The sequence below is a fragment of the Cannabis sativa genome, chromosome X (assembly GCF_029168945.1).
Source record: "Cannabis sativa cultivar Pink pepper isolate KNU-18-1 chromosome X, ASM2916894v1, whole genome shotgun sequence".
Taxonomy (NCBI): domain Eukaryota; kingdom Viridiplantae; phylum Streptophyta; class Magnoliopsida; order Rosales; family Cannabaceae; genus Cannabis; species Cannabis sativa.
Window position 1 is genome coordinate 7,318,678 of NC_083610.1, and position 72,089 is coordinate 7,390,766.

The 72,089-nt window shown below is 34.3% G+C and overlaps 4 protein-coding genes and 1 non-coding gene across 8 annotated transcripts in view; 3 read left to right on the forward strand and 2 right to left on the reverse strand.

Moving 5' to 3' along the window:
* The first annotated feature begins 17,425 nt into the window (after positions 1 to 17,425).
* On the forward strand, positions 17,426 to 20,818 carry LOC115703157 (probable 1-acyl-sn-glycerol-3-phosphate acyltransferase 5). 3 transcript variants are annotated; one of them, XM_030630661.2, is made up of 5 exons: positions 17,458 to 17,803; positions 18,480 to 18,879; positions 19,028 to 19,382; positions 19,771 to 19,901; positions 20,226 to 20,818. In XM_030630661.2, the coding sequence occupies exons 3-5, from the start codon at positions 19,147 to 19,149 to the stop codon at positions 20,663 to 20,665; spliced, it is 807 nt and encodes a 268-aa protein (XP_030486521.1). In that variant the 5' UTR covers positions 17,458 to 17,803; positions 18,480 to 18,879; positions 19,028 to 19,146; the 3' UTR covers positions 20,666 to 20,818. The 3 variants fall into 3 exon arrangements, with proteins under 3 accessions (XP_030486520.1, XP_030486521.1, XP_030486522.1); XM_030630662.2 differs by having other exon boundaries at positions 18,480 to 18,541; XM_030630660.2 differs by having other exon boundaries at positions 17,426 to 17,803; positions 18,480 to 19,382.
* A 15,197-nt stretch (positions 20,819 to 36,015) lies between these two features.
* Positions 36,016 to 38,421, reverse strand: LOC115703158 (UPF0496 protein At4g34320). The gene is made up of 2 exons (XM_030630664.2): positions 37,574 to 38,421; positions 36,016 to 37,436 (listed from the first exon to the last, which is right to left on the reverse strand). Exon 2 carries the CDS (start codon positions 37,411 to 37,413, stop codon positions 36,268 to 36,270), a length of 1,146 nt encoding a protein of 381 aa, XP_030486524.1. The 5' UTR covers positions 37,414 to 37,436; positions 37,574 to 38,421; the 3' UTR covers positions 36,016 to 36,267.
* Positions 38,422 to 46,261: 7,840 nt separating this feature from the next.
* LOC115703399 (small nucleolar RNA R71) lies at positions 46,262 to 46,368 on the reverse strand. Its single transcript, XR_004009165.2, has one exon. It is a non-coding gene; the product is annotated as a small nucleolar RNA R71 (small nucleolar RNA).
* An 849-nt stretch (positions 46,369 to 47,217) lies between these two features.
* LOC133031979 (uncharacterized) lies at positions 47,218 to 48,055 on the forward strand. Its single transcript, XM_061105787.1, has 2 exons — positions 47,218 to 47,745; positions 47,980 to 48,055. Exons 1-2 carry the CDS (start codon positions 47,288 to 47,290, stop codon positions 48,053 to 48,055), a joined length of 534 nt encoding a protein of 177 aa, XP_060961770.1. The 5' UTR covers positions 47,218 to 47,287.
* A 14,668-nt stretch (positions 48,056 to 62,723) lies between these two features.
* Positions 62,724 to 72,089, forward strand: part of LOC115703159 (uncharacterized) — a 13,046-nt gene continuing 3,680 nt past the window's right edge. The window contains exons 1-16 of one of the 2 annotated variants that reach the window (XM_061106717.1): positions 62,724 to 62,922; positions 63,027 to 63,361; positions 63,575 to 63,678; positions 63,778 to 63,846; positions 64,956 to 65,016; positions 66,238 to 66,377; positions 67,044 to 67,233; positions 67,726 to 67,787; positions 68,172 to 68,260; positions 68,725 to 68,797; positions 68,887 to 68,946; positions 69,388 to 69,534; positions 69,645 to 69,680; positions 69,762 to 69,799; positions 70,686 to 70,772; positions 71,076 to 71,241. In XM_061106717.1, coding sequence (XP_060962700.1) covers positions 62,863 to 62,922; positions 63,027 to 63,361; positions 63,575 to 63,678; positions 63,778 to 63,846; positions 64,956 to 65,016; positions 66,238 to 66,377; positions 67,044 to 67,233; positions 67,726 to 67,787; positions 68,172 to 68,260; positions 68,725 to 68,797; positions 68,887 to 68,946; positions 69,388 to 69,534; positions 69,645 to 69,680; positions 69,762 to 69,799; positions 70,686 to 70,772; positions 71,076 to 71,241 — 1,717 coding nt within the window. In that variant the 5' untranslated portion in view covers positions 62,724 to 62,862. The remainder of the gene's footprint in view (positions 62,923 to 63,026; positions 63,362 to 63,574; positions 63,679 to 63,777; positions 63,847 to 64,955; positions 65,017 to 66,237; positions 66,378 to 67,043; positions 67,234 to 67,725; positions 67,788 to 68,171; positions 68,261 to 68,724; positions 68,798 to 68,886; positions 68,947 to 69,387; positions 69,535 to 69,644; positions 69,681 to 69,761; positions 69,800 to 70,685; positions 70,773 to 71,075; positions 71,242 to 72,089) is intronic. The other variant, XM_030630665.2, reaches the window with a different exon arrangement.

Sequence of the window (72,089 nt, forward strand, 5' to 3'; positions counted from 1 at the left end):
ACATTTAGGGTATATATATACATATTATTAATGAGGAGATGGTAAATAGTTGATATTACCTAGGTTTATAAAAAAATGGAACTAACTCTACACGTGGGGTGTAAGGAGGTTTTAGTGGAGAAGGTTATAGTTCAAATGAGTAAATAATTTGAAAAAAAATAAAATAAAAGAATAAAGCTATGTGTGCATATGGGGTCTTGGACGTGACTTTGAATCATTCTCCAACTGTTATCGCATGAAGAATGAGTCTTGGAGACTATGTGTCATTATATGATTAATCCACTTATTAAGTAATTTTAAATTTTAACCTTAGTTAGTTAGTATGTGATGGTATGATTATGAGTGAGGTGTAGTTTAGTATTTAAGGCTTATAAGTAGAGGGTTTGAGCTTACCTCTTTCCTCATTCACTTAAAAGATAAGCTTTAGATAAAACGCTCTCATAATCTCTCTCAATCTTATTGTGCTCTCTAATCAAAGCTACCATCAATATTTTCTATTAACCTATTTTGTTCCCTTAAAGCTAAACCATCGACACTCCAATTATTTCATATTTTCCCTTCTTCCATAGCCAATCACTTATTCTCCAAGAGTCAAGGCAGAACATCAACATCCTCTTTTATTATGACCACCATCATCCTCTCATAAATATATAAATATATATCCTTCATTATTGGCATCACATCACCATCATTTTACGTTCAAGTTTTAGTGTTCAACTAGATCTTATTGGAAGCTAAGGTATATCATTTTATAATTTTGGGTTTCTAAATTCAAATTTAAGGTTTCATATAAATATATATATATATACCATTGTGATATGTTCTAATTAATAATTATGAAATTTAGGTTGTTCATAAAATAATTTTTGGTTCTCAAGGATCACTTTTGCAATCAAGCTAGGATCTCCACATTCGAGGTAAGGAAATTAAGTAGAAAAACATAAGTTTTCTGTATGTAATAACATTCATAGAAAGAGTGGGAATAGTAAAAGAGAAGTTAACTAAGGTCTTCTGCCTGACTCTTTAATGTTTGTTATTTAATGTACTGTATAATATATATTTAAATAATATGTTTATAAGATTCATGTTATTTATGTATGTTTACAGTATTAGAGCATGGCCATTGCTAAAGATATACATTTAAATAATATGTTTATAAGATTCATGTTATTTAAGTATGTATGTAAATAGTGTGTTTATAAGATTCACATTATTTAATTATGATTGTTATGTTATTTAAATAATGTATAGTAGTTTGACATTATTTAAATTAGGTAGATTATAATGTGACATGGTTTGACCGAGAAGATAATCGTTAAATAATTGACTGTTGGGTCTATATGGTAGATAGGGGGCCATTTAGTAGTGGGTACGATTTTACTGAACCCAGCCCTCCGCCATTTAGTCCAATAGCTCGGGTTTATTTGCCAAAGTCAGACTCGGGTGTAATCATTTTATGTGATTTAGCTTAGAACCTAGTTATTAGCTACTAGTGATATGATTAAGTTTATGTTTTGCTAGTTGTCTATATATGTGCATGTGTATTTTTAGTTCAGTTTTTTTTTTATTTATGTGACTACCTGACACACATTTCCTTACTGAGTTTAGTAGCTCACCCTTATCAAATTACCATGTGCAGATTAAGGTAATTGAAATTAAGTCTAGAATGCCGGTGGCGAGTGGAACTTTGGACGCTTGTGTGTGTGAGCTCGCTGAGGGCCATATAACTGCGGGCGGTCTAGGGCGCTCTGTTTATTTATTTATGTTATTAAACTTATGTCGCAATTATTTTAGTTATTAATAATTATGTTTTTTTTTTTACGAAAACTGGCCAGTTGTGAACGTTTTCAAGTATTAAATAAAAATGCGACATTTTAATTTTCCGCATTTAACGCTTGTAAATAAAATTAGTATTTTTATAAAAGTACGGGCGTTACATATCATGCGAGATTAAACGGTGCGAAATTGCTAATGAACGTTCCTCCATTAGGGAGGATTACTCACTAAAACAAACGCGGTGTAAAACCCACAATAGAGATCGAATATCTTAATAATAATAAAGCTCATTATTTAAAATGTATTTTCTTTATTATTCTAATAAATAAATCTCATTAAATTCTAAATTAAGAATTGAAATTCAAAATAAGAATTTAATATAATATTTATAAAATTATACTTAGATGGTGATTGAAATAAAATTAATTATTTCCATCTTAGTAATAATCTTAAATATAAATATTAAGGAAATTAATTTAAGTTGAATTAAATAAATAATTAGCAACTTAAAAATTTCCTTTAGAATATATTTATTGGGTTCGAAAATTTAAAGTATATAAAAACACAATTTTCGAAAATAATAAAAATAGAAAAGAAATACTTCAAGCAAAAATATCACCTATCTAGATATTCTTTTGACTAGTTAATTCAATTTCTAATAATATATATATTTTAAATTCATTTATTTTAAATTAATCAATTAAATGAAAAAATCATTGATTGTTGTTGGTCCAAGAATTAATTAAAATAAATAATTAATTTACAACTCAATCTATTTTTCAAAATAAAAAATTCGAAAATATTGCATAAATAAAATGCAAATTTCGAAATTGATTAATAAAATAAAGAAAAATATATATATTGAAAATTATTTAAATTTAAGTTGAAAAATTAAATTTCAACCTAAAAATAATTTTCTATTTAATTAAGTGTCATGAAAAATCAATAAATATTTAAGTATCATGATGAAAATCAACTTAGATATTTAGATTCTTCAAGTTAATTAAATGTATTAAATTCAAGAAATAATTAAGTGTAGAGAAAGCTTAATTATTAATTTCTATTTAATACTAGGAAAAATATACTTAATAAAATTATACCAAAATTAATTATTTAAATAATTAATTTCACAAAGTATAATTTTCCTATTTAAATATTAGAAATAATAAATAGTCTAGAAATTACTATCTAGAAAATATCTTATTTGACTAAGTATCTTTTCAAAAATTTGAAAAATATTTAATTTAAGTTAGATAGAAAAAATCTAAAACTTAAATAATTTCAAATTTAGATTTAATTAAATATCAAAAATTAAGTTGTAGCCACTTAATTTGAAGATATCTTTATAAAGTTAATATTTGAAAAGATATTAACCAAAAAATATCTAAAATATTCCATTTTAAGTTAATATTTGAAAAGATATTAACTTAAAAAATATCTTAAGAATCTTTAATAACTAATGCCTAGGATTCCTCAACTTGATTTAAAATTTAAATCAAATATTTAAATTTAAGTTAGATAAGAAAAATCAGTTGTTATAACTAATTTATAACTTAAATAGGAATATTTAATTAAATAAGCTCTAGAAAGAATCTTAGTTAGTTAAAATTCTATATTTAATTAAATACAAGAAAAATACAAATAGTTTGTCTAGAAATAATATCTAAACTAAAAGTGTTTTTCTTAAAATTAACTTTAAAATATTAAAATAAAAAATAAATTTTCATATATTTTAAAAGTTAATTATGTTGCTAATTCAATTTTATTAGGTCAAACTAATATAATTAACCTAGTACAGTTATTCAAATCAGGCAAATGGGCCTTCACAATTGGGGTAGTTCATGTGAGGGGGTGCTGGGTTCAGTATGTCGTACCCACTTCTATGGCTCCCAACTCTCACACAAGGCCCAAAAGAGAGGAATTTAACCTTAAAATAAATAACTGTTATTAATTGAATAGGTCCAATAACTAAATGGACCTAAATAAAATCTATTATGGTGTGACATTTTATTTAGCAACAACCTATATGTATCTATATTAAAACAAAATAAACATATAGGCTCACACAGGCACACTTTGGATGGATCCTATCATGTTGCTAGGTCATACACAGATGAAAGAAGATTGTAAATTTACCTTTTACAAATTATTAACTTGACCAAGGGAGCCATCAGATCATTAGATCTGGCAAAAAGTAACCATGGCTATTTGCAATCAAGTAATAATAGGTTTTGAAAAACTTATTCACAAGTTAAAACCACATACTCCTGCAACAAGGTTAGCTGGATAGTTGGAAGTAGGATTTATTTAATTTTAAATAAATAATTTCGAAAAATAAATAATTAAATAAAAAATATTTTAATTTTCGAAAAAATAAAATTTTTAAAAAATATTTTAATTTCGGAAATAAAATAATTTAAATTTCGAAATCTAAAATTAAACCTACTTTTTGAAAAATTAGGTTTCAACCAACCTAAATATCATTTCAAAAAATTTGCTAACTACTTTTAAAAATTAAATGTTATTTTAAAAATAAAAATTAAAAAAAAATTAGAAAAGATAAATGAAATATCTTTTCAGATTTTAAATTTAATTTAAATAAATAAAATAACAAAATTTAAAAGTTAGCAAAATATGTTACATCTATTTAAAATTACATGATTATAAATATCTTATTTTAAATTTAAATAAGGTCAAAAAATCTAAAAAGATTTAATTTAAAAAAAAAAATATCTTAAAAGATAAGATATAATTAAAAATATCTTAAAAGATAAGATATCTTAAAAATATCTTAAAAGATTTTATAAATATCTTATAAAATCTGACCTTAAATTTAAAAAAAAAATAAGATATAATCAAATTTAAAAATAAGATAGATATTTAAGCAAGAAGATAGATACTATTTCTATTCAAATTCAAATTACACTAATATCTTGAATTAAATTTAAAAAAAAAATATTAAATTAATTCAAAATTATAATTAGAATTGAATTAGGAATAGTAATAGTATATATACAAAACTATACAAAAAATCGGAAGTTAATTCCATGAGAAAGCATGAAAAATCGAAGAAAAACGAAAAAATTGGGAACTGTACGGACAGTTTCGCGATCGCATGAAAAATTTCAGCACAGCCCCGATTTTTTCAAATCTTCAAAAATTCATAACTAATTCAAATAAAATCCAAATTGAGTTCTGTAAAAGGCTAACTTGCTTAATTTTTTCCATACTATCCAATAAAAATAATTTCAGAGATAAAATCGCAATTATTTTTCACGAAAATTTTACAAAAATCAATCAATCATCAAATAACACTCAATACAACATGATACCATCCAAAGAACATAAAAACAATCGTTTTAAAGTCCAAATTTCATGTAAGTAAATCAATTACCATGACTCTGATACCAGTTGTTGGAAATTATTTTACCAGGATCTTAGATCTACTCACAAGTATGTTGTTTAAACATCCTAAATATGAACTTTCTAAAACGATAAATTAAACACATATAAAGTTAAGAAAACCTTACATTGATGGAGCGGAATTAATGTCTCCTTCCACTCAGATCTCTAACCCTTGAATCTTTTCTGTGGCAGAGTATAATCAAGATCTGAGCCCGAATGTCCTTCTTCTTCAAGTTTGATCCTTCACAGTCTTCCAATCTATGATTGAGTTACTGCTTGCTGTGTGTGGGCACTTACTCTTTCACTAGGGTCGAAATTGATCAAGGAGAAAAGAAGAGAGAGGGTTTCGGCCAGGTATAGAAAGTGGGGAAGGCTCAGTTTTTCTGAAGAAAGAAATTTCTGTCAGAAAAGGTTATTGAAAACTTATGATTTGACTGAGCCATCACTTTCTATTTATAGGCAACTACTAGGTTTAGGTTAGGATTTATTTGACATTAAAATAATGAAAATATTAATTTGAAAAAGCACATTAAGTGGCCGGCCATGGTGTAGTAATGGGCCTCACTTAATTTTGCAATTTTATCAAATTTTATCTCTATTTTCTCAAAAATACCAATTTTTCAATTCTAACCTTTTAAATGCCAAAACTAATTATTTAATAACTAAAATATATTATTAAATAATATTGTCATTTAATTTAATTATTAATTAGACATATAAAGTCCATTAATAAATAAATAAACCTAGAAAACTCTTTTCTTTACAATTTCACCCCTGCTTAGTGAAAATTCATGAAATTAGACATAGTCTAACTTTAGAATTATAATTGATCAATCACGAATCAATTAATGAGTCTTACAAGCAGAATGTTCTCAACTAGAATGGGGACCATGGATCTATATGCTGAGCTTCCAATAAGTGAACCAAATTTACCAAGTAAATTCCTACTTATTAATTCTTCGTTGAATCCACTCTTAGAACTTAGAATTGCACTCTCAGACTTATATAGAGCATATTGTATGTTTCACGATATCAATATACTATCTCATTTAACCATTGTTATAATCTTATTGTGATTTAAAGATCCTCTATATAGATGATTTACATCGAGATGGGATTTCTTTACCGTTCTCACCCCTCAATGTATTTTGCCCCTTAAAACACTTAGCTACCTGTAAATGGTGTTTAGTGATCTAATAATTAGTCAGTTAAACAAGAGCTCATCCATTTACTTCTATTTGCTAAGCTCGAAGGGAATCATCACTTGACTTCTATACACCAGTAGAAGCTATAGATTCCATATTTATGTTCAGCACTCCCACTCAATCATACTATCATGTTCTCGAAATATACGTATCACCCTGACCCAAAAGTAGGCTTAACTAATAAATCTAAGAACATGAATAGCACTCTTGAGTTGAGCCTAAGCATATCAGGATTTAGATTCTTTTAATCTTAAGATCAACTACTGATATTGACTTGGAAAGATATGTATAACGGTAAGTTTGTAATATCTTAACTTAGTTGCAATATCGGTCCAGTCCAATGTATACTCCATACATTCGAAACTAGTATACTTTACTAATGTCCTGGAAAGAACATAACACTTACTCCAAGTGTAAGTACACATCATCGCTGATTATCACATTAGTGTAAATCCAATAACAACCGATGAAACGGGACCAAAACTTTTGATTCATATGATCACAATCACATTCCACTGTGTTGACGATACTGTAATTGTGAATAAACATATGATACCGGATTTAATCGATTTTGTGTGTATGAATGTAATAAACATATTAAACATATTAAACCATTAGCATGTAAAATTCATGCAAACATCAATCACTTCAAATTTCTTATATTGATAACTAATCAGATTGTAAAGAGTTTTATTTAGGGCATAAAACCCAACATTTGTACCAATAATAAAAACACTTACACATACAAACATATAAATATAATTGGTAATTGTGGTGTAAGATAAAGTAAATGAAACTCAATCTCATAAATTGCAATTGATTTTGTAATAGAAAATAAAATATTATTAATAAAAAAAATGTATTGCAACATTATGAGAAAAACAGGGATAAAATCCCAAACTAAAATTCGAAATCCAAATTGTTTTTAAACTAAAACAATTAATTCAAAAATAAATAAATAAATGAGCTTCATCTTCATCTTGGACGATCTTCACCCTTTGTCCAGCTTTCCGATGCAACTCACTAAGATAGCATCTGAGTTCAAGTAGCTTGGGCTATAATAAGAAGAAAAACAAATAAACAAAGTTAGTCCAGAATCAAAAATCCAATTGGATAATAATTCACTAAAACTCATCAAGTTTATAGAAAGAAATACCTTGTTTCTTTGCAAGAAGTTTAGGACATTGGGGTTTCCAATGACCTTTCTCATTGCAGTAGAAACAATTTTCTTTTAGTGCATCACCAGAAGCAGCAACCTTTTTGTTTTGAACTGTTTTCACAGCTTTGGCTCGCTTCTTGGTATTTTTCCACTTCTTCTTTGATTTGGGTCTTGAAGTAGAGGCTACACGTGCCTCAGGTTTAACCATCCCATTACCATTTCCAGAATTGTGAGGTTTACTCCCTTTCTTCTTGGGTCCTCCAATCAAATTTTCATATGTCTGAAGGTCATTGACTAACTCATGAAAGTCTATGTCCTTTTTATTCATGACATAATTTGATGTATAGGGCAGAAAAGCTGGAGTCAGACTATTCAAGATAAGGCTTACTTGAGTAGTGTGATCCATTTCAGCACCATGATCCTGGGCTTCTTGGAAATAACTTGCCATTAGGAGAACATGATCACGCACATTCTGATGGGATTCCATTCGTGCATTGATAAACTTCTTAGTCGCGTCAAAGCGAGACTGAATAGATGTCGTACCGAATAGCTCAGTTAACTTCATCATAACTTCTGCAGCCGTGTCGGTTTTTGCAAACCTTGTTTTAAGGGTGTCAACCATGCTGGAAAGCATGAAGTATCGAGCTTTATTGTTAGCATTCTGCCAACGCTCGAACTTCTCTTTAACAGCTTTGGTTGCATTGTCACCCGGCTGTTCAGGAGACGGCTCAGTTAACACAAACAAGGCACTTTCTCCTATGAGAGCAATATTAATGTTCTCATTCCATTTTGGAAAGTTAGATCCATTTAGCTTATTTTCAGTCAAGAGTGATAACATGGGATTCGACATGGCTATACAGGATACTACAAAATAATAAATAGAAATCAATAATGGTTTAACACAAAATCCAATTCAAAAATTATAAGCATATAGCAAGTAGGAATGATAAGAGAAAATACTAAAAAATACAATCCTAAATAATTTCCAAGGTTTTCAACAAACTGATATCAGTGTCCCGTTTAGGCGAGAGTCAAAGCTACCATCCATTGAATAGAGTTGTCAGCTCATCTAAAATAATAAATATTCTAGCAACCTTTTATTCGATCAAGATTGGAATCCAGCGTTGTCCCGTTTAGGCGGGAGTCAAGGCTATTCTATCTTATGAGCTTCTACCATTCTTTCATATTTTGTAAGTCAAATACAGTCGCTACCATTAGGGTGATCAATACCATATAAAACACTTACAAAGCTACTTATCTTTCGAGATTAAACGGTGCTAACTTGCTAATGAACGTTCCTCCATTAGGGAGGATTACTCACTAAAACAAAAGCTATGTAAAACCAACAATGGAGATCGAATATCTTATTAATAATAAAGCTCATTATTTAAAATGTATTTTCTTTATTATTTATAATGAAATATATTCATTAAATATCAAATTTAGAATAAAACTCTAAATAGAATTTAATTTAATATTTATAAAATTATACTTAGATGGTTATGAAAATAAATTGAATTATTTCCATCTTAGTATTAATTTTTCCAATAAATATTAAGAAAATTATTGAATTTAAGTTGTATTAATTTAAATTAATTGTAACTCAAATTTAAATTTTCATAAGAATATATTTATTGTATTTTGAAAAAGAAAGTATAATACTATACTATTTTCGAAATACTTAAATAATAATTACTTAGAAAAAATACTTCAAGCAAAAATATCACCTATCAAGATTTTATTTTGACTAATTAATTCAACTTCTAATAATATATTTTAGTTCATTTATTCTAAATTAATCATTAAATGAAAAAATCATTGATTTAAGTTGGTCCAAAAATTAATTAAAATAAATAATTAATTTACAACTTAATCTATTTTTCAAGATAAATTCAAAATCATCTTGCATAATTAAATACAATTTCGAAATTGATTAATAAAATAAATAAAATATATTTTGAAAATTATTTAAATTTAAGTTGAAAAAATAAATTTCAACTTAAAATAATTTTCTATTTAATTAAGTGTCATGAAAAAAAAATATTTAAGTATCATGATGAAAATCAACTTAGATATTTAATTTTTCAATTTAATTAAATGTATTAAATTCAAGAAATAAATAATTAAGTATAGAGAAGGCTTAATTATTAATCTCTAGTTTAATACTAGGAAAAATATTCTTAACTTAAATTGTACCAAAAATAATTATTTAAATAATTAATTTCACAATTTATAATATTTTCCTATTTAATATTAGAAATAATAAGTAGTCTAAAAATGACTATCTAGAAAATATCTTATTTCAACTAAGTATCTTTTCAAAAAAAAAATTGAAAAATATCTAATTTAAGTTATAGAAAAAAAGAACTTAAATATTTTCAAATTTAAATTCAATTAAATATCAAAAATTAAGTTGTAACCACTTAATTAAAAAAAAAAATATTCCATTTTAAGTTTAAAACCAACTTAAAAAAATATTTTAAAAATCTTCAATAACTAATTCCTAGAATTCCTCAACTTAATTTTAAATTAAAAAAATATTCAAATTTAAGTTAGATAAGAAAAATCAGTTAAAATAACTAATTTATAACTTAAATAGGAATATTTAATTAATAAGCTTCAGAAAGAATCTAGTTAGTTAAAATTATTTATTTAATTAAATACAAGAAAAATACAAATAGTTTGTCTAGAAATAATATCTAAACTAAAAGTGTTTTCCTTAAAATTAACTTTAAAATATTAAAATGAAAATAAATTTTCATATATTTTAAAAGTTAATTATGTTGCTAATTCAATTTTATTAGGTCAAACTAATATAATTAACCTAGTACAGTTATTCAAATCAGGCAAATGGGCCTTCACAATTGGGGTAGTTCATGTGAGGGAGAGTTGGGTTCAGTATGTCGTACCCACTTATATTGGCCCCCAACTCTCACACAAGGCCCAAAAGAAAGGAATTTAACCTTAAAATAAATAACTGTTATTAATTGAATAGGTCCAAAAACTAAATGGACCTAAATAAAATCTATCATGGTGTGACATTTTATTTAGCAACAACCTATATGCATCTATAATAAAATAAACATATAGGCTCGCACAGGCACACATTTGGATGGATCCTATCATGTTGCTCGGTCATACACAAATGAAAGAAGATTGTAAAATCTACCTGTTACAAATTATTTACTTGACCTATTGACAATTGAACCATGGGTTAAAATCAGATCATTGGATCTGTCAACAAGTTAACCATGGCAATTTAGATCAAGCAATAATAGGTTTTATAAAACTTACACATAAGCTAAAACACATACTCCTACAACAAGATGAACTAGATAGTTGGATGTAGAATTTATTTAATTTTAAATAATTAAATTTCGAAAAAAATAAATAATAAAAAAATATATTTTCAGATTTTTTTTTTAAAAAAAATAAAATAATATTTAAAATCAAACCTACAATTTTGAAAAATTAGGTTTCAAGTAACCTAAATATCATTTCAAAAATTTGCTAACCACTTTTAAAAATTTCATGTTATTTAATAAATTAAATATTCAATAAAATAAAAAAAAAAACTTTTTCTGATTTTATAATTTAATTTAAATAAAAAAAAATAACAAAATTTAAAAGTTAGCAAAATATCTTATTTCTATTTAAAATATCATGATTATAGTTATCTTATTTTTAAAATTTAAGGTCAGATATTAAATTTTTTAAATTAATTTTTTTTTATAAATATTTTGACCTTATTTAAATTTAAAATAATTAAATTTAAAAATAAGATAAAAAATTAAGCAAAAGGATAGATTTTTACTTGTTTTCAAATTCAAATTACACTAATATCTAAGATTAATTTTTTTAAAAAAATTCAAATTAATTTATTTCTGATATTAGATTTGAAAATTGAAAAGTAAAAATCAAAATACAAAACTACACAAAAAAACGGAAGTTAATTCCATGAAATAGCATGAAAAATCGAAGAAAACGAAAAAATTTGCGAGCTGTACGGACACCGCGCGCGCTAGGGGAGTTGCACGACCGAGAAACCTCGGCGCAAGGGTCACCTTGCAGCATTTCCGCGCGCGGATGAGGGGTTTCAGACACCCCTGGGCGTGTCGCTCGGACAAAACCATGTCTGAACACGCAGCTGACCGAGGATCACTCGGTTCCGCGCGAGTGGGGTAGTTGCACCATCCCGATATTTTTCCGATTTTCAAAAAATCATAACTAATTCAAATAAAATCGAAATTGAGTTCTGTACAAAAGTAAATTGCTTAATTTTTTCCAAAATATCCAATAAAAATAATTCCAGAAACAGAATTTCAATTATTTTCACGAAAAATTCACAAACATCAAACAATCATTATATAACACACAAAACAACATGAAACCATCCAAATCACAAACAAATCGTTTTAAGTCCAAATTTCTAGCAAGAAAATCAATTACCACGGCTCTGAGGCCAGTTGTTGGATATTTATTTTACCAGGATCTTAGATCTACTCACAAGTATGTTGTTTAACACCCTAAATATAATTAAACATATATAAAGTTAAGAAAATCTTACATTGATGGCAGCGGAATAATGTCTCCTTCCACTCAGATCTCTAACCCTTGTATCCTTTCTGTCGTAGAGTATTATCAAAATCTGAGCCCGAATGTCCTTCTCTTTGTGTGTGATCCTTCACAGTCTCCCAATCTATGATTGAGGTACCACTTGCTGTGTGTGGGCACTACTCTATCACTAAGGTTTCGAAATTGTGAAGAGGAAAAGAGAGAGAGATAGGGTCGGCTATAGAGAGAGAAAGTGAAAGGCTCAGTTTTTCTGAAAAAGCAATCTCTTGAAAACTCATGTATTTTGACTGAGCCATCACTTTCTATTTATAGGCAACTACTAGGTTTAGGTTAGCAATTATTTGGCATTCAAATAATGAAAAATATTAATTGGAAAACCTCACCCAAGTGGTCGGCCATAGGTGTTAATGGGCCTCACTTGGATTTTGCAGTTTTCACAATTTTTATTCCTATTTTCTCAAAAACGTCAATTTTTCAATTCTAACCATTTAAATGCCAAAACTAATTATTAATAACTAAAATAGATAATTAAATAATATTGTCATTTAATATAATTATTAATTAGACATATAGAGTCTCTTAATTAATAAATAAACCTTGATTCTCTTTTCTTTACAATTTCACCCATGCTTAGTGAAAATTCACAAATTAGACATAGTCTAACTTTAGAATTATAATTGATTAATTACAAATAAATTATTGAGTCTTACAAGCAGTATGGTCTCAACTAGAATGGGGACCATGAATCTATATGCTGAACTTCCAATAAGTGAACCGAATTTACTAAGTAAATCCCTACTTATTAATTCCTCGTTGAATCCACTCTTAGAACTTAGAATTGCACTCTCAGACTTATATAGAGCATTCTATATGTTTCACGATATAGACATGCTATCTCATTTAACCATTGTTATAATCTTAATGTGATCAAAGATCCTCTATAGAGATGATTTACATCGAGATGGGATAATTTTACCGTTTTCACCCCTCAATGTATTTGGCCCCTTAAAACACTTAGCTACTTGTAAATGATGTTTTAGTGATCTATGAATTAGTCACTGAAACAAGAGCTCATCCATTTACTTCTATTTAGCTAAGCTCGAAGGGAATCATCACTTGACTTCTATACACCAGTAGAAGCTATAGATTCCATATTTATGTTCAGCGCTCCCACTCAATCATACTACCATGTTCCCAAAATATAATTATCACCCTGACCCAAAAGTAGGCTTAACTAATAAATAAAAAAATATGAATAGCACTCCTGAGTTGAGCCTAAGCATATCAGGATTTAGATTCTTTAAATCTAAGATCAACTACTGATATTGACTTGGAAAGATACAACGGTAAGTTTATAATATCTTAACTAAGTTCAATATCGGTCCAGTCCAATGTATACTCCATACATTCGAAACTAGTATACTTTACCAATGTCCTGGAAAGAACATAACACTTACTCCAAGTGTATGTACACATCATCGCTGATTATCACATCAGTGTAAATCTAAAACACTGATGAAACAGGGACTTAGTCTTTTGAATCATATAATCACAATCACATTCCACTGTGTTGACAATACTGTAATTGTGAATAAATATATGTTCTGGACTTAACAGGTTTTGTGTATATATATATTAAAATATATTAAACCATAAGCATGTAAAATTCATGCAAATATAAATCACTTCAAATTTCTTATATTGATAACTAATCATATTGTAATGGGTTTTATTTAGGGCACAAATCCCAACACTGTAGGGTGCGCAGGCCTAATTAAAGAACCATGCGCTGCTGATTGCGATGTATTCGCTCAATAGAGATGCGAATTCCTGAGGTGGATGGATGACCAGAAATAAATCCTTCGATCTCACCAGGCGGAAGTAGATCACCGCAATCAGGAGGCTAGTGATCTTATAAGACAGTTCAATCAAATAACCGATAGGAGAGGCCAGGATCTCCTTAGGGATCCACTTCAAGGTATATTGCTGCCAAGTTCCTCATAAACTAGGACAGATCTTCCCTTGCTAGAGGGAGTGTTGTGATATTTTTCACACGCAAGTACACGTATCATTTACAAGTAGTAGACTCACCAAGAGTGAGGTCGATCCCACGAGGATTGTAGTTAAGTACATTAAAATTAAACTTTTACTTCTATTTGGTTAAATAAAAAGTAAGAATAGGTTAAAGCTAGAAAATAATAAAACAGTGAAAGGAGAAACAATTTAAGGAAATTAACAATTAATAAAAACTAGGACTTCGATTTCAATTGTATCAATTGAATATGACTTAATATGATTATCTTCCTATTATCAATTTTTATGCAATAGCAGGTACACTAAGGTAATTTATAGTCTTCTCAGATATATAAATCTCAATCACATGTAAACTTTCTACTCTCGTGATAAATTAAACATGTAACAAGCATTAAACATAAAAACCCTATAAGCTATCTAAGCCATACAGGTACTCTCGTCTTATATCGAAATTCAGTTCTATTTCTGTTGACCTCGCTTTTAGCCAACGACAATGAGTCTGATTTGTAAGCGACAAGTAATTTAATACGAATAAAATATAATAAAGCAAATAAAGACACAGGAATTTTATAGAGGTTCAACCCCGAGTAGTTCGGTAATAGCCTAATCCTCGTTATTTGTATTGACTTAAGAATAAGGAGAATGATTCTTTTTCTTAGAGCTCTTACAATAGTATCTCTGAATATGAATTCTTATATAAAATGTTTCGACCCTTTGCCCAGTGAGTATAGATCACTATTTATAGGGCTATAAGCTTGGGAGGGAAGTCTTTCCCTTCTAGTTACAATTGATATAAGTAGAAAGATTGCATAGTAAATATAGAATACACTAATCGTGGGATTTGGACAGCTTGCCATATCTCTGTTAATCTGATCCCAAAGTTATAGGGACTTTTTCGAGGACTCACGATGCGAAAGTTGAATTTGCTAAGTGTTGGCATGTTGCGCGAATTGCTCACTGCCCAGCAAAGAGGACTTCCTCCGAGCAAATGTGCGTGGTTTCCTGTTCGGCATATTTCTTGTGAGCAGGTTCCCAGAGTTGAGTCCACGTGTCACCATCGTGTGATGCCACGTCAGAGTACAAAAATTGGGATAACATTTGCCCCCTAAGTCTGTACGGGACTTCCGAAGTTGCGTGTAGACTTCATCCGAGCTGTCTGTGCGTTTGGATGGGTGACACGTGTTAGGTGCGTCTGTTCGCGATTCGATGAGAGGCTGACTAGGCGTCTCTTCGATTTTTGGCTAATAAATTCTCTGACGCAATTAATGCTTCGAAATTCGATCTTCTCTCACCACGTTTGACGGTTACACTTGATTACTTTTTCCAATATTCACTTTTGGGGGGAACCGAGGCGTCTGAGGTTTTTGAAATGATTACCCATTTACGCTGTTTTGCCTATAAATATGACGGAGCATTGTTCACAAACTCATTTTGACCAATCTTCTCTGTTAAGCAAGTTCAGAGCAAAAAAGAGAAAATTTTCACTTCGAGTTTGCCGCGAGACTTTCACAAGAACCATTCAAGCAGCTTCGCTTAGAGTGAATCCAGACGTCGATCAGTGAGTAAGTTTTCGATTCCTTCTACGTTTACTTTGCACATTTAATTTCTAAATGCAATCTTAACCTTGCTGTAGAAGATAGGTAGAAAACCCTTGGTTCAGGAACTCTGGGATTTTTCTTTGCAATGATTTATGCGACTTCACTATGCATGATGCTTACTTTCTGACTGCACAATGTCTGTCTTTCACTTTGCTTATTCAAAGCTTCGTGAAATTTTTACTCTAACTCTCGAAAATTTCGAACTTCTGAGTTTTGACTTTTCGTCGAATATTTATATTCTTTAATCTGTTGAGTACTCCTAGTCGGCATATTTGCCTGTTTACTGTACGATATCCCGACCAAACACTCATCTCGCGTGTTGTCTTTTATAGATGAACCCAGGTGAATTTTGGAGAAGTGAACACCGAATCGACCAGGATTTGCTTCAACTCTTGTACGAGGATCACCCTCGTCTTTGTTCTAGTCTGTCCTCTTCAAGCGACGGACATCTTAAATCACTCTTCCCGTCCAGCCAAAGGATGATGGCTCGCACTAAACAGACAATGCGTAAAGTCAACGCGTCTGACCCTCATGTGGCCCAGCACGCCACCTTACCTAGCGCCGAACAGGATCCACCCGTCCAGGAGGAGGGGGATCACGAAGGGATCGCTAAAGTACAGGAGATAGAGGAACAGGGCGATGTCCATCCTGGTAGTCCTTCCGAGGCGAAGGAAGAGGAGGAGGCCGCACCCCCAAACTTTGGGGGATACAACGAGGCTGGGGAGCCAGTAGACGCGGACAGCGATGTCCTGGTCGAGGGCGTGGACTTCGTCACTGAGGAGCTTAATGTTGATAAAGTTAGTTTTTTAATGAAAAATTATTGACATGAAACTATTGAAAGTATGGATATGCTTATTGTAAATTTATATATTTTACTTATATATGTTTTGGTTTATAGCTGTACCATTTGAAGAAAAAAAAAGTTTAGGCTTCTTAATCAAGGCTTTCTTCTTCTTTCTTTTCAAATATTCATGTGAGTTTTAATTAATTATCTTTCTTATTAATAACATCTCCTTTCAAAAAAAAAAAAAAATTAACATCTAATAATAATTAAATGAAATAACAAAAAAAATTAAGTTGATAGAATAGGAATTAACAAATTATTATATTTTCATTAAAAAATAGTAAATGATCATGATTTATAATATTTTACTTATATATATTAACAACTACTTAAACTATGAATTTCTAAAATAAAAAATACTAAAAAAAATCATAATAAATTATATTTTTTTAATAATTATAATGATAATATTTATTACAAAAATTATATTTTTTTATATATTTTAAAAATAACAATGTTTTTAAATTTAATACTATTAATTTATTTATAATATATACATAAAAATATATTATATTTTAAATTATATCACTCACTAGAAATTATAATATATATGGGGACACGATTTTGTCGCGTGATGTATTTTCACGGAATGTATTTCATGATGTACGACAGCTGTTAGATGAGAGAGTTATTTGATCTGAGTGTTGGGGTTAATCTAGGAGTAATTAGGGTTAAAAAATAGTAACGTATCTTGAAATTCATCTAATATCTTACGAAATACATTCCGTAAAAGTACATCACCAGTCAGTGCTTATATATATAAAAAATTACAAAAATTTAATAATACAGCACGAAGAGTCGGGTTAGTTCTCTAGTTAAAATATAATTTAGTTGTCCCGATTATATTCTTATATGATTATTCTACAGTTATAGGTGTCATCGCACTAGTCTCTCTCATCTCAAATTCGACAAAGTCGGTAATTTGAGTGAGCCTTCTTTTAGTCCATCCGCTAAAAAACTACATATATTGTGGTATAGTGTGCGAGAGGGAGTGAGAGTGAGACTACTCTATTTTCCGCCATTATTTTGTCCGTACAATACCATATTGTCAAAGCTACAATCTTTGGATTATCACAAACAGCAAAGCCTTAACCTATTTTCCTTAGTTTTGTCCTCTCTTTGCTTGCCCAGAAGCTCCATTACCATTGACCAATCTGCAAGCTTTCGAAATCTTCAATCTCCATCTCCTTCTCTAACTACTCACCTGGTACCTTCCTTCTACTTGTTTTGGAAATGATTTAAGAATTGACTTCTGGGTTTTCCAGGTCTTTCATTAGCTTAAGATGAAATGGGATTCAGATCCCATGTTTCATTGGTGTATGTCAATGGTGTACTTAGCACTTCTTACTTTTTGTGGTGCTATGATAGAGTTAGATTTAGCACAAATCAAGATGTTAAGTGCGTTACCCATTTTGGGATTGTGCGTTATTTTGAGTTTGGTATTTGGTGGAGTGATTAATTCTATGTATGAAATCTTCGAAACAGTTTATTGTGGATTCATTTGAGATTAGATTGATTGCGCTTTAAGACTACTTTTGGTTCGAGTTTGTATCTGTTACGATGTAATGACTAGAAAGTTAATGAAATGTACTGAAATTGGTGAGTACAATAGCTTAATTTTAGTCCAGCTATTCTAATTTTGAAAAAATAATTGCTGTTAGACTAGCAATAAGAAAATACTCAGACATTGAGGTTTGGCTTTTATTTGGGTACGATAGAGCTAGAAATTGTGAAGCATCTTGGGGTTCTGATCATTAAGATTCTCTAGTATTTTGCTCCATGATCTTTTTCTGTTCACTTTTAAATGTGTATTGATTCGTTTTTGCATTCATGTTTCATCACAAATGACATTGTTGAATCTCATTATAAAATTCTTCGTGCAGGATATAGGATAGGAACACTGAAGCATCATCAGGACTCCAGCATTTATGATTATGATGACTTTGTGAGATACATTTGTTGTTATATGCAGTTGCATACCCTTTCCATATTTTCCTAGCATTTGATTGTGCCTATTCATTGTAGTTTCCATTAGATCTCGTAGTCTCAGTTATCTCAAATTCAACTCTGTTCCATTTGTGTGGAGACGAGCTTGTGTGTGTGAACATTTTGGTCAAGTCTTATCATCCTCTAATAATTATCAAGTCATTGAGATACGAAAATGCAGTATAGCTACCTATGACCTGTATTTGTGATTGAGATTTTGCTGGTTTAGTGCAAATGGAGTTTCAAAGGCCCACAAATGATGGAACTGGTCGTTCCAGTTTAACTCTTCTTAGAATGGTTAGGGGTCTGCTTTGTTTACTTGTTCTTATTTTAACAGCATTCATGATGTTAGTGTATTGTGGCTTTGTGGGTGCTGTTATGATCCGATTTGTAAGCATATATTATAGCAGAAAAGTAACATCCTTCTTCTTTGGTGCTTGGCTAGCTTTGTGGCCTTTCCTTTTTGAAAAGATAAACAAGACTAAAGTCATCTTTTCTGGAGAAACTCTTCCTGCAAATGAGCGTGTTTTGCTTATTGCTAACCATAGAACAGAAGTTGATTGGATGTACTTGTGGGACCTGGCATTGCGAAAGGGAAGAGTCGGATACATAAAGTATGTTCTGAAAAGCAGTTTGATGAAGCTACCTTTATTTGGTTGGTCATTCCAAATATTGGAGTTCATCCCGGTTGTGAGGAAATGGGAGGTTGATGAATCTATCATGCACCAAATGCTTTCAACTTTTAAGGATCCCAAGGATCCTCTCTGGCTTGCTCTTTTCCCAGAAGGCACAGATTACTCGTAATTTCTTTTGCTGCATTCTCTCTTCTTATTTCTTTCTTCTTGTATTTTCCATCTATACTAAAATTGTTTCATATGAAGGTCCCTCCTATGTATAGACACATACTCTGAGTAGTTATTAATTCCCAACAGAATTTGTGTTTCTGGGATTATTTTACTGAAAACTAGTTGAAATAATAATAATAATCATTTATTCAAAACAAATAAATACTAATAATAGTGTAAAACAGAATATTTTAGTGTAGCTTGTGAAGTATGAGGACATACAATAATCTCTATCTTACTTTGACCAAACATAGCACGTGTACGATATTAATATTGTTATAGATCCCAGTTTGTAAAGCTGTTGATGTTATTTACTTGGCCCCTTTTTCTTTCATTTTTTCAGTGAGCAGAAGTGCATTCGTAGTCAGAAATATGCTGCAGAGAATGGCCTGCCGATCCTTAATAATGTGCTAATTCCAAAAACAAAGGGTTTCTTTACCTGCTTGGAAGGATTAAGAGGATCTATTGATGCAGGTTTTCATAGCTCCTTAGAGAATGTTGCTAACTCCATGCATTGCATGTTCCTTCTTTTATCATTTGAACATTTTAAAGAAACTTATTTTGTTGTCCATATCTCCGAATTTTTTTGAGTCAATTCCCATGACCTCTTATACTTTCACTACAATCAAGTCATAGCTCCCTGATTATTTTGCTAAACCTTTTCAGATTTATGAAGTCATTTTGAGTTTGTCATCACCACATCAGTGCAGGAACTTGTAACTTGTCTCATGTTTTGATCTAATATTTAGCTTGTCTTCCATAACATAAGGTAATATTTATGTATTTTTATTACTGCAGTTTATGATATAGCTATTGCATACAAACATGACTGCCCAACATTTATGGACAATGTCTACGGAGTGGCTCCTGACGAAGTTCATATCCATGTTCGACGCGTCTCTGTTGACAGTATCCCAACTTCAGAAAACGAGGTGAATACATGGTTAATCAACACATTCCATCTCAAGGATCAGTTGCTATCTGATTTTCATTCTCAAGGTCACTTCCCCAATGAAGGAACAGAACAGGATCTCTCTACTGCAAAGTGCCTAATTAATTTTGGGGCGGTAGCTGTCTTGACCAGCATATGTACGTACTGTACTTTTTACTCCTCAATCTGGTTTAAACTTTATGCCTCTTTAGTATGTGCATATCTTACATGTGCTACCTATTTCAATATTCGACCAGTGCCTATTGTTCACATTGTGAAATATCTTTTTAAAAGCAAATCACTTTAGCTCTCTAATTTCTGTACCTCTCATGTGAAAGCAAGTTTTTAACACATCAAAAAGAAAAGAGAGAAGGAAAACTATGGTCACAGTTTTGTAAAGAATTTCTGTTGATGAGGGTAACTTTGTTTTGAGAACGCTTATACCAAGCTCTTGTTGGAATCAGTTTGTTCTGGTGGCTGGTCAAGTCATTTCAAAAATAATTACTCCAGCAAATTTATTCACCACTACTACATCTTTATCTCACCCTGTTCCTTCCTCGTTCCCACTTTTGACAATAGGAAATAGGAAAGAAAAAAAAATCTATTTACAACACCATCATTGGCAATGCTGTCAAACAATTAGAAATTTAACACAATAATAGCATGTTTATATACAGTATTCGAAATCAAAATAAATTTAACGAAATAAATAAAAAATAATCAGAATCAATATTTATAATATGTTGTTTATTAAAATTATTTGGAAATAAAATATTAATAATTTATCTTCTTTACTTTATTAAAGAAACGTAATTAGAATAAATAAATTGATTAAATTATTTTTTATAGTTAAACTATTTATGGTAATTATTACTTTTAAAAGATAAAATTGTCATTGTATATTAAATAAAATAAAAATTATTACTTTTTAATGATATTTCTTAAAAAATAGGGTCTTTTTTTAATTCATATTTAACAAAGTTTTTTCTTTCCTAATTTTTATAAAGTAAATAGATAAATGTAAGAGAAAATCCCTTACATTCTCTCAACTTATTAGTAAAGCAAGGTAAGTAGTTACTACTTACTAGTTCTCCGGTGACTCATGACAAGGCTTTTATGATATTTCATTTCATAATGGATGTGCGTCTATCCGTATCTTTATAAGCACAATGGCTTTTGAACTTAATTACATGAAAACTTAACTAATGATTGTTTGAGATGGTTCGGCTGTGCACATCATAAGAAACTACACTGAGCTATCCATTTCATTGTATTTCTTATTTAAATAGGCCTATCAGGCACACATAGGGGTGTTCATCCAATCCAATCCACACTATTTTGTTCATAGTTCATCCGATCCGCACTAAGTGCGGATTTCATTTTTTGGATCCAATCCAATCCGCACAATGGCTCAAATCCAATCCAATGATGTATGGTTTCTCGTTAATACACTAAACAACAGTTTGTATATCTTTTCCTTGCATAAGACCTTATAGTCAGCGAGTTGCAAGTATACTATATTACTTACGCAATTAATGAGTTATTCCATTAAAAGTGATTTTATCAATCCATATTCCCTTTATCTTGACACGTGTCCTCCATTGAAATGGTAGCCAAATTTCGGGTATAACAAATCCCAATCCGATCTGCCTAGTCAGTAGATCCTCTTCTCTATGGGCTGGGCCTCATGAGAAAGCCCATGAATATTCTTTACTGTAAACTCCCCAGTAAAGGAAAATGAAAAATCTAATGTAACGCCCTAATGCTAAGGCACGCTACAGTGCTTTTTCAATTAATGTGCAAACTTTGCTAATCAAAGTAATTTCTCGAAAAACGTGTCAAATTAAAATTTTTGCTTTAAACATTAAACTTTGTAATTTAATAAAATATTTACAAGTGCCGGGATCCCGATTTTTAAAACTTTACAATCTTTACTTTATAAATATACATTCCAAAATATACAGATTTACAGGTCGCACAGCGACATTCAAAATACAACTCCCAGATGTCCCGAGACCGAACACTCCAGGTCGCGCTGCTTGACATGTACAATCTCACCCGAGCTCAGGTTCACTCCTGTTCAGCTTTCGCCTTTCCTTTACCTACACATGGAAGCAGAAACTGTGAGTCGACAGACTCAGTAAGAAATGCATATAACATACCATATAATTTCCGACCTGTAAATAGGCGCACATACACCTATTTACAGAGCTTAACAGATGAGCATGAACGTTCAATACCAGGGTACAACCACTATACCACATACACAACGTACCTCGCTGTACGAGTGTTGGTAGGGTTTATCCCGATCTCTGAGTATCACTGAGTGATGTACCACACACCTTAGCATTTTCTATGCTTGTGTTGGTATCACCGTATCGTACTCAAATTAACAACAATCACTGTACCAATACACTCACACAAGTGTTGGTAGTGTTTAACATAATTCAAGCATGCATATATAAACACATATACACACATTCAGATAACCACATCATACATTATACACAGTTCTTACCTGTTTTCCGAATTCAAGTGTGCTGGCCGACCTGAACGGAATTTACGTGCTAGATGGATGCCCTAATCACAAGAATGATAACACAGATGAGTGACTCGCCAAATCACTTTCCGGGACTTAAAACCCGAAACTAAATGTTTCCCTATCAATAAACCTCATGGCAATACCCTATATTACCCAAAATTGGCCAAAACTAGGGTTCTGGAAAAATCCCCAACAGGCAGACCGGATCCAACCGGCATCCCGGTTCTGGGTCACCAACCGGTCGACCGGTTGGTATAGACCACCCAGAACCGGAATTCCGGTTCATCTGCAGAAACCCAAAAAATTTCTCCCCCTTGATTCAAATCAAGCCCAATCTTTACCAAACTTTCCAGTATACCTAAACAATGCATACACAATAAAACCCAGCCAGTATTTCACAGAATAACACAATAAATATCAACTTGCCATTAAAGCTTTAAAGCTTGAACTCAATGTTCAAAGTTGCATACAACCAACCATGAACCTCAAAACCAGCTGCTAGGGACTTAATTCAACTCAAATTAACCCTTGAATTCGAACCCTAAGCATATCAAAACCCAACAGCCACTAAACCTAGAAATTCCATAATGAAACTAAACTAAAACTTCAAGAACTTAAGGAGAAAAGAAACTAGGGTTACCTTGACTAGAATTCTCTTGAATCCCTTGCTGAAAACTCCAAAATTCAGCAACAATCTCCCTTGGCCTTGCTGGTTCGAAGAGGGAAAGAGAAAGGAGAGAGAGTTTTTCTTATTTTTGATTTTTCTTTCTTTCTTTTTTTACAAAAAGGGATAATTCCAAATTGGGAAAACTTGATTTTCCTTTGGCTGAAAGTAACCTTCCTAGGTGTCAAACAACAAAAGAGCCACCTATCTCCTATCCCTTCAAATGACAAAAATACCCTAAGACTTAAACTAAGGTATTTCTTTGAAACTAGGGGTAAAATGGTCAATTTCCATAACCCCGCTCAAACCCGATAATTTATTTTCTCTAAAATATTCCCCACTATAAAATAGGGTTCTAAAATTACCCATGTGATTAATCTAGCCATCCATCGCATTTTCCGTTGTCGCCGAGCAAAGATTACAAAATTAACATATTTCACATATAAGCTAAATAATACCCCTAGAGTTTAATAAAATCTCCGAAATTGAGAAATTATAACTCTAATATTTATTTCTAAATATTGGGGTCCATAATCAAAATTAATTCACAAATATTAATAAAATAATAAAATAATAAAAATTAGTGCTAATTGCCTTTTCTAATCATATTACTAGAGCGGTCATTACAATTATTCCCCCGTTAATAGGATTTCGTCCCCGAAATCTAACCTGAATAGCTCTGGATGTTGAGTCCTCATATCTGACTCCAACTCCCAGGTGGCTTCTTCCACCTTACTATTCCTCCAGAGCACCTTAACCAGTGCAATAGTCTTGTTCCGAAGAACTTTTTCTTTTTTATCCAAAATCTGAACAGGTTGCTCTTCATAGGATAAGTCTGGTTGAAGTTCAAGGGCTTCATAACTCAAGACATGAGTCGGGTCTGACACGTATTTTCTTAACATAGAAATGTGAAATACGTCATGAACAGCTGACAATGCTGGTGGTAAGGCTAGCCGATACGCTACCTGCCCGACCTTCTCAAGTATCTGAAATGGCCCAATGAACCTAGGGCTTAACTTACCCTTCTTCCCGAAGCGCCGAATACCCTTCATGGGTGAAACTCGCAGGAAAACATGTTCCCCTGCCTGAAATGTGACATCTCTGCGCTTCGGATCAGCATAACTTTTCTGCCTGCTTTGAGAAGCAAGCATCCGAGCCTTGATCTTATCAATAGCTTCGTTGGTCCTCTGCACTAACTCGGGACCTGGTACTTCCTTTCTCCCCGTCTCGTCCCAATGAATAGGAGAACGACATTTTCTACCATATAACATCTCATAGGGAGCCATCCCTATTGTACTTTGGTAGCTGTTGTTGTAGGAGAATTCAATTAGAGGCAAGTACTTAACCCATGAACCCTCAAAGTCCATGACACAGGCTCGTAATAGGTCTTCTAAAATCTGGATAGTTCTTTCTGACTGACCATCAGTCTGAGGGTGAAAGGCTGTACTAAACTTTAACCTGGTACCCATAGCCTTCTGGAGACTCACCCAAAACTTCGATGTGAACTTTGGATCCCTGTCTGATACAATAGATTTAGGGGCTCCATGAAGACGAACTATCTCCTTCACATACAATTCAGCATACTGATCTACTGAATAGGTAACTTTCACAGGTAGAAAGTGAGCTGACTTTGTGAATCTGTCCACAATGACCCAAACAGAATCATACATCCCTGTGGTTCTAGGCAAACCAGTTACGAAGTCCATTGTGATGTCCTCCCACTTCCATTCTGGAAGGACTAAAGGCTGTAATAACCCTGCCGGCCTCTGATGTTCAGCCTTAATCTGCTGGCAGGTTAAACATTTAGACACATAGTCCACCACATCTCTTTTCATCCCATACCACCAGAAGTAGGGTTTCAAATCCTGATACATCTTGGTGGTTCCCGGATGCAATGAATATGGAGTGGTGTGAGCTTCATCCAGTATTTCTTTCCTGAGCTCAATCACACAAGGAACACAGACTCGAGCCTTATATAACAACATTCCACTGTTCGAGACTGAAAAACCTCTAGGCCGACCGGCCACCACTTCATCTCGAACTTTAACTAGCTCGGGATCTTCCAGTTGCGCCTTTCTGATTCTTTCCAACAGATCAGATTGGAGTGTTAAATTATGCAATTTCCCGACCACGAACTCAATTCCTGCACTAACCATTTCCGAGGCTAGTTGAGGAGCTATCATAACCGTAGTATACACTTGACCGGGACCTTTTCGGCTTAGAGCATCGGCCACAACATTGGCTTTCCCGGGGTGATACAGTATTTCACAATCGTAGTCCTTAACCAACTCCAACCACCTTCTCTGCCTCATATTCAGATCTTTTTGGGTGAAAAAATATTTAAGACTTTTATGATCAGTATAAATTTCACACTTCTCACCGTAAAGATAATGTCGCCAAATCTTTAAAGCAAAAACCACAGCAGCGAGCTCTAAATCATGAGTTGGATAACGCTGCTCATAATCCTTCAGTTGACGAGAGGCATAAGCTATGACTCTGTCAGCTTGCATCAGAACGCATCCCAGACCCTGTCTGGATGCATCACAATACACAACAAATTTCTCTTGATCTGATGGCAAAGCTAACACCGGAGCTGTTATCAAACGCTGCTTCAACTCCTGAAAGCTTGATTCACACTTATCTGACCACACGAATCTCTGATTTTTCTTAGTCAATTCGGTTAGGGGCATAGAAAGTTTAGAAAATCCTTCGACGAAACGTCGATAATACCCTGCTAACCCGAGAAAACTTCGAATTTCAGTCACAGACTTGGGCCTCGGCCAATTCTTCACTGATTCTATCTTGTTTGGATCAACCATAATTCCATTTTTCCCAATAATATGACCCAAAAAGGATACCTCAGACAACCAGAATTCGCACTTTTTGAACTTGGCATACAGCTTGTGATCCCTAAGTCGCTGTAACACCATTCGAAGATGATGCTCGTGCTCCTCTTCTGACTGAGAGTATACAAGAATGTCATCGATAAACACTATAACACAGTTATCGAGGAAATCCTTGAACACCCTATTCATGAGATCCATAAAGGCTGCAGGAGCATTGGTCAATCCGAACGACATTACCAGAAACTCATAGTGCCCATATCTGGTTCTAAAAGCAGTCTTTGGTATGTCCTCCTCCCGAATCCTGAGTTGGTGATAACCCGACCGTAAATCAATCTTCGAAAACACTGTCTTTCCCTGAAGCTGATCGAACAGATCATCGATCCTAGGCAACGGGTACTTGTTCTTAATCGTCAGCTTGTTTAGTTCCCGATAATCAATACACATTCTGAGGGAACCATCTTTCTTCTTTACAAAAGAACCGGAGCTCCCTGTGGCGATACACTGGGTCGAATAAACCCAATATCCAGCATCCCCTGAAGTTGCAACTTAAGCTCCTTGAGTTCTGCTGGAGCCATTCTATATGGAGCTTTAGAAACAGGTTCGACTCCAGGTGCCAAATCAATAACAAAATCAATCTCTCGTTGTGGCGGCAATCCCGGCAACTCCTCGGGAAACACATCAAGAAAATCTTTCACTACTCGAACTACCTCAGGCCCAAATGTTTCGTGTCCGCTGAGTCAAATACTACCGCTAGAAATCCTACACAACCATTGCATAGTAAATCCCTAGCTCTCAACACGTAAAATAACCGGGATCCGAGACCCCTGAACCGATCCAACATAAACAAATGGATCTTCACCTTCCGGCTGAAAAGTCACCATTTTACGTCTACAATCTATACTGGCCGAATACTTGGATAGAAAATCCATTCCCAGTATAATATCAAACTCAGTTAGTTTCAATTCTATAAGGTCAGTACTCAATTCCCTATCTTCGATCCTAATCGGCATAGACCTAATGCGCCTATTAGAGATAACCAATTCCCCGCTAGGCATTAGGGTTCCAAACCCTCTTTCTAAAATGTCACAAGGTCTACCCAAAAGATCAATCACCCTTGTAGCCACATAAGAACGTGTAGCTCCCGAGTCAAATAATACTGTAAATAACAAGTTGTTGACGGGAAGCTGACCTGTCACAACAGAAGGACTGGCTGCAGCATCAGCTTGGGTGATGGCAAACACACGAGCAGGAACCGGTTTCACCTCAACTTTTGGCTCCTCTTTCTTTGCCTGGGGGCAATCTTTTTTGAAATGCCCCACCATGCCACATAAGAAGCATGTCTTCCGGTTACACTCTCCCGGATGATGTTTCTTGCACCTTGGACACTCAGGATAAGAATAACCCTGGCGTCCTCCTCTGCCTTGGTTCCCACGGAACCGCTTGCTTTGCCCCGAGCCACCAGAAGCTGGAACAACCTTTCTTTTCTGCTCAATGGTGGAGTCACCACCATCCCTACCATAAACAGGAGTAGGAACAAAGGGGGGTTCCACCAACACTCGGAGTCACCCGGGCTCCCCGAAGAAACTTTACTGCACCCTCGGCTCTCAAAGCCTTCTCAACCATATCTGCATACGTGGTTGCTTCGGTAATGGTAATAACCAGATCATGCCGGATCTTTGCACTCAAACCCGCTAAATATTTTTCTTTCTTACTGAAGTCCGTGGGTACAATTCCTGCCGCCAATTTAGCCAACCGATCAAACTTCGTTGTATACTCGGACTCGACATACCTCACTCCGAACTAGATCGTTGAACTCTTTCCGCTTTGCACTCGCGACCGCTTCATTGTAATACTTGGAGTTGAACAACTCCCTAAATTCTTCCCAGGTCATCAGTGTGACGTCCCGTGTGAGGGTTATCAATTCCCACCACACGAGGGCATCTTCCTGAAGCTGGAAAGTGGCGCAGGTTACTCGATCATTTCCAACCACTCCCATAAAGTTGAGAATGCGCTCAATCATCGAAAGCCATTGCTCGGCCTTCATCACATCAGGGCCTCCCAGAAACACCGGAGGTGCCTGTTTTCGAAATCTTTCGTACAACGGTTCCATACGGTTGCCAACAACAGGTTGTTCTACTGGCACCGCTGGAACTGCAACGGCCTGAACTTGTTGAGGAGGCACAGCAGGAGGACCCTGCTGCCTCAGCCTCTGAATCTCTTCATCTTGCTGACGAATTCTTTCTTGCATTTCAGCAAATCTTTGCTCCCAATCAGGAGGAGCTTGAGGTGGATTTACAGGGCGACCACCCTAAGCTCTGCCACGGCCACGGCCGCGACCACGGGGATTTTGAGGATTCCCCTGACCGCCTCCGGCCTCAACCATGCCACCCTGACTTCTCGTATTTCGCGGGGCGTCCATTTAATAGGACTTAGCCTGCGAATCCATAAGGTAGGCAGGTTAGACGGCGATCAAAATTAACACCGCTCTTAATAGCAAAAAGGCAACACACTTTCTTTTCTTTTTAAAGACATATATTTAATTTATATCTAATATGCTTCCTAACATGCTTTCACATCACACTTATTTAAAATACTAAACAAGTACAGGCTTACTGAACCGTGAACCGAGCTTTCTCTGATGAAGATTGTACATGTCATAGCAAGCTTCGGTAGACAAACCTGGCGGCTCTGATACCAAAATTGTAACGCCCTAATGCTAAGGCACGCTACAGTGCTTTTTCAATTAATGTGCAAACTTTGCTAATCAAAGTAATTTCTCGAAAAACGTGTCAAATTAAAATTTTTGCTTTAAACATTAAACTTTGTAATTTAATAAAATATTTACAAGTGCCGGGATCCCGATTTTTATAACTTTACAATCTTTACTTTATAAATATACATTCCAAAATATACAGATTTACAGGTCGCACAGCGACATTCAAAATACAACTCCCAGATGTCCCGAGACCGAACACTCCAGGTCGCGCTGCTTGACATGTACAATCTCACCCGAGCTCAGGTTCACTCCTCGTTCGGCCTTTCGCCTTTCCTTTACCTACACATGGAAGCGAACCGTGAGTCGACGTACTCGCAAGAAATGCATATAACATACCATATAATTTCGACTCCGTAAATAGGCGCCCATACACCTATTTACAGAGCTTAACAGATGAGCATGAACGTTCAATACCAGGGTACAACCACTATACCACATACACAACGTACCTCGCTGTACGAGTGTTGGTAGGGTTTATCCCGATCTCTGAGTATCACTGAGTGATGTACCACACACCTTAGCATTTTCTATGCTTGTGTTGGTATCACCGTATCGTACTCAAATTAACAACAATCACTGTACCAATACACTCACACAAGTGTTGGTAGTGTTTAACATAATTCAAGCATGCATATATAAACACATATACACACATTCAGATAACCACATCATACATTATACACAGTTCTTACCTGTTTTCCGAATTCAAGTGTGCTGGCCGACTCGAACGAATTTACGTGCTAGATGGATGCCCTAATCACAAGAATGATAACACAGATGAGTGACTCGCCAAATCACTTTCCGGGACTTAAAACCCGAAACTAAATGTTTCCCTATCAATAAACCTCATGGCACTACCCTATATTACCCAAAATTGGCCAAAACTAGTGGTTCGGAAAAATCCCCAACAGCAGGCCGGATCCAACCGCATCCGGCTTCGGGTCACCAACCTGGCCGACCTATTGGTATAGACCACCCGTAACCGAATTCCGGTTCATCCGCAAAACCCAAAAATTTCTCCCTTGATTCAAATCAAGCCCAATCTTTACCAAACTTTCCAAAAGATACCTAAACAATGCATACACAATAAAACCCAGCCAGTATTTCACAGAATAACACAATAAATATCAACTTGCCATTAAAGCTTTAAAGCTTGAACTCAATGTTCAAAGTTGCATACAACCAACCATGAACCTCAAAACCAGCTGCTAGGGACTTAATTCAACTCAAATTAACCCTTGAATTCGAACCCTAAGCATATCAAAACCCAATGTACCACTAAACCTAGAAATTCCATAATGAAACTAAACTAAAACTTCAAGAACTTAAGGAGAAAAGAAACTAGGGTTACCTTGACTAGAATTCTCTTGAATCCCTTGCTGAAAACTCCAAAATTCAGCAACAATCTCCCTTGGCCTTGCTGGTTCGAAGAGGGAAAGAGAAAGGAGAGAGAGTTTTTCGTATTTTTGATTTTTTTCTTTCTTTCTTTTTTTACAAAAAGGGATAATTCCAAATTGGGAAAACTTGATTTTCCTTTGGCTGAAAGTAACCTTCCTAGGTGTCAAACAACAAAAGAGCCACCTATCTCCTATCCCTTCAAATGACAAAAATACCCTTAGACTTAAACTAAGGTATTTCTTTGAAACTAGGGGTAAAATGGTCAATTTCCATAACCCCGCTCAAACCCGATAATTTATTTTCTCTAAAATATTCCCCACTATAAAATAGGGTTCTAAAATTACCCATGTGATTAATCTAGCCATCCATCGCATTTTCCGTTGTCGCCGAGCAAAGATTACAAAATTAACATATTTCACATATAAGCTAAATAATACCCCTAGAGTTTAATAAAATCTCCGAAATTGAGAAATTATAACTCTAATATTTATTTCTAAATATTGGGGTCCATAATCAAAATTAATTCACAAATATTAATAAAATAATAAAATAATAAAAATTAGTGCTAATTGCCTTTTCTAATCATATTACTAGAGCGGTCATTACATCTAATGTAATTCTCCAACTACTATAAATACCCCATTAATCTCATGGATTAAGGGTTGAACTCTCTTGCATATTTTACTCAGGAAAACTTGAGAACATATATTCTATGTATTTTCCTAAGGCATTTACAAGCACAAGCTTACTGAATAAGATGGACTCGTGGACTAAGGCTAGTAAACGCCACAACCACGTTAAAAATTATTTGTCCTGTTTTATACTTTATCTATTGATTGTTTATTCTTCAATTCATATTATTTTTATTCTATTTCTAAAAATCTTAGCAAACAAGTATAAATCCAATGCACTGATAAATCGTGGGACTAAAGAATTTGAAGCATATAATCACAATCACTTTCCACTATGATGACATCACCGTAATTGTGAATAACTATATATTCTAGATTTAATAGAGTTTATATTATAAACATATAATCATGAAAATAATCATGGTTATAAACATATAATCATGAAAATAATCATGGTTATAAACATATAATCATGAAAATAATCATGTGAACCATGCAACATAAAATGATTTCTAATTTTTATTAATTAGTAAATCTAATTATATTGAAATGAGTTTAATTTAGGGTATATCCCAACAAAAATATCAATTAGACACCTTAAAGTACATCCTTTGGATGTTTTTACACTTACCCAACGTCCTGGTTGACGTCATATGTCAACCTGGGCGTTGGAGGTCAACCTGGGTGTTGGGTCATATGAACTACCTTCAGTAAAACAGTCATAACTCACTCAATTTTGATTTGATTTACGTGATTCAACTTGCATTTTGAAGCTAATTAAATGTTTTATCAAGTCATGTCTCACACTCTAGACGTGGTTCTGAAGCTATCATAGTCAAAATTCACCCCAAGAGTTACGAAAATAAGTTTCGGGTTACCCGCAGCGGGACCCGTCGGGCTCCAAAAAATGGCCTTCACCGCCAAGAACTAATTTTTACCATTAGATCATCATCAATAGTAAAAAATATCTTATTTTTATTTTCCCCTATTTGTGTGGACCTCCTTCACCTATAAAAGGAGAGCTCCCTTAGCTTATTTTTCACATTCAAAAAACTACCCACAAGGTCAGAGCTTCTCTCTTCAAAAATTTGATCTTTTGATACTTAGGGCCAGTTTGGCACAACTTTTGGAAAAGCTAAAAGCTTCTTCTCAAAAAAACTGTGACAAAAAGCTGTTTGGTAAGCTGTTAAAAAATCAACTTATTGAATAATTTATAGAAAAGCTACAGCTAAAAGCTAAAGCTGGTACAACCCAACTTTTGAAAAAAGCTGTTTTGATTAAAAGACTATAATAAGTTAGTTTTTACTAATAAATTATTTAATTATTTATTATATATTAAAAAAAATAAAAATATTTTTTTTGAAGGAAAAAATATTTAAAATAAATAATATTTAAATTTTTTATTTTTTATTTTGTTTTAAGAAATATTTTATATTTATATTTTTATTATTGACAAACAATATTAACATAAGTTTCTTATAAATTATAATTTGTTTACAATTGATAAAAATATAATTTAATAATATTAAAAATTATTTTTATCAGATGCATATAAATTTATACTAAAGAAAAAAAAATTAATTAAAAATATATAGAAAATAAAAATTTTATATAACATATTTTTTTATATATATATTTGTGATTTTAATGAAATAGATTAAAATATAATAATAATAATAATAATAATAATAATAATAATAATAATAATAATAATAATAATAATAATAATAATAGAATCTTAACAACTCCCAGCACTTTAAAATTTTTAATTTACCAAACACTCAGTTCAGCTTATTTCTACGCTTCATTAAATGCTACGCTTCCCTACAAGACAACCACTATAAATGCTTTTCCCCACAAGATACGCAAGCAAACTGGCCCTTAGTCTTTTTCTGTAATACCATCTCGTGAGCATCTCCCTCTAGTTTCTTTCTCTCGAAACTAGAGCTTATACACTTAACTTTCTTTTATAATTCTCGTGAGAAATAAAAACTCTAAGTAGATGTAGCTCTATTACCATCGCGACATGGAGAGTGAACTACTATAAATTTTGTGTGTCTCTAAATTATTTATTTAAACTTATTAATCATCTCGCCAATCTAGCAATCTGATGTTGGCCACTTTTGAGCATCAACACTTTCTCATACATTTTTTATTTTTATTTTCACTACTGGTATAAAAACAAATACAAAATTTATGTGATAACAAATTATATAAAATTGAAAAGTTTCCAATAAAAAATATGTTGTAATTGAAAAGTATTATACCATGAAAACCAAAGAAATACGTTTACACTAATATCAGTGGACAATGTGTAAATTAACAAATAATTTATTTGAATATAGGTTTCAATTGCCCATCCTTTTTGGATCAATAACCATATAAGGGGAATTATTCCATATCTTATTTTTTTAACCTTTTTTTTTATTTTCAAATTTACAGTTTGAGTTTCTAAAATGGTTGCAGTGCTAGTTGCAATAGGGGTTTCTATACGCAATTTAAGTTGCAGCGCTAGTTACAATAGATGTTTCTATGTAGAATTCCGTAAAAATACAAAAAAATTGTTTTGAAATGTAAAAATGAAAAAGCCCCTAAATATAACTTATTTGCATAATTAAAATATAAATATAAAATTGCAAATTTAAAACAAATTTATTATAATTTATCACTACAAAAATTAAGATTTTTTTTTTGAGAGAATAAAATAAAAATATAAGAAATATTTAACTAGAAAAACTAATAAATACTTTTTTAGAATAAAATAAAAAAACAATTAAATAATTAAAGAAAACAAACTACCGGTACCTAAAATAAAAAAAGCATGTGAATGTTGATCTTATGTGCCCCTTGTGTAATATGGACGTTGAGACGATTTTTCATGTCCTCTTGGGCTGCCAATTTTCGATCTCTTGCTGGTTTTTTTTCTGCAGTAACACATCCAGCTGGTGTGTTTACTGATTTTGCCTGCTGGTTTTTTGATCTGCTTGAGAGCAGTTCGGTGGAGGTTGTTGTCGAGGCTGCCATGCTCAGTTGGAGCATATGGAAAACTCGAAATGAAGTGCAATGGCAGCGGAAAACCAAATTTGTTTTGGAGGTTGTTCAGTCAGCAAAACAGGTCCTTAACCATCGGAAAATTGCTAAATTTCAGTCGCCTACTGCTATGTATGCTACTGGTGACTCTTCAATCAGCAATAGATGGCGTAAACCAGATGCTACTACGGTTAAGGTAAATGTCGATGGGGCCATTTTTGAAACTCAACAAAAATTTGGGTTTGGTTGTATTGCTCGTGACAACCATGGTAAACTAATGGAAGCTATTTCTGAAAGTAGATGGGGTTATGTTCTTCCTGAAATAGCGAAGGTTATTGGGATCAAGGAGGCTTTGAGTTGGATAAAGACGAAAGGTTGGGACAAGGTGGTTGTCGAATCTGATGCTTTAGTTGTGGTTCAAGCAATTAATAGCTCAGTTCATATGCCATCCCAATTTGGATTATTGGTGGAGGACCGTCGTTCTATTTTATTATCTTTGAATAATGTCCTTGTTTCTTTTGTTAATCGACCTGCAAATAGGGCTGCCCATAGTATTGATAGGGAGTCTTGTTTCTCGTCAGGTTGTACTTATAATGAGCTAAATGCTCTGTCTTTTTTGTGTGACATTGTTATGACTGATGCTAGCTCTTAATGAAATCATTCATTTTCAAAAAAATAAATAATAAATAAGTAAATTATTTTTTTGCATTTCCAAAGTAGTGATAATTAACAATTCCAAAACTAACAGAATTTCTGTAGTTAACTTGAAATAAATAAAATGGACAAATGTCAAATTTTTATTGTTGGAACAGCAGTGAGATAGGGAGTTTGAGACAGGTAATTTTTATTCCTAATATATGTTAACTACTTATTAAGAATATTTTTAGGATGATAATGATTCCTTCTATAGTTGTTTAGGAGTTGAAAATAAATTATTTTGTAAAAGGGGTTTGTATATACGTTATGATACGATAAGAGAGGTGTTTTGCAAAAGCAATGGAAAGTTAAGTTCTTTAAAAGGAAAAAAAGAAGTGAAAATGCGAATGATTGTAACAGGAAACACAGTACGCAGCAATTAGAGATTGAATGCTGAAAGCGAACGCAAAACAGTATCTAACAACACAAAATTAAACACTTAGCGTAATTAGTCTCACTGGTCAATTGGTTGCTGAGAAGTCATAGGAAAACGACTTGGGATTACCAAAATCACCACAAATAATCCAATACCACCTTTATTGGGTGACTCATCTTTGCCTATGCTTTCTTCCCTCTTATTCTATCGCCGGTTTTAGTGTTAATTTTTAAACAACACACTCTTGCTATCCCAAGAAATCACTTAGCGTATAAGCTTCATCTAATTGTTTTTTCTTTGAATAACAAACAGCCACTACCTCCCACTTTCAGCCATTCATTAATATTAAATTACATATTTCAAAAGACAATATTGTTCTTTAATTTGGACCTACTTTTCTTCCTAATTAGCTTTTCACGATTTTCGGAAAATTTGACTGAACAACTTTTCAATTGTATGAACTTAGAAAATAAGCACTGAATGGAAAACCTTACCTAAGAAGGTTACAGCTGAAATGGGATGTATATTGTCAATTGTAAACAAGCTTGGTGTTTTTGGTGAACCTTACCAAAGCCAATTCATAGTCCAAACGATACTAATATTGGATGTTCTTTATGATTCTCCCATTGATGATATCATATGATCCTACATGTTTAACAACAGTGTCACAGGAGGACTCTGTATGTACCATAATCAATTGTCAGAAACCTATTTGCCAATAACATAGAAAATGGAGGGTGAAATGCAACTGTCTTTACATTTTAAGTTTTGCTTTAAATATGTATACTAAAAACGAAATAAATTTCCACCCCAATTGAAAAATATAATAAATAAAAAAATACCAAAACAAATAAACTGAGGAAAGAAAGTCCTCCAACGACAAAACAGTTGTTGTCGTCGGGGCATTACAACATTAATGGAATAGCTAATAATTTCCTTTCCAACATCATCAATGGTTGGGATTTTTTATGATCCTTTGTAGAACCACAGTCCTGGCTCGCCGGATGTCTCTACTGCAAACATCAGCCTGAACTCCCAACTCCTCAACAGTCTTCATAAACCCTCCAAGCTTCTTCTTAATCTCTTCAATTCCCACTCTCAAAGCATCTTCTTCAATGGTGAATTCGGCGTTTCGCAAGAGAGACTCAATCTCCATCTCCAAACGATCAATTAGGACTCGGATATTGTCCAGGTCCTTAATGGCAACATAAGTCCCAACCTGCATTGCACTGATCACCTCTTTCTGACCCTTCAATGCATCTTCATACTTCTTCCAAAGGGAGTCAATCCATTTCCCCATTGAACCAATGGGAATAGAAGTAGCCGCAGCCAAAGCCGCCGCAACAGGTGGAGCTGCCATGGCAGCTGCCACCACAGAGCAGATCAGTACGGCAGCAAAAGTGGCGACAAATATCATACTCGACACCTTCCTCCAAGCATGGATACATTTAAGCTTCTTGTCAAGCTTGTTTTTCCGGAGCTGCAATTTCTCAAGCATTAAAGTCTGTTGCTTATAAACCTCTTGGAATAGCTGAAAGAACTCAGCAGTAAAAGGGTCTCCCGCAGCTTTGAAATTCTTCAGCTCCTCAAGTGTTCTCACATAGCGACTCCCTCCTTCCACTGTTTCCTCCTCGAACTGTTGGAGGGCAACGAGAATTAGCAACTGGGTGTCACGAGCACGCTTCAGGCACTTCTCCAATGCAGTACAGAAATCAAGTGTCTTCAAGCTATTCTCGAAGTACTCCTCTACTAGCTCGAACAGCTCTTGGTTTTTCCATATGTCTTTCTTGCATTCCAAGATAACCTTGACAACTTCCTGGTTCATCTCCAACAGGCATTCGGTGACCTCTTTTAGGGAATCAAATGAAAGGGATCGGACTTCGACTCCAACGGCTAGAGTATTGATTACCTGGTTGGTCCGAGCTTGAAGGGCCGAGTCAAAAGTCCGCAAGTCCGAGTCAAGCTTGCAAGCTGCCTCGTAGGAGTTCAACTCGGTTGTGTAGTGAATATTTGTGTGGACATTCATGTTTGTAGTGGACGAAGACGACGATGATGATCCAGGGGGGCCCTTGTTCTTGCTCATATGGCCTCCCATGGAAGCTTCTTCGGTATGCCGATCTATACAGGAACAACAGAAGCAGAAGGTGAAATACAGAAAACCAGAATCAATCTTCGACACTAGAATTTTGAGCTTGATTTTCCTGCTTATCAACCCCAAAGAAGAGGCCCCAAAGGAAAATAAAGTAAAATGATACCTTCCAAGTCTATACAAAAACCATCAACTTCGATATCGGCCTTGTTCGCCAAGCCAGAATTTTCCTCACAGATCTTAGCGCAAAAAGAGTATATTTTAAGAATGAAAAAAGTCCCACTTCGCCAAAGCTATTAAATCCAAGCTTCTTCAGAGAAATGACTTTTTTTTTTCTTCCTTAGAAATCAAAGTGAAACGAATGAGACCCAGATACCAAAACGTAGAAACCCAGCTAGAGATTAAGATGAGTGGTAATTCCAAGTCAAATAAGAAGAAATGCAAAGGAAATTAGTTAAGATAATTTAGTGGGTATTGTTTAAATATGAGAGAGAGAGAGAGAGAGAGAGAGAGAGAGAGAGAGAGAGAGAGAGAGAGAGAGAGAGAGAGAGGAAAGTAATATATAGCAAAAGGGTAAAGAAAAGAGGAGAAAATAGGTACGAAGAAGCTTAAAGTGAAGTAAAACCGTCAAAAACCCATGAAAATGTTAGGAGCGAAGGGTTGTGTTTTTGAGATTATTAGATTAGGAATAGCTTGCACGCATGAGGAAACTGAGTGAAATGGATATGGACATGTAAAACGCGGGAAGCAATCTCTCTCTCTCTCCTCTTCAATCGTCTTAATCTCTCTCTCTCTCTAAAATAAAAATTAAAAAAATAAAATAAAAATAAAAATGGTTTTGACGCGCAATGGAACCGTTACCCAGGTGGAGGGAGGAGAGAAGAATAAGATATTGATAGATTGTGGTGGTGATGACTGGTGAGGCGGCAACAACTTCAACTTAAAGACTTGTTTCTCTTCCTAACTAGTTACTTCCATTAATACATTCATATTCACAGTGAAGAAAGAAACCAAGTCTTTTATTTTATTAATTTTTTTTTCTATGGAAATAACCAAAGTCTTTTGGTAAAGAGAAACTTTCCTTTTTCCAAGCTTTCAACTTTGGTCTTTTTCTTTTTTCCCTTTTTTTTTTCTTTTGAGAAAAAGCGTTTATATCATAATATCAACTTTAGTCACCCTATTACTAAAATATCCTTTCAGATTTGATATTTTTTATTCACCATATTTATTTTTTCTTTCCAAAAAAAAAAAATTAAATTACCAGCTAAATATCTCCACTACTTATGTTTGTTGTAGTAAAACTCTTAAATGGTCATGCATTATTTACGGTTAGGTGACAATATGAATGGTTTATTTATATACTTAATATTATTATTTATATTTATATATTTAATATTATTATTTAAAAATTAAAAAATATATCTGAATGAAATGGGGTTATTATTTTCTTAATATACATTTATATAAATTGTTGGGTTTTATGCCCTAAATAAAATTCTTTACAATCTGATTAGTTATCAATATAAGAAATTTGAAGTGATTGATGTTTGCATGAATTTTACATGCTAATGGTTTAAATATGTTTATTACATTCACACACACAAAATCAGTTAAATCCAGATCATATGTTTATTCACAATTACAGTATCGTCAACACAGTGGAATGTGATTGTGATCATATGAATCAAAAGTCTTGGTCCCTGTTTCATCAGTGTTATTGGATTTACACTAATGTGATAATCAGCGATGATATGTACTTACACTTGGAGTAAGTGTTATGTTCTTTCCAGGACATTAGTAAAGTATACTAGTTTCGAATGTATGGAGTATACATTGGACTGGACCGATATTGCAACTAAGTTAAGATATTACAAACTTACCGTTATATATATCTTTCCAAGTCAATATCAGTAGTTGATCTTAAGATTAAAAGAATCTAAATCCTGATATGCTTAGGCTCAACTCAGGAGTGCTATTCATGTTCTTTGATTTATTAGTTAAGCCTAATTTTAGGTCAGGGTGATACGTATTAGGGCTGTACATCGGTCGGTTTGGGCGGTTTATCCTATATATTTTCTAACCCAATCTAAAGTTCGGGTTGCTAAAATTTAAGTGCAACCCGCCCAATTTAAAAAAAAAAATTCTATAAACCGACCAACGGTTTGGGCGGTTTGGGCGGGTTCGGCCAATTTTTTTTTTTTTTTTTAAGTTTTAAAGTCAAAATTAACAAAATTTTTAAAAATAAATTAAAAATATCACATTCCACCAAAGTACAATACCATATATATGACTTTAAAACTAATAATTAAGTATATAACTTTATATTATTATATATTTAATCATTTATATTATATATAATAAAAACTAAAAAGTTAAAAAAAAAAAATGTGCAAAATCGGGTTGGTCGGGTTGGTCGGTTTAATTGGGCGGGTTGGACCTATTTTCAACCCGCCCAATTAACAGATTGGGCGGTTTGTAATTTTTTCGGGTTATTTCGGTTTGTAATTTTTATCGTTTTTTTTCGGTTCGGTTTGGGCGGGTTATTCGGTTTAGGCGGTTTACAAATTTTTTTGTACAGCCCTAATACGTATATTTTGGGAACATGATAGTATGATTGAGTGGGAGTGCTGAACATAAATATGGAATCTATAGCTTCTACTGGTGTATAGAAGTCAAGTGATGATTCCATTCGAGCTTAGCAAATAGAAGTAAATGGATGAGCTCTTGTTTAACTGACTAATTATTAGATCACTAAACACCATTTACAGGTAGCTAAGTGTTTTAAGGGGCAAAATACATTGAGGGGTGAGAACGGTAAAGAAATCCCATCTCGATGTAGATCATCTATATAGAGGATCTTTAAATCACAATATGATTATAACAATGGTTAAATGAGATAGCATATTGATATCGTGAAACATATAATATGCTCTATATAAGTCTGAGAGTGCAATTCTAAGTTCTAAGAGTGGATTCAACGAAGAATTAATAAGTAGGAATTTACTTGGTAAATTTGGTTCACTTATTGGAAGCTCAGCATATAGATCCATGGTCCCCATTCTAGTTGAGAACATTCTGCTTGTAAGACTCATTAATTGATTCGTGATTGATCAATTATAATTCTAAGTTAGACTGTGTCTAATTTTATGAATTTTCACTAAGCAGGTGTGAAATTGTAAAGAAAAGAGATTCTAGGTTTATTTATTTATTAATGGACTTTATATGTCTAATTAATAATTAAATTAAATGACAATATTATTTAATAATCTATTTTAGTTTTGGCATTTAAAAGGTTAGAATTGGAAAATTAGCGTTTTTGAGAAAATAGAAATAAAATTTGATAAAACTGCAAAATCAAGTGGGGCCCACTACAACACCATGGCCGGCCACTTATTGTGGATTTTCAAATTAATATTTTCATTATTTTAATGCCAAATAATTCTTAACCTAAACCTAGTAGTTGCCTATAAATAGAAAGTGATGGCTCAGTCAAATTATAAGTTTTCATATCATCTTCTGACAGAAATTTCTCTCTTCAGAAAAACTGAGCCTTCCCCACTTTCTATACCTGGCCGAAATCCCTCTTCTCTTTTCCCTTCATCAATTTCGAACCCTAGTGAGAGAGTAAGTGCCTACACACAGCAAGCAGTAACTCAATCATAGATTGGAAGACTGTGAAGGATCAAACTTGAAGAAGAAGGACATTCGGGCTCAAATCTTGATTATACTCTGCTACAGAAAGGATACAAGGGTTAGAGATCTGAGCGGAAGGAGACATTAATTCCGCTGCATCAATGTAAGGTTTTCTTAACTTTATATGTGTTTAATTTATCGTTTTAGAAAGTTCATATTTAGGGTGTTTAAACAACATACTTGTGAGTAGATCTAAGATCCTGGTAAAATAAATATCCCACATAAATATTATTAGCTAAGTTAGAAAACCAAAAATAAAATTAAATATGTAAACTTTAGAAAGAAAAATAATATCACTTATACTAATATATGTTTGATCGAATTTTTTAGCTTGACAAAAAATTTCTTGAAAAAATAATAATATATTTTGCGAGGTACTAAAAATTATATATATATATTGTTATTTGTGTTTCTGAACATGTGAAATGTGGTATATAAACAGAATGGATTAACCTCATAATCTCACTAATTAAAATCTCTCACTACAATCTTATCCTCAAGGAACCGGAAACAAGTCAAGAGTGAGTGATACACGAAAGTCCATTTTTCCTTATCTCAGCTTACCGGACACAAACGACATATGGTCTCTCCCAAACTCGGAGTGGTCCAAATGTGGAAGCCTGTCCAATTGATATCTGGATGGGTACTCGAAGGACCTGTCGCGGGAACTGACCGCTCAAGAGTGTCGCAGATGTCTACCTTTTGTGTAACCTGGATTGCCTAGCGACGGGTATACTTTTTCTAACACAAGATCAGATCTTGTCCCCTATGCCCAGGCATGGTAGTGCATGCACCTCATCCACTTTTTTCCAGATGGTTATATCAGACCTCTATTTTTAAAGGTGAAATCTTTTGGTGACACGTGCCCTCTACTGTTAAAGGTTAAACCTTTGAGCGAGACGTGTCCACGACATACAATGGTCCCTAGTTGTGTTCAGCTGCTGCACGCACAAGCACAATTGTTTCCAAGAGACCCAATATTCAGCTCTCTTTTTCATGTAATTTACCCCATCAGTGGGCTTTCAGCAGAAACCCTAGGCGGGTCATGGCCATGTCCATACCCGCCCTTAGCCTATAAATACCCTTCTATTTCCATACAAAGGGGGGATCACAACCTAAATAGCTAAAGTTCTGCCAATATTATCTTAAGTCTTCTTCTTCAAGAGAGAAACTGAGAACACGTAGAGTTAGGATTTCCTGTAAAATATTGTAAACACATCAAATACGTCCTTAGAGACTAATAGACTGACTCATAGACTAGGGTTAATTAACACCCGAACCACATAAAAATCTCCATCACATTAATTTTTACATTTTATTATTTCTTTAGTTCTCAAATATTTAGTTTCTAAAAATCTCGGTCAAATTTGGGTACTTTCATTGAGAGCTCAAGAAAGACTGAACCTATAATGTTACTGTTATTATGGTTTTTACATAATAGTGTTGGAAATTATTTTACCAGGATCTTAGATCTACTCACAAGTATGTTGATTAACACCCTAAATATGAACTTCTAAAACGATTATAAATCAACACATATAAAGTATGAGAAACCTTACATTGGGTGCAGTGGAATAATATGTCTCCTTCCACTCAGATCTCTAACCCTTGTATCCTTTCTGTCGCAGAGTATTATCAAGATCTGAGCCCGAATGTCCTTCTTGTTGAATGTCTTTCTTCACGATCTTCCTCACTATGATTGAGGTACTACTTGTTGTCTGTGGGCACTACTCTATCACTAAGAGGTTCGAAATTTACAACGAAGAAGAAGGAGAAGAAGGTGGCCGCTAGGTATAGAGAGAAGGCTCAGGTTTTTCTCTGAAGGAAACAAGATGTGAAAGTCTATTTTTCCTGAAGCCATCACTATCTATTTATAGCATGCCACATAGGGTTAGGTTTGAATTATTTGGCATTAAAATAATGAAAATATCAGATGATAAATCCTACTAAGGTGGCCAACCATGGCTAGTGGATTTGGGCCTCACTTTTGTAATTTTGCTGTTTTATCATTTCTGCATCTCATTTTCTCAAAAACGCCAATTTTAAAATTCAACCATTTAAATGCCAATTATAACTATTTAATAACTATAAATAATTATTAAATAATATTGTCATTTATCATATTTATTAATTGGACCATACAAAGTATCTTAATTAACAAATATGCCCTAAAACTCTTTCTTTACAATTTCGCCCTTACTTAGTGAAATATTCACAAATAGACATAGTCTAATTTGAGAATTATAATTGATCAATCAAAACCAATTAAATGAGTCTTACAAGTAATATTGTCTCAACTAGTGGGGGGACCATGGGTCTATATATCCGAGCTTCCAATAAGTAGATCAAGAATTTATAACCTAAATTCACTGACTTATTAATTCTTCGTTGAATCCACGCATAGAACTTAGAATTGCACTCTCAGTATATAGAACGCTCTATATGTTCCACCATATAGACACGTCATTAGTTATCCATTGTTATAATCCTAATTTGATCAATGATCCTCTATATAGATGATCTACACTGTAAAGGGATTAGATTACCGTAACACCCTACAATGTATTTTATCCTTAAAATACTTAACCCCGTATAAATGATATTTCAGCTAAGTGAAATGAGTACTCCACCATTTATTTTCATTTGGTCAAGCTCGAAGGAAATCATCTTTTACTTTCTATTTGCCAGCGCTCCTACTCAATTGCACTACCGTGTTCCCAAAATGTACGTATCACCCTGACCCAAAAGTAGGCTTAACTAACAAATCAAAGAATACGAATAACACTCTTGAGATTGAACCTAATCATATCAGGATTGAGATCATTTGATCTAGGATCAACTAGGCGATATTGACTTGAATAGATATTACAGTAAGTTCAATAAATCTATGTCAAAGTTCAATATCGCTCCCTTCCGATGCATACTCCATGCACCCAACCCAAGCTTTACTTTAACCAATGCTCTGGAAAGAACATAGCATTTTACCAAATGCAAGTAAACTCTTATTGTAGATTATCATATTAGTAAAACCCCGTGTTTTGATAAATCTAGGAATCTTTATTCACATAGTCATGTTTACTTTCCACTGTGTTAACAACACAATAATCAGGATCAAGTATGTGAAAAAGGGTTTGGATGAATTTATAAATCAAATAGACAAGCAATTGATAACATGAACCAAAACATACAAATGAATGAAAAATACTTCTGTTTCTTTATTGATGTTGAATAAATTGGATTACATTGAAATGGAGTTTTATTTATGTTAGGCTAAAATTAGTCTAAGTTTCGGGTCATATTTTCGGTTAGTTTTCACTCTTTGTTTCTAGTTTTAGGGCTATTTTACGCTTGATTCTTTTGTTTCAGGTCCTTGTGTGTTTAAAAAAAGTATGTACAAGAATTGAGGACAAGTGGTGAAAGAATCGAGAAGAAAAACCAAGATTGGTGTCTCTGTCTGTTCCAGTCGCGACGGGGAATTCGCCAGTCGCGACGGGAACTGGCAGCGAAAATCTCAAAGTTTCAAAGTTTAACCCCGTCGCGACGGGGACCCAGTGACAGAATTTTTGGGCAGTTTCGTAATTTCGCGAATTTTAAGGATGAGACTTGGTTTAAATAGATAGAGTTCGTGAAAATTAGGGATTATTCAGAATTGGAACCCTAGAAACAAAGGAGGAGGCTAGAAGAGCGGCTTGTGGCGAGCCGAATCAATTGCTTCAACTAGTTCTTTCTCTTCTCTTTAATTTTTCTATGTTCTTTTCTATTTCAATGTTAATTATGGATTTTATTATGGATGTTTTGAACTAAACTCCTATTTAGGGAGAATGATGAATGTTGTTTAAGTTTTTCCTAGTTAATGAATAATTGCCATTCCTCTATCTTGATTGTGAACACTATTCATATTTGTGTTTAATTTCCATGTGCAAGATTGATCACCTTTTACATGTTTTATGATCTCAATTCGAAATCTGAAAAGTGAGAATTGAGAATGCTAAAATTGGATAGTCTAGGTTTTGATGTGAAACGAAAGTATTTACATAGCCTTTGTGACATTTAGATTATTGCTTAATGCTGATTTCATGTTAGTTTAATTAAGAGATTAATTAGAGAGCATGAGATTTAGAGCCTAGAAGATCTGAAAAGAGCTAGGTTAATTTATAATCTGTCATTCACTTCAAGAGAAGGATAGCAATTAGACATTAACATTGGTAACTTAACAACAGGATTCGTCTCCCTATTCTCTCATCTTGATTAATATTCACTTGTTTCTTTAAGTTTCTTGAATTTCTTTCTTCCTTTTTCAATCATAAATACTTTTGATTTGCCAAATAGAATTATAAGTATAGTTTAGTAGTAATTAATCCAATTCCCTGTGGTTCGACCTCACTTGCGTGAGTATACTACTTGATTGCGTGCACTTGCGTAGTAATTAATAATTTTCGCAACAAGTTTTTGGCGCCGTTGCCGGGGAATTGTTTAAAGATTAATATTACACAAAATTATACTAACTTCTACTTTGGTATATTTTCTCTTGCTGATTTTCTAACCTTTCTCTTGCAAAAAAAAAAATGTTCTTATCTATTTCAGGTATTTTGAGTGCATGCGCCGCCAAGGGCAAGCAGTTATACTACCCATCGACCCTGAAATTGAGAAAACTTGTAGGAGAAACCGAAGGAACAAGAGGCAAGAAGGAGTTTCAGCAACTGCTGAAACAACAGAAATCATGGCTGCTAATGTGAATGCGAATGCTGCAAATAACGACAATAATGGTGGTGCCGTGGAAGATCAAGCTAATGGCTGTAGCTTGAGAGATTACATTCTCCCTACTCTGACGGGAGTGCATTCATGTATCAGGCCACCGACAGTGGATGCGAATAACTTTGAGATCAAACCTGCCATACTTCAAATGGTGCAGTCTTCAGTTCAGTTTGGTGGCCTCCCTTCTGAAGATCCTAATCTGCATCTCTCGAACTTCATGGAACTTTGTGAGACTTTTAAAGTCAATGGAGTTAGTGATGATGCCATTCGTTTGAGACTGTTTCCATTCTCACTTAGAGAAAGAGCCAAGAGCTGGTTAATCTCCTTGCCACCAAATTCCATAGCAACATGGACAGACTTAGCAACTAAATTTCTGTCTAAGTTCTTTCCCCTAGCAAAGTCTGCTAAGCTGCGAGGAGAGATCAACAATTTCCGTCAACAAGAGAATGAGTCTCTCTATGAGTCTTGGGAGAGGTTCAAGGACTTAATCAGAAAGTGTCCTCATCATGGTATTGAGAAGTGGATGCTGGTTCATAATTTCTATAACGGGTTGGTTGGTAACACTAGAACCCTGATAGATGCAGCAGCTGGTGGAGCCTTTATGAGAAAGAGTGCTAATGAGGCTTATGATCTATTGGAGGAGATGGCTCTAAACAATCAGCAGTGGCCAACTGAAAGGAGTCAAACTAAGAAGGTAGCTGGTGTGCTAGAGGTGGATGCCATTACAAAGCTGACAGCTTAGGTTGAGGCCCTAACAAAGCTGATCGCAGTGCAAGCCAAACAAGCTGAAGTGGTTTGTGAGATATGTGGAGGTCCCCATCACTTTTCTGAGCGTCAGGCAGATGTGGATGATTTGCCAATAGATCAAGCAAAAGCCATTGGAAACTATTCCCAAAACAATAATTATGGGCACAACCAACAGGGGTTCTACCAGCAGAGAAACCAGCCCCAACAAAACCAACAACAGCTGCAACAACAAAGTTCTAGTGGAGGCTCCACTATCCAAGCTGATTTATTGCTCCAATTCATGATGGAAACTAGAGCCTCTATTAAAACTCTAGAAACTCAAATGGAACAATTGGCTACTCAAGTGGAAAAACAAGCTCAAGGAAATTCGCCTAGCACTAATGATGCAAAAGGAAAAGAGCAATGTAAAGCAATTTCCTTAAGGAGTGGAAAGAAATATGATGGGCCTGAGATGATACAACCAGTGGATGAAGAGATTAAAGATCAAACAACACCAACAGCAGAGAAGGCTACTGATAGCCCAGCACAACCACAACAGTCTCCACCAATTAGCATTGATCACCATGTGAAAATACCCTATCCCCAGAGACTTAGAAAGTCAATTCTAGACAAGCAGTTCACCAAATTCCTAGAAGTCTTTAAAAGACTACACATCAACATTCCTTTTACTGAAGCTTTGGAACAAATGCCCCATTATGTGAAGTTCATGAAGGAGATATTGTCTAAGAAGAGAAAATTGGAGGACTATGAAACAGTGGCATTAACTGAGGAGTGTAGCGCCATTTTGCAAAAGAAACTACCGCCCAAGCTTAAAGATCCGGGTAGTTTCAATATTCCATGTTCTATAGGGGGTTCGGTGGAAACTAAAGCTCTATGTGATCTGGGAGCAAGCATTAATCTAATGCCATTGTCTGTCTTCAAAAGGCTAGGATTGGGAAAAGCAAAGCCTACAACAGTGACTTTGCAACTGGCAGATCGTTCTTTGACTCATCCTCGTGGGATAATTGAAGATGTACTGGTGAAGGTTGGTAAGTTTATCTTCCCTGCTGATTTCCTAATTCTTGATATGGAGGAAGATTCAACTATTCCCATTATTTTGGGAAGACCATTCTTAGCCACGGGCCGAGCATTAATAGATGTTCAAAAGGGGGAGTTAAAGTTGAGAGTGCAAGATGAAGAGGTCAATTTTAATGTTTTTTCCCCAACCGACATTCCTACCTGTTGCAAGATTGAGATGGTGAAGGGTTCTTTTGTTAAAGCTGATAAGAAGAAAGCAAAACCTAAAGAGCGACTTCGAACGATTCGGCGGCGTTGGAAAAGATTGATGTGTGGTAATTCTGAAGGTAAACTTCCTCTTGTGCAAAACTCTGAAATTAGCAACATTGGAGGTCAATTTTCTTCATTTGGTACAAGGACCCTATTGGATGCAAGAGGTGGACTTGATCCAATTTGAAGTAGTATTGAGGCCAAACCCCTTCTAATGGGGGTTCAGGTAAGTCCTTCTCACCTTGAGTATAATAACACATTGGGGACAATGTCATATTTAGTTTGGGGGGAGAGACTTAAAATTTTTACTTAAAATTTTAAATTATGCACTTTAATTTCTGCATTTTAATTTTCTGTTTTAGTTTTTTTGTTTTAGTTAAGGAATGGCAATAAGCTTGACGATAGTTGTATACTGCTGATTAGTGTGATGTGATCTGAAATTGTAAAATAACTGTGTGCTTGATTCTGTTAACTCTTTGGATTAGTTTGGATGCTTAGAAACCTGTGCTTATCTGCAAATACTCAATCTGTGAAAATTGTTATAATTTTTTTTTACGATGGTTTGTGGTAAGATTGACAGGATAGCTTAGAACTTGCATGTTTATTCTTTTGAGACGAAATCCTTGATAGTGTTCAATTGGAATATGACTTAGGCATTTGTTGGATAGTTTGAGCCTTTCAAGCCTACCGTAATAATGTGTATCCCTAGTTAACCTTTTGAGCCTAAAGCTGTTATGTTTTTCACCCATCGATTTGAAAAATTGCAACCACACTATTAATTTTTCTTCACCATGTTATCCATGATATCATAAGCTACATAATTAGTTTGGGGGAGGAGAAACATTTAGTGTGAGGAAATAGTGAGAGGGAGAAAAACTTGTAAGATTGAGAAGAGCAAAAAAAAAAAAAAATTGTGTAATTCAATGTCACTGAAAAAAAAAATAGAATATGATGAAAAAAAACACAATAAAAAGTAAAAATATGTGTGAAAAAAAAAAGAAAAAAATTTCAGTGATGTTGAAAAATAATAGAGATGTCTTCTATCAATCTTGGTAAATTCAGGGAATATTATGAGATCTTAGAAAAAGAAAAGTAAGAAGCTTGTGGGTTCTGTTTGTGTGCTTATGATATCTTTAGCCAACATTGTCTTTTGCCTATCCCTGAATATCTGAGCCATATTACCTAAAGCCTTGAAAAAACCTAACGATTCCAAAGAATACTGTCAACATTAGTGGAGAAAGGTAAGCATGCAAGCTTATGAGTTATCAGGCTGTGGAACTGTTGGAAAGAGTAAAACTTTTATAACAATGTTTCACATTTGAATAAATTCTTGCAGTTGTACATAGTGTTATAAATTGAGCATCTGAGTTAATTGTTAGAGTTAGTAGGATCGAAATTCTAGTTTATGCAAGGAAGCAAACAGAGCATGAGTCAACAGCGTAGTGATTATCTGACAGCGTAGTTAGTTTTTTTTTTACCTTACTCGGGGGCGAGTAAGAATCTAGTTTGGGGGAATTTGTTAGGCTAAAATTAGTCTAAGTTTCGGGTCATATTTTCGGTTAGTTTTTACTCTGTGTTTCTAGTTTTAGGGCTATTTTACGCTTGATTCTTTTGTTTCAGGTCCTTGGGTGTTTGAAAAAAGTATGTACAAGAATTGAGGACAAGTGGTGAAAGAATCGAGAAGAAAAACCAAGATTGGTGTCTCTGCCTGTTCCAGTCGCGACGGGGAATTTGCCAGTCGCGACGGGAACTAGCAGCGAAAATCTCAAAGTTTCAAAGTTTAACCCCGTCGCGACGGGGGCTTTGCCAGTCGCGACGGGGACCCAGTGACGGGATTTTTGGGTAGTTTCGTAATTTTGCGAATTTTAAGGATGAGACTTGGTTTAAATAGATAGAGTTTGTGAAAATTAGGGATTATTCAGAATTGGAACCCTAGAAACAAAGGAGGAGGCTAGAAGAGCGGCTTGTGGCGAGCCGAATCAATTGCTTCAACTAGTTCTTTCTCTTCTCTTTAATTTTTCTATGTTCTTTTCTATTTCAATGTTAATTATGGATTTTATTATGGATGTTTTGAACTAAACTCCTATTTAGGGAGAATGATGAATGTTGTTTAAGTTTTTCCTAGTTAATGAATAATTGCCATTCCTCCATCTTGATTGTGAACACTATTCATATTTGTGTTTAATTTCCATGTGCAAGATTGATCACCTTTTACATGTTTTATGATCTCAATTCGAAATCTGAAAAGTGAGAATTGAGAATGTTAAAATTGGATAGTCTAGGTTTTGATGTGAAACGAAAGTATTTACATAGCCTTTGTGACATTTAGATTATTGCTTAATGTTGATTTCATGTTAGTTTAATTAAGAGATTAATTAGAGAGCATGAGATTTAGAACCTAGAAGATCTGAAAAGAGCTAGGTTAATTTATAATCTGTCATTCACTTCAAGAGAAGGATAGCAATTAGACATTAACATTGGTAACTTAACAACAGGATTCGTCTCCCTATTCTCTCATCTTGATTAATATTCACTTGTTTCTTTAAGTTTCTTGAATTTCTTTCTTCCTTTTTCAATCATAAATACTTTTGATTTGCCAAATAGAATTATAAGTATAGTTTAGTAGTAATTAATCCAATTCCCTGTGGTTCGACCTCACTTGCGTGAGTATACTACTTGATTGCGTGCACTTGCGTAGTAATTAATAATTTTCGCAACAATTTAAGGCATAAAACCCAACAAATAGGTGGTTCCTAAGAAGACTCCTCAAGGTGGCCTTGAGACTATCATGGAAGAAGTAAACCCCCTCTCACTAGAGCACGCCCAGCCAAGCGATGCAAGAGGTGGGGATATCCAACCTTGACAATCGAGAGGACGACCTAAACAACCAACATGACAACATTGATGATGAGAGAGATGCTGAGAAAGAGGAGGAGGATGATGATGGAGAATACATCAAAGATGGGTACTACAAAGATTGTTACCACTACGAGCAAGAACCTAAAGTAGATCGAGTGTCTAAGGAGCTGCTCGGGACCAAGAAAAACTAGCCCATTAAGAAAAGTTTTCTCAAAGAATGGAGAAAATGATGGCCCGCTTCGAGCCAAGTTTGGAGATCTAGACAAGGGAGATTCTGACGATGACCCCTTGGTGGAATGTGTCGGAGGAAACAACAGGTAAAACCCTACTAATGCTGAACATGTACTCCTGTAAAAGATAAGGGGAAGGCAAAGGTAGGTGACCCTCAGAACCTTGCTGGTCCTGTACTTCCTCGAAAAATCACGAATCTAGCCAACATGTCTTCTCAAGCACAAAAGGTCACCGATGCCTCCGGGCTCGGACACCCTTCGACCTAAAAAGGCCCTGTTACGCCAAAAGGGACTGGTATGAAAATACCTGTAATGACCGCATTGTTGGGTTTTGTGCCCTAAATAAAACCCATTACAATCTGATTAGTTATCAATTTAGAATTTTGAAGTGATTTATGTTTACATGTATTTTACATGTTTATGGTTTAATATACATATTTAATATATGCACAAAATCAGTTAAGTCCAGAACATATATTCATTCACAATTACAGTATTGTCAATACAGTGGAATGTGATTGTGATTATATGATTCAAAAGACTAAGTCCCTGTTCATCAGTGTTTTGGATTTACATTGATGTGATAATCAGCGATGAAGTATACTTACACTTGGAGTAAGTGTTATGTTCTTTCCAGGACATTGGTAAAGTATACTAGTTTCGAATATATGGAGTATACATTGGACTGGACCGATATTGAACTTAGACAAGATATTATAAACTTACCGTTGTATCTTTCCAAGTCAATATCAGAAGTTGATCTTTGATTAAAAGAATCTAAATCCTGATATGCTTAGGCTTAATCTCAGGAGTGCTATTCATGTTCTTTGATTTATTAGTTAAGCCTACTTTTGGGTCAGGGTGATACGTATATTTTGGGAATATGATAGCATAACTGAGTGGGAGTGCTGAACATAAATATGGAATCTATAGCTTTTACTGGTGTATAGAAGTCAAGTGATGATTCCCTTCGAGCTTAGTTAAATAGAAGTAAATGGATGAGCTCTTGTTTCAGTGACTATATATTAGATCACTAAAACATCATTTACAGGTAACTAAGTATTTTAAGGGGCAAAATACATTGAGGGGTGGAAACGGTAAATTTATCCCATCTCGATGTAAATCATCTATATAGAGGATCTTTAATCACATTAAGATTATAACAATGGTTAAATGAGATAGCATATGTATATCGTGAAACATATAGTATGCTCTATATAAGTCTGAGAGTGCAATTCCAAGTTCTAAGAGTGGATTCAACAAGGAATTAATAAGTTAGGGATTTACTTGGTAAATTCGATTCAACTTATTGGAAGCCCAGCAATATAGATCCATGGTCCCCATTCTAGTTGAGACCATACTGTTTGTAAGACTCTATAATTGATTTATGATTAATCAATTATAATTCTAAAAGTTAGACTATGTCTAATTTGAGAATTCTCACTAAGTAAGGATGAAATTGTAAGGAAAAGAGTTTCTAGGTTTATTTATTAATTAAGAGACTTTGTATGTCTAATTAATAATTATATTAAATGACAATATTATTTAATAATCTATTTTAGTTATTAAATAATTAGTTTTGGCATTTAAATGGTTAGAATAGGAAAAATGGCATTTTTGGAGAAATAGAAATAAAATTGAGGAAACTGCAAAATCCAAGTGAGGCCCAAGTCACACCATGGCCGGCCACTTCTTTGTGTGTTCCCCAATTATTATTTTCAATTTTAATTGCCAAGTAATTGCTAACCTAAACCTAGCAGTAATAGGAAAGTGGTGGATCACACCAAATAAGACAGTTAATCAATTACTCAGTAAAAGAGGAAACTGTTTATTTGGAAAGTTGAGCTCTCCCTTTTTCCTATATATTGCTGCCCCCTATCTTCTCTTTGTATGCCTTTGTATCACACGACATCAAGAGAGAAAAGAGAGAGAATTTTTGAAATCCTTGTGAGAGAGAAGTGCCCACACACAGCAAACAGTACCTCAATCATAGATTGGAAGACTGTGAAGGATCACATCCATCTGAAGGACATTCGGGCTCAGATCTTGATTATACTCTGCGACAGACAGGAATCAAGGGTTAGAGATCTGAGTGGAAGGAGACACATTATTCCGCTGCCATCACTGTAAGGTTTCTTAACTTTTATGTGTTTTTATTTATCGTTTTAGAAGTTCATATTTAGGTTGTTAAATCAACATACTTGTGAGTAGATCTAAGATCCTGATAAAATTAATTCCAACACGCATTAGTAATTTAGATTAGTAAAGGTAATTAGCACTAATTTCTGATTTTTTTATAATTATTTATGAATTTAATTATTTGTGGGCCCCATTGTTAGAAATGGGCATTAGAGTTATAATTTCTCAATTCCGGAGATTTTATTAAACTCTATGAGTATTATTTGACTTATATGCGAATTATGCAATTTTTATAATTTTTACTCGGGACAACGGAAAATGCGATGGTTGGCTAGTTTGATCACATAGGTAAGTTTAGAACCTTATTTCTTAGTGGGATATATTTTGGAGAAAATAAAATATCAGAGTTGAGCAGGTTTATGGAATTTGACCATTTTATCCCTAGTCTTGAAAATACCTTAGTTTTAAGTTAAAGGGCATTTTAGTAATTAGCCAATGTGTGATTTGGTGGCTACCTAGGTTGATGACACCTAGCCTTTTTATCCAGCAAGAGATTAATTAGATAATCTCTTTTCATTTGAAGAAAAATAAAGAGAAAAATAAGAAAATAAGAAAATCAAAGAAGAACCTCTCTTCCCCTTCTCTCTCTCTTCGAACCAGCCATAAACCAATGGAGATTGTTGCTAATTCTTGGTGTTTTCAGCAAGAAACTCAGAGAAAATCAAGCCAAGGTAAGCCCTAGCATCACTATTTCTTAGTTCTTGAATTTTAAGGTTTGGTTGAGTATATGATTTTGAAAATTAGGGGTTGTTAGAGTTTAGTTTTTGTGTGTTCGAATTGTAGGGTTTATTTGAGTTAGATTTAGCTTCTTACAGCTGGTTTTGGTGTATGGGATTGGATTTATGCAAGTTTGAGCTTAGAAACCTAAACTTTGATCTTTTATGGCATGTTTTGATTCGGTGGTTTTTTTTGGGATTTATTAGTTGGAATATGTTGTATATCCACTGTTTAGGTACTCTAGAAAGTTTGGTGGCATTTGGATGATTTTGAGCAAGTTGGAGGTTGTTTGGGGAAACCTAGTGCAAACCGGGTAATCGGTTTGCCAGGACCTGTAAAATCGGTTACCCAGTTTTGGCAGATTCCCCGAATAAACCATTTTCTCAATTCTCATCCATTTCAGTGCCGTAGTTGGGTGTTTCCCTGTCTCTTGAGTTAGTGTAATCCCTAGTGAATATAACAGAGCCTAGAGCTATAGGTTCGGGTTTCCTAGATTAGGGTTTCAAACATGTGATTTACCCGGTTTCAATATGTGATTAGGGCATCCATCCAGCACGAGATTTTCTGTTCAGATCGGCCAGCACACTTGAAGCTGGAAAGAAGGTAAGAACTGTATATAATGTGTGATATCAATATGCGAGTGTATGTATATGTTAAGTGTATATGCATGCTTATGTGTTTGTTACACTACCAACACTTGTACAGTTATGGTACAGAGTGCATCGGTATAGTGTGTATTGTTAAAGAGTACATTCTAGTGATACAAGCACAAGTACGGGAAAGTACAGGGTGTTTGTGGTATATCACTCAGTGGTACTCTGTGGTATAGTGAGGTACGTAGTGTATGTGGTATAGTGGCTGTACCCTAGTATGGAACGTTCTTACTCATCTGTTAAGCCTTGTAAATAGGTGTATGGACGCCTAGATACAAGTCGGTATAGTATGATATGTTATATGCTTTCCTTACTGAGTCTGTTGACTCACAGTTTTGCTTCCATGTGTATGTAAGGGAAAGGCGAAAGCTGAACAGGAGTGAGCCTGGCTGAGATGAGGTTGTACATGTCGTGGCAGCACGACCTGGAGTGTTCAGTCTCGGGACATCTGGGGTTATTATTTTTGTAGTCGCTGTGTGACCTGGTTATGTATTTTGTATATTTTGTATAAAAGTTTAAAAACGGGATCTCGGTACTTGTAAATAATTTTGTAAGTTATAAGGATTAATATTTAATAAAAAAGTTTTAATTTGACACATTTTTCGAGAAAATTATTTAATTAGCAAAGGTAGCACTGTAATTGAAAAAGAATTGTAGCGTGCCTTAGCATTAGGGCGTTACAATTTTGGTATCAGAGCCGCCAGATTTGTCTACCGAAGCTTGCCAAGACATGTACAATCTTCAACAGAGAAAGCTCGGCTCACGGTTCAGTAAGCCCGTACTTGTTTAGAATTATATGTGGTTATTAAAGTATGTTAGGAAGCATATTAGAATATGGTTATCTACTTTTAAATGTGTTGCCATAAAATCCATAAGAGAGGTATTAAGCTTTATGATCGCTGTCTAACCTGCCTGGCTTATGGGTTCGCAGGCTAAGTCCTATTAAATGGATGCCCAGCGAAATACAAGAAGTCAGGGTAATATGGTTGAGACTGGAGGCAGTCAGGAAAATCAAATTCCCCAAAATCCCCGTGGTCGCGGCCGTGGCCGTGGCAGAGTTCAGGGTGGTCGTCCTGTAAATCCACCACAAGCTCCTCCGGATTGGGAGCAGAGGTTTGCGAAGATGCAAGATTGAATCCACCAACAAGATGAAGAAATTTTGAGATTAAGGCAGCAAGGTCTTCCTGTCGTGCCTCCACAGCAAGCTCATGTCGTTGCAGCTCCAGCGGTGCCAGCAGAACAACCTGTTGCTGGCAACTGTATGGAGTCGTTATACGAAAGGTTCCGTAAGCAAGCACCTCCAGTGTTTCTGGAAGGTCCAGATGTGATGAAGGCTGAGCAGTGACTCACTATGATTGAGCAAATTTTGAATTTCATGGGGGTGGTTGGAAATGATCGGGTGACCTACGCCACATTTCAGTTCCAGGAAGACGCTTTCGTGTGGTGGGAGTTGGTGTCCCTCACTCGGGACGTCACTGTTATGACCTGGGAATAATTTCAAGAGTTATTCAATGCTAAGTATTACAATGAAGCAGTCCGCAGTGCTAAGCGGAAAGAGTTCACTGAGTTACTGTAGACTGAGGGGATGTTAGTTACTGAATATACCACAAAGTTTGACTGATTCATTTCGAAGTCAACTGATAAGTGTTTGCCATTCTTCAATGTATTGCGAGGCAATAAGAAATTGGAGTGGACAGAAGAGTGTGAAGAGGCTTTTCAGAACATTCAAAGGCATCTAGCAACGCCTCCAGTTTTGGCAAAACCAATAACTGGAGAAACGTTACTCCTCTATCTGGCTATCTCAAAAAATGTGATTAGTGGAGCTACAGTGCGAGAAGAGGGTAAGCACCAACAACCTATTTACTATGTAAGTAAAAGGTTACTGGGGGCAGAGTCTAGATGCTAAGCGAGCCAAGTATATGTGAAAAGGAAGACGTAGAGATGATAGACAACTCTCCTAAATGGATGACTCCTATAATCAACTATCTACTCGACGGAAAACTTTCAACTGACAAAAACAAGGTGCGAAAACTCTTGTACTCGGTGCCTCGCTACACAATAATTGAAGGCAAACTATACAAAAGAGGTTATTCGATGCCTCTACTACGGTGTGTTCTCCCTACAGAAGCAAACGAATTTATCAAAGAAATTCATGAAGGCTTTTGTGGGGATCATGCAGGTTGACAGAGCCTATCTAAAAAGATCATTAGGCAAGGATATTACTTGCCAACGATCAATAAGGACACCCATGAGTTTGTCAAAAAATGTGATAAGTGTTAGAGGTTTTTACATATACCTCGTGTGCCGCCCACGGAACTAAGGATGTGTTGGGAATTATTTTACCAGGATCTTAGATCTACTCACAAGTATGTTTATTAACATCCTAAATATGAACTTTCTAAAACGATAAAATAAACACATATAAAGTTAAGAAAACCTTACATTGATGCAGCGGAATAAATGTCTCCTTCCACTCAGATCTCTAACCCTTGATTCCTTTTTGTAGCAGAGTATAATCAAGATCTGAGCCCGAATCTCCTTCTTCTTCAAGCTTTGATCCTTCACAGTCTTCCAATCTATGATTGAGTTACTGCTTGCTGTGTGTGGGCACTTACTCTTTCACTAGGGTCACGAAAAAGATGAAGGGAAAAGAGAGAGAGAGATTTCGGCCAAGGTAGAGAGTGAGGAAGGCTCAGTTTTCTGAAGAGAGAAATTTCTGTCAGAAAGCTAATCTGAAAACTTGTGATTTGACTGAGCCATCACTTTCTATTTATAGGCAACTACTAGGTCTAGGTTTAGAATTATTTGGCATTAAAATAATGAAAATATTAATTTGAAAAAGCTAATTAAGTGGCCGGCCTAGGTGTTGTAATGGGCCTCACTTAATTTTGCAATTTTATCAAATTTTATCTCTATTTTCTCAAAAATGCCAATTCTCCAATTCTAACCTTTTAAATGCCAAAACTAATTATTTAATAATTAAAATACATTATTAAATAATATTGTCATTTAATTTAATTATTAATTAGACATATAAAGTCTATTAATAAATAAATAAACCTAGAAAACTCTTTTCCTTACAATTTCACCCCTGCTTAGTGAAAATTCATAAAATCAGACAGAGTCTAACTTTAGAATTATAATTGATCAATCACGAATCAATTAATGAGTCTTACAAGCAGAATGTTCTCAACTAGAATGGGGACCATGGATCTATATGCTGAGCTTCCAATAAGTGAACCAAATTTACCAAGTAAATTCCTACTTATTAATTCTTCGTTGAATCCACTCTTAGAACTTAGAATTGCACTCTCAGACTTATATAGAGCATATTGTATGTTTCACGATACCAATATACTATCTCATTTAACCATTGTTATAATCTTATTGTGATTTAAAGATCCTTTATATAGATGATTTACATCGAGATGGGATTTCTTTACCGTTCTCACCCCTCAATGTATTTTGCCCCTTAAAACACTTAGCTACCTGTAAATGGTGTTTAGTGATCTAATAATTAGTCAGTTAAACAAGAGCTCATCCATTTACTTCTATTTGCTAAGCTCGAAGGGAATCATCACTTGACTTCTATACACCAGTAGAAGCTATAGATTCCATATTTATGTTCAGCACTCCCACTCAATCATACTATCATGTTCCCAAAATATACGTATCACCCTGACCCGAAAGTAGGCTTAACTAATAAATCTAAGAACATGAATAGCACTCCTGAGTTGAGCCCAAGCATATCAGGATTTAGATTCTTTTAATCTTAAGATCAACTACTGATATTGACTTGGAAAGATATGTATAACGGTAAGTTTGTAATATCTTAACTTAGTTGCAATATCGGTCCAGTCCAATGTATACTCCATACATTCGAAACTAGTATACTTTACTAATGTCCTGGAAAGAACATAACACTTACTCCAAGTGTAAGTACACATCATCGCTGATTATCACATTAATGTAAATCCAATAACACTGATGAAACAGGGACCAATACTTTTGATTCATATGATCACAATCACATTCCACTGTGTTGACGATACTGTAATTGTGAATAAACATATGATCTGGATTTAACTGATTTTGTGTGTATGAATGTAATAAACATATTAAACATATTTAACCATTAGCATGTAGAATTCATGCAAACATCAATCACTTCAAATTTCTTATGTTGATTACTAATCAGATTGTAAAGAGTTTTATTTAGGGCATAAAACCCAACAGGATGATGACCTCGCCTTACCCATTTGCTACATGGGGGATTAATCTAATTGGGACATTACCCACTGGGTGAGGAGGAGCTAAGTACGCGGTAGTAGCAGTTGACTTCTTCACTAAATGGACTGAGGCTGAGCCTCTTGTTTCCATAACCTGCAAGAAAGTCCTGGACTTTGTCGTCAAGAACATTTTAAGTAGGTTTGGAATTCCCAAGAAGATAGTATCCGATAATGGAACCCAGTTCGATGGTGACTTGTTCACTGAGTTTTGCGAGAGGAACAAAATAATTAAGAGCTTCTCGTCAGTATCCAGGCCTTAGGCGAATGGACAAGTGGAAGTTGTTAATAAAACCTTGAAGGGTACTATCAAGAATAAGTTAGACGTTGCCAAAGGCAGGTGGGTCGACGAGCTACCACAAATACTTTGGGCTCACTGAACTACCGAGAAGACGACAACAAGACACACTCCCTTCTTGCTAGCATTCGGCTCAGAAGCAATGCTACCTGTTGAAGTGAACATATCGACTCACAAACGAGAGTTTTATAGTTAAGAAGAAAACCAAGCACTTCTAAAATTTTCCTTGGATCTGCTTGATGAAAAACGAACTAAGTCGCAAATCACTAATGCAACGTATCAACACGAAGTTACAAGATACTTCAACAAAAGAGTCAAGAAAAGACTATTCAATGTAGGAGACTTGGTGCTAAGGCGAGTATTTGCAAACACGAGAGATGCATCTGCAGGAGTGTTCAACCCGAACTAGGAGGGTTTATATGTAATCGAAGCAGTAGTTGGAGTTGGAGTTTACAAATTGGCTCGGCTAAATGGCTCGCTAATAAAGAACGACTGGAACGTGGAACATTTGCGACCCTACTACCAATAAATTAATGATGTAACTCACATTTCTGATGTAATATTTTAACTTCAGTTATGAATAAAGCGAATCATTTCCATTAATTAAGTAATTGCAAAGCTTTACTCCTTAAAATTACTTAAGGGACATTTGTGTATGATTAACCGGGATTCATCAAGAAATACATGATATAATGCAAACCCATAACTTTAAATTTTTTTAAAGTTTTTGATCAAACCTTTCTGACGAGAAAGGGATCAAACCACCATAAATTTTTAGTTTAAACCTATTTGACGAGAAAGGAAAATTAAAAAGTTAAAACTTGCGTACAAAGCTGAATATTAACGGTTCGCGCAAGATAGGAAAGTACTAAACGAGATATCGAGACGTCTTGATAAAAGTACTTAAACCTAGTAAATGGATAGATAATCTAACTATTCACACGAGCAATCAAAAATATACAAAGTGATAAAATCATTAAAAGTATATTGAAGTTTGCTTAAGGTAGATTGTAACTATCATTGCGAGGCAGAATTGACAACTGCTCGTAACTCAAGAATCTGGTAGATTATTAACTACTTAAACATGAAAATTACGAGCAATGGAAAAATCCAAAAGTACTCTGCATTTGATCAGGATATAGTTGTTTACATTGTGAATAAAAACTTAAGCAAACGCAATTATATTAAGTTCGAATGAAAAAGTACAAGGCATTTAAGATAAGAGAAAACCCAAGTTGGTTTACAAACTTGTCTTTACAAAAATGCCACTAGGAGCAAACCATTAAGCCATTTTCCTAAACAAAGAATACAAGGTTATTCATGGGGGGTTGATGAACTCGAGAAAGATCGTCTACATATAGCTCGAGAAAGACTGTCTACACGTAGCTCAAAAAAGACCGTCTACACGTAAAAAGTCTCAACCTCTGCATAGACCTCATTCTCCACATCAGAATATCCCATTTCCTGCAACCGGGACCTCATTCCCAGCCTCAGGAAATTTATCAACACCACAGATTGGCTGGTCCAAAGATTTTCTTGTGCAAGCTTGGGTCTTGGGTCATTTGGGTTCTTTAGTAGAACCCATGACCTCGCCAACTGGGATTACCTTCTTCTTGGATTCCTTGTCAGCCTGAGGAGGACCTCTGAACTTGCTCTCAAAATCTATGTCCATTTCTGTAGAGACAAAGATAAAAGATCAATAATATTCCAGGTCAGACCACCACTCGCGAAGGATGATACTTACCCTCGAAAATCTCTTGTGACGTTCGCCTGTAACGATCAACTTTATCTCCTTGGATTGAATCAATCGAAAGATCTTCAGTCTTTGAATCCTTCGTTTCCAATTTAAACTGTGATTTGAAGTTTTTGGGAGCATATGGAGAGGAAGAGTGGTTGGTGTATTTTGGTGTTACGAGTTTGGAGGGATAAGTTTCTGAACTTGGATGGGACATCTTCGCAAGAGAATGACAATCCAATTTCTGGATGAAACTCATCAAAAACCAAGAGCGTATGGAACATGGCAAGCCTAAGCCACTATTTTATACTCAAAATCCGATAACGGGAAGGCTAAAGGTTGGAAAATCTAACGGTTGGGAGTGAGGCAGAAGATGAAAAGACGGTTCATTTATACTAATAATGACCCTCGAAACCGTACAACCGCCAAGATCAGAGGACGCGTTTTTCGCAAAAGGGATTATGACAAAAATACCCTTTGTAATTATTAAAAAGTATTTTTTATTAAAAAGAACTTTTTAAGGGGCAATTTTTATACCCAAAATTTGGCTACCATTTCAATGGAGGACACGTGTCAAGTTAAGGGAAATATAGATCGATGCGTGTAACGGTAATCACATTTAACAGATTAACTCATTAAATGAAGAAGTAACAGAGTATACTTACAACTCGTTGACTGTAAGGTCTTATGCGAGATAAAGATATATAAACTGTTGCCTCATGTATAAACGAGAAACCATACGACATTGGATGCGCAAGGCGAGACATCAACTTCGTTACACCTGGAAAGATGAAAGCGATGCACAATGACTGTGAAAACACTTAGCGTATAATATACAAACTAATTATAACAGTCGGGCGAACCCAAACAACTAATAGCGAGGCGCCTATCTCGCTATAGGAAGGCATGCTCCTATTACTTTCACCAATCAACTCCAGATGCCTTTCAGTGAGACTTATAGTCTTGACGAGTCAGAAGCTGAGATTCGAATGATGATTGTTGAAGTACCTTTTTTTTTTAGAACTGTGATTGTCAAAATGAAGTGTTATGTCTTCAAGCGAAGAAACGACAAGGAGTACATCATCAACCTCGGAAAGATAGGGGAAAAGCTTCAGCTCGCTATCAAGGTCGTTGGTACTGAGTTCCTGTCGAGACATCCCATAACGCCATGATTTAAAACGTGTTTAAATACACGATCATTTTGACCCAGTAAAAGCGGATAAATCACAGCTGTATGATATTCAAATAATAACCACATTTATACTACGTGATATGTAATTAAACCTCACGATTTCAGGGGATAAACGTTGTAAAGATCACAATTAACCCTGTAATTAACTGCCTACTATGTGATTATAAGTAGAGGCAAGATATACTGAAAAATGGAGGAAAAATTATAAGAAAAAAGGCCCTAAGAAACCATTAGAAATTAATAAGATTGACTTGTGAACTATGCAGAATTTTAACTGCAAAATCACGTAAAAACCTTTGTGTTCATTTTCTTTTCTTTACCATTTTCATTTTTCTGTGTAAGTTTATTATTTAAGCTCAACTTTAGTTAACAAAAATCTACGTTAACACTTACAACATCATTCCTTTAAATTTTTGAAAAATTTCTAATAGTTTACCGTGCCGAAAATACGTTTGAAGTTTTTTGAACGTGCGTGGTAAATTGGAATATCAAGAATTCTATTTTCGGTACTGTAAACTATTTGTAATTTTTCAAAAATTTATAAAGATGATACTGTAACTCTAACGAATACCGTTATGAAAAAAAATTAAAAAAAATATTTCGACATGTTATTTCAAATATAAAAGTTGACTAAGAGATTTTTTTTTTTTTTGAAAGAAAGTTAACTAAGATGTTATAATAGCTTATATAATTATCATTTGTACTCGAGAAAACTTGGTAACAAAGCTATATATTTTTGTTGAAGGCCTGAACTCGACTCTTTGTACTCTTCACTCTTTCCATTCTACCAATTGGCGCCATCGAACACCCTCCCTCTCAACATCTATGGATATCGATTTCAACGAATACAAATTGCGCTGTGAACTTCGCGGCCACGAAGACGACGTTGGATCCCTTTCCCATTTTTGTTTCGATTTTTCAAATCGTTTTGTTCTATTTGTGTGTATATATTGTATATACTTACTTGATTGGTGAGAATTTGTTTTTAGGTTCGAGGGATTTGCGTTTGCGGCAATGCAGGTATTGCCACTTCGTCTCGGGATCGAACCGTGAGGTTCTGGTCTTTGGACCCCTCCGACGAGAGACGATTCTCGGCATCTAAAATTCTTCTCGGCCATACGAGCTTCGTGGGTCCGTTGGCATGGATTTCGCCCGATGCCGAAGAATTCCCGGATGGTGCAATTGTGTCTGGAGGCATGGACACGCTGGTCCTAGTTTGGGACTTGAGAACTGGGGAGAAGGTCCACACTCTCAGGGGCCATCAGTTGCAGGTCACGGGTCTTGCGTTGGATAACGGCGACATTGTATCATCCTCAGTCGATTGGTAACTGCTTTTTGTTTTTTTCGTTTACTAGTTGGCACTGTGCACCTTTGATAGTGAATTTCATTGTTGTTGATGATACTTTGAAAAAACATGTTTTTGCCCCCAATGTTTGAATTAGAATTTTTGTTAAGTTAAGCTGGTATTGGATGAGTCTATCTTTGTCCCGATTTTAAAATCTGGCTCAGTATTTTTGTTTCGGTGTCTTTTATGTAGCACTTTGAATCGGTGGAGAAAAGGCCAAGCTGTTGAATCATGGGAAGCTCACAAGTCTGCTATTCAAACAATCGTAAAGTTGCCTTCAGGCGAGCTTGCTACAGGTAAATTAACTTGTTGACAGTTCTGTGAAGCAATTGATCTGTGTTAGGTTAGACGATATTTTGAACTGGTATTGACTATCTTTTTGTTGCATAATCTAGGTTCGAGTGATACAACTATAAAACTTTGGAAAGGAAAGACATGCACACAAACTTTTGCAGGGCATACAGGTATTTTAATTTATGTACATATAAATAGAATTGTGTTATGTGGTATAAAAGCTATACATGGAACTTTTTTTTTTCTCTTTTTTTTGTGGCAGCTATACATGAAACTTTTACTACATGTTTATTTGGTGAAACCATTTTTTTTTGGGAGGGTTAGGGGGTGATTAAGTTTGGTGATTCCCGATGTCTCCCAAGGAAAGTCCAAATCAGATCCCCTTTCAGTAAGAAACATAAATTTAATGGATAGGATTAGAGAAAGATTACTAGAAGGTAGAGTGTAATGTAAACCTCAAAAATAGAGAACAAAGGAAATGAGGAACCAAAGTTAATGTACACGTAGAATTGGAGACAGTATTTCTATACTGAGAATAATAGAAGAAATGAGAATCCCTTGAAATTATTAGCACAGATGCCAAAGAGAAGCTAAAATTTGGCATTTTCCCATAAAAGTAACCAAAAATAAGACACTTTTACTGTTGATCCAAATTACTGAAACAATTGCTTTCACCACTTAATCCCACTTCAGTTTCCATCTTCACTTTGACGAATCCAGTAGGCTTTGATCATTATTGATTCACATTTTTTGGGGAATAAAATCTTATTTTGCTTCAGATAACAATGTGTTCCATAAGGCTCTTGCACGAATGGATGATCTAATGTTTGATAAACGTTAATGTTGTGTCATTTATCTTTTTCTTTGTGGCTTAAGGTTGATGAAGGGGACATACTTCCGTGTAGTGCTGATTTTTATGTTTTTGCAGTTCTCAAACTCTGATAATCACTTATAAGGTAACAAATAAAGCAAGATAAGATTTAGATTAGAATATTGGATGATAATGGAAATAGGAGTGGTAGAGATTTGTTCACTTCACTCTACTAGTCTGCATTTGCAGAAAAAGATATTTTAAATCTGTTGTGTTAAGCTGGATGAAATTGTGAAATCTAGAAGATACTACAGTTCCATTAGTTTTGTCTGATAAGTGTTTTGGCATTCTCAGTTTAAAGGATTTCTTGATCTGTTCGTATCATGTCTTGAGTATTTGTAACTTGGCTTACTTTCTTAAAGTGTACAATTTATCTACAAGAAAACTGACATGGTGAGGATTTTGCAGATACTGTTCGAGGCTTAGCAGTGATGTCTGATTTAGGGATTCTTTCTGCATCACATGATGGGTGAGACCTTTGTGTGTTCGCTTGCTTTTTTTTATCTTCTTAATTTGTCTTTGCGATGTACATTGCATTAAGGACATTGTTGTGAATTGTATCTACTAGTGGTCTCCCATGTTGTGAAGTGTATCTACTAGTCCGTGTGTATATATATTATATGCAAACATGCCCATATGTCATATGCCACTTGGTTTATAAGAGGAACGAGCATGGTTGAATTTAGAAGTTAGATCATGATTCGTGAAACACTATGTTTGGTAGGAGGGAAAGATGAGTAAATAGAGAGGGGTGGAGGGATAGTGATGGAAGGAGAGATTAGTCTCTCACTCTCTTGTTTGGCAAGAGGGAGAGAATGATGGAGACATTCTCACTCAACTGTAAAAATTTAATCCCTCCAATTATGGAGGATTGTAGAAAAAGACAATAAAATTTGTTAAGTACTATATTTTTCCCTATATATTAAGTAATAAATATTTCTGTTCAAAAGGACAATATTGTAATTTACTAATTAATTTTCCTTCCAACTTCACACTTAATACTAAACAACACAAACGAGAGCAAATATCTTCTCCATCATTCCTACTCCGTATCCTCTCTTAAGTTCTTCATCCATCTTTCTCTCCCTCCTTCCTACCAAACATAACCTAAATTTAGTGAACAACGTGTATAGCAAATAAGTTCTCATGGCTATTGGGAAACAAATCATGGCTTGTGCATATCATAATATCTATAAACAACTAAATTTTTTGTTGCCTGCTTTTTATAAATATCGAGCTTGGAAAACTCAAATCTTCTATTTTTGTACCCATGAGGGGTGACTCAAAGGTTAAGCATGTGGTTTGCTCCCTCATGATTTGAAGTTCAGTCCCTCTTGGGCATGTAGCGAATGTTATAGTTTTTTAATATCCAAATATAGTAGGGTTTGGTTGGGGCTGCAGTTTCAAATTTGCGCTTGCTATGTGAGTTTGGGAATTTTCGGGTGATTACAAAATATATTATTATTATTATTATTATTATTGTTACTGTGTAGTTTCATTAAACAACTAAATTTTGTAATGTCTGTGGCACCTGAGGCTAGCTCAAGTGGTTGGATGTGCGAGTGTGTGTGGAGGGGATAAGGGTTCTTATTTCCTTGTATAAAAACAAAATAAAATAAGTTATGTCTTATACATGTACAAAAATTTATCTTGAGCTGTGGAGACTCAAAATCTTTTTTCCCCAACACAGTTCTATTAGGTTATGGGCCTTAACTGGTGAAGTTTTACTTGAGATGGTTGGTCATACTTCTATCGTCTATTCTGTGGATTCACATGTTTCTGGACTTATACTCAGTGGAAGTGAAGATCGTTTTGCTAAAATATGGAAAGGTTTGTGCTCTTCATCTCAAACAAGAGCTTGCTTTGAGTTTGTATGCCTTTTTTTAGGAGTTTCCTGCACTTTATTATGCATGACATTCTTTTGTATTCTGTAACTACATTTTAGTACCAGCTAACTAAGAGTTTCCTAACATAAGTTGGGATTCTGAAAACAAGGTTAGTATGTGCTAATTTCGTACATCTCAAATTTGCGTTGTGCTGTTGATAAGAACCTATTTCACTATTGTGGTTTTGGGCCCACTTTTTATTGTATTGCCTTTGGCTTCCACTTTTATTAACATAACTTTCATGTTTTCTGCTCCTTCTTCTTATATTATTATGCCATTCATTTATGGCCAAGTGTAATGTTGATATGATAAACTTGTAAGCATTGATTAGATGAAAGAGTTCCTCTGAGTCACTACTTCATTTTGTACCTCTCTGAGTGGGTTTAGATCAGAAATGTTGACACAACTTTTTTTTTTTTGGATTATTATGTGGTGATTCTTTTTCTCTCTCTTTGCCAATATAACCTTAGCTCATGAAATGCCTGCAATATCAATTGACATTGTTTTGTATCAATCCTCTTCTAGTTCACTAAGGCTAATGTATTGGCTCTTAGAACATAGTTTCCTATTCTTGTTTAAATAATTACTAGAAGTTTTTGGTGTGTACCAGATGGAGTTTGTGTTCAGGGCATAGAACATCCTGGCTGTGTTTGGGATGCGAAGTTCTTGGAAAATGGGGATATTGTGACAGCGTGTTCAGATGGAGTTGTACGTGTTTGGACAATACACCAGGACAAAATTGCTGACCCACTGGATCTCGAATTATATTCATCTCAGCTTGCCCAATACACATTGAGCAGGTATGAAAGCTCGGCCATCCATTTGTTTGCAGTATCCTGTTGTACAGTTATTCTCATAAGCAACTTTAATACTTGTTTTTTCAAATCTCTTCTGTTGGACAGTTATTCTCATAAGCAACTTTAACACTCTTGTTTTTCTCAAGTCTCTTCTGTCTCCCTTGGATGTTTGTGCATGATCTCCTTTTCTTTCTTGCACTCCTAAATTCAGAAAATTGTCAAGCTGTCTTTGTCTCCTGTTTGGAGGAAAGAACCTAGCCAAACTCCAGTTATTTTATTTTTCTGTGAATAGGCTTAGTCAAATTAATTTCATTGCTTATTCTTTATTTACTTGCCCTTTTATGCAAATAAATGCTCACTTTCACTATCATAAACTGCGCTCCATTCCCTGTGGATTTTTAGGTCCAACTCAGGTATGATTTTCTTGTGAGTTCTTACCTTTATTATTTGGAAGCTCTACCTGATTTACCTGTTATTTTTTTTTCCTGGTTTTAGAAAGAGAGTTGGAGGATTGAAACTGGAAGATTTACCCGGGCTTGAGGCTTTACAGATTCCAGGTTTGAAATTAGTCGTTTTAATTCTCTAGTGAATTGAGCCTACTTGTCCCAGGCTTCTCTGTGTGATTGATGAAAGGTTTTTGGTTTAAGGTTTATTTATTTAGTTTATACGAAATAGCTATTTGTTTATTTGACTCATCTGCGGGGGAGAGAGGGAGGGAGGGAGATGAATACAATTTGGAACTACACAAGTAAGCATTAGTAGGAAGCCAAATCAAATAGCAAATAATTCATAATAGTTCTAATTACCAATAAGAGTATCTTTATCAGTCCATAATTTCAGTATGCACACTTAAATTTCTTTTTCCTTCCCTGTATTGAGAATAACCCCTTATTTTTTTTCCATGTTTCTATCTCTGAGTAAGTTCTGGTATTTTGTATCAGGAACCAGTGACGGCCAGACAAAAGTTGTCAGAGAAGGGGACAATGGTGTGGCCTATGCATGGAATTTGGGAGAAGGGAAGTGGGATAAAGTAATTTACTTTCTTGCCATAGTAACTATGTTTGGCATTTTCCTCATGCTATTAGTTTACATATGTCTTCTCAGCACCTTTTTCATCATAAAATCAAGGATGTGTTATCCGAATGAATCATCAATTTATGAGACTTTAATCTGCGATGAGATCACTGAGGATAGCAATTTTTAATGAGCAAAATAATTGCTTTGTTGGAAGTTTTTTTCTTATAAAATTAATGTTACTTGTATTTTTTTAATGCTTCTAGAACCAACAATTATTTTGGCTTAACACACTTAAGGAGTTGACTGTGTTAAGTCAGTAACTAAAATGAATTGGAGAGAGTTTCTAATTTATTACTTGTATTTTTTTTAATGCTTCTAGAACCTGAAGCTCACTTTTTTTAGGGGCTTTATCTTCCACAACTGAACTATTTTCTTGTTCGTACCTTCTCATTTATTAAATTCATTTTGTGCATATAGATTGGTGAAGTTGTTGATGGACCAGATGATGGCATGAAGCGTCCTGTACTTGATGGAATTGAATATGATTATGGTTAGCGTTTGTTGTTTATGAAAATATGAAAACAGAGTCCATTTTCTGCAAGACTTTAAACTGTTTATACTCTTCCTTCTTTTATTCAGTATTTGATGTTGATATTGGAGATGGTGAGCCAATTCGTAAGTTGCCTCACAACCGATCAGGTAGTTCTATCACGCTCTTTGATTTTTCCAAATATCTGGTTGGCTGATATTTCTGAAGTCTGAACATTCTTTATCTATTCGGTCTTATCATCCACTCGTTATTTTTTTTTTGGGAAATTGAGCTAGAACAATCTGAAGATATACGCACCATCTATTGTATTGTTGGTCTGTATGAGTTTCTTTGTAGAGAATTCTCTTATCAAAAGTACATTTCTTGTTTAATTAGTTTTCAAACATAGACACTGAATTGAGGCGGTGGATTATTTTAAGTTATGAACGTTGGAACTAAAATATTTCTACTTAAAAATTGAAAATATCTGGATAATAAAAAGGCTTTCTGTGACAAACATTGTTACTCATGTTTTGTATTTTATTATGTGGTTAAAAACTGTGAATTCATATGTTGATATAATAAGCAGTTATACAAACTTTTTGATTCAGATAATCCATATGACACTGCTGACAAGTGGCTTCTGAAGGAGAATCTACCACTTTCATATCGGCAACAAATAGTGGAATTCATCCTCCAAAATACTGGACAGAAGGACTTTACACCTGATCCAGCTTTTCGCGATCCTTTCACTGGCTGTGAGTTTCATGTCAACCCTTTGACATAGACCATTATGAATTATTGACTTGGTTTTATTATGCTTTGTTCTAGTTTTGACTTGTTTATGCTTCTGTGTTTTCCATTTCAGCTAGCGCATATGTACCTGGAGAATATTCCAAATCTGGTACTGTATATTAGGTTAATTACCTTTCTCAAATAAAAATTTCCAATGTGCGTAATTCTTACAAAATTCTCTCTTTAACAGCCACTGTTGCAAAACCTGCTTTCAAGCATATTCCTAAGGTGTGCTCAGATCTTGGCTCATTATTTGTTGAAATTGTTTACTTTATCCATAGTTAATGGTACTATATAAAGTACTTTTATGTATTAGACAGCCTATGAATTAGACCGACATTCAGATATTCTGCTGAATGACGTTGCTCATCATCAGAAGCTTATCCAAATAGTTTAAGGGCTCATTGTATCATTGCCACCATAAGTATTTGCATGCATATTGGAATTTACTTTGTAAATGTATAATTAAAAAGAATATATAATAGTTGGGAATCAGAATCTTTTAGGGTGCATTCTGGAACCATTATTTTAACAGTTTTTTGTTTTTTTAATTAGAAAAGTGAAAATATTTTTAAAAAACATGTTTCATAAAACTGTTCATTTTAATTTTTCAAAATAAGAATCAAAACTTTGAAATCAAAAATAAGTTACTTTTAAAATTTATTTCAACAGTTTTTTTAGTTATAGTTTATATTGTCTTTCTCTTTCGTCAATATTCACTGTATTTTCTCTCCACTTTCTCTTACTTTACTTTCTCCCTCACTTAAATAAAAAAATAAAAAATAAAAGTTACCTACACATTTTTTATTTTTGCTTTTAAAATTAAAAAAAAAAAAGTTACCTACACATTTTTTATTTTTGCTTTTAAAATTAAAAAAAAAAACAATTATCAACCACATTTTTATTTTTCAAAAGTAAAATTTTTATCAAACACACCCTTAGTAAATTGGCTTCCTGGTTGCATTCTTGAAGTTGGACAAATGGAAAATTTATTGGCTGACGCTGTTCTTACCTCAGTGATTTTTTTTTTCTGGTAGGGCAGGGATTTTTTTTAATTTAAATCCATCTCTTATGCAACATCTTTTCTTATCTTTGTCAACCATCTTAATTTCAGAAAGGAATGCTTGTTTTTGACATAGCTCAGTTTGATGGGATCCTCAAGAAGATTACAGAGCTTAACAGTGCTCTACACTCTGATCAGGCAGGTTCTTTATGTGATCTAATATTGTCCTTTTTCCTTTCATTGTTTTCTTTAATAGTGTATCTTGTAATTATATATTGTCGTTTAATGCTCGTTAACATTTGATTACTTAATGAAGTGAAATGTTAAACTTTCTTCTTTTGATTAGAGAAAGTAGGCTTCTTTATCTATCATGTCTTGATCAGTATTTTAACTAATGATATATTGCTTTGATCTTTTATGCTTAAACGTTCTTGTGTACCTGGCATTAATAGTTTGTCTAATTTATAGTTTTCTAAAAAACAAAATTCTATTCTTTTGAAGGAAAAGAAGCACTTGGCTTTATCGGAGCTTGAGATTTCCAGATTGGGTGCTTTAGTTAAAGTTTTGAAGGACACTTCACATTATCATTCTAGTAAATTAGCAGATTCTGATATTGCTGTGTTGCTGAGCGCCATAAAATCATGGCCAACTACGATGATATTTCCAGGTTGGAATTCAAGACTTGTTACATTTTTGTATGCACAGAAGTTTTAATAGTGCTTTGTTGCTGACTGCAGTGTCAGGAAATCGTGTTATGTTACTTGATTTTACATGTTTCCTGGTTAAAAGAGAAAAATATTATCTTACATCATATAATTTATCTGAATTGAAGCTGTGCTTTGTTTTATAACAACTTACTGCTGGTCCATGCTTTCTTGAGAAAGACGTTCTTTTCCTACTCTAGGGGTGGTCTATAATAACACTATCGTTTGACAGCTACGAGTGCTTGTGCTTGTACTTTTTCAAGTGTTTCTCTTGTTGCTTGTTGAAGAATATGTGGGTGTTGAAATCATCACCAGGCTGATAAGAGTGGCTTTGTGGTCATGATCAACCTATGAAAGAAAAAGTCTCCAAGTTTCCCTGTGATGTGATTTTTCCTGTCTTCCAATTCATTGTATTAAGTAGGGGTGCACATGGGTTGAGTTGGCTAAGTTAGAGGTGTTTTAATAGGCCAACCCAATGACTGCGGTTTGGAGAAGCAATAAACCATTCAATTTTTTTTATTGTACAACCCAACCTACTTGGTACAACAATATGATTGGGTTGGGTTCATTGGGTTGAGATGAATATTTTAAGCTTTAATATTTATGTTACAAACATGATAAAATAATTTAACCTAGTGCATACTAAAAAAAACAATACATGTAAATATATATATATATATGTATGTAGATATAGTGCTTTAAAAAAAGTCTAAGGTGGTAAGGGTAATATCATTGTGTGGCTAGAAAAGTTAATAATAGTGATTGATTCTCACGTTAGACTTGTTGGTAGAAGTAGTAGGGTAACTATGTA

Excerpts from the sequence above, each read along its gene's own strand:
- LOC115703157 (XM_030630660.2), top strand. The coding sequence starts at position 18,817 with ATGGAGTTTCAAAGGCCCACAAATGATGGAACTGGTCGTTCCAGTTTA. Across the intron at positions 19,383-19,770 it reads CCAGAAGGCACAGATTACTC|TGAGCAGAAGTGCATTCGTA; the intron begins GTAATTTCTTTT and ends TCATTTTTTCAG. Across the intron at positions 19,902-20,225 it reads AAGAGGATCTATTGATGCAG|TTTATGATATAGCTATTGCA; the intron begins GTTTTCATAGCT and ends TTATTACTGCAG.
- LOC115703158 (XM_030630664.2), bottom strand. The coding sequence starts at position 37,413 with ATGGGAGGCCATATGAGCAAGAACAAGGGCCCCCCTGGATCATCATCG.
- LOC133031979 (XM_061105787.1), top strand. The coding sequence starts at position 47,288 with ATGCCCCATTATGTGAAGTTCATGAAGGAGATATTGTCTAAGAAGAGA. Across the intron at positions 47,746-47,979 it reads CGAGCATTAATAGATGTTCA|CAACATTGGAGGTCAATTTT; the intron begins AAAGGGGGAGTT and ends CTCTGAAATTAG.